Source organism: Ovis canadensis, chromosome 5 (genome assembly GCF_042477335.2).
Source record: "Ovis canadensis isolate MfBH-ARS-UI-01 breed Bighorn chromosome 5, ARS-UI_OviCan_v2, whole genome shotgun sequence".
Lineage (NCBI taxonomy): Eukaryota > Metazoa > Chordata > Mammalia > Artiodactyla > Bovidae > Ovis > Ovis canadensis.
The window spans coordinates 17,791,584-17,863,672 of NC_091249.1; the positions used below are offsets into that span (position 1 = coordinate 17,791,584).

General features: G+C 40.4%; 1 protein-coding gene across 1 annotated transcript; it reads right to left on the bottom strand.

The window, feature by feature from the left end:
* Window positions 1-14,303: 14,303 nt before the first annotated feature.
* PRSS38 (serine protease 38) lies at window positions 14,304-51,076 on the bottom strand. Its single transcript, XM_069590289.1, has 5 exons — window positions 50,917-51,076; window positions 50,549-50,711; window positions 49,728-49,999; window positions 15,030-15,169; window positions 14,304-14,558 (listed from the first exon to the last, which is right to left on the bottom strand). The coding sequence occupies exons 1-5, from the start codon at window positions 51,074-51,076 to the stop codon at window positions 14,304-14,306; spliced, it is 990 nt and encodes a 329-aa protein (XP_069446390.1).
* Window positions 51,077-72,089: the final 21,013 nt, after the last annotated feature.

Here is a 72,089-nt window from a genome sequence, read left to right on the forward strand (position 1 = left end):
AGTGAGGGGTAAATTCCTACTGGAGTTATTCCCATGTTCATTACATTCATAGTGTGTCATAGCCATGTGATCTTCATTGGATTCCACAATGGAAGTTTTGTCATAGGATTTGCCACATTCATTAAGATCAAAACGTTTCTCCTTTGTGCCAGTTCTCATGCAGTTAAAAAGACTTGCTGTACCAGTCCTCTGTGACAACCTAGAGGGATGGGATGGAAAGGTATGTGGGAAGGGGATTCAAGAGGGATGTGGCATACGTATATACCTAATGCTAATTCATGCTGATGTACGGTAAAAACCATCACATTATTGTAAAGTAATTATCCTCTGGTTTTTAAAAGAGTTGCTTTATCACAGTTTTCCCTAAATTCATTATCCTTACAGGATTCCTCTCCCGTTAGCAACCTCTTAGCTGTAACACAGCTTATTATGTAAAACTTTTCCATATTCATTACATTCAAAAGATTGCTTCAGGGTTTGAAATTTATGATAATCTTTCACATATCTGAGAGCTTTCACATTTTCATCATATTTGTAAGAGCTCTCCCATATGAGTTTTCTCATGCTGAATATCCAGCTGCAAATTTTCACATACATTTATGTCGTCATTCTGTCATAAATAGTTCCTATTACCAATAATTCAGAAACAATTGGAAAATTCATATTACATGTGTCACTTTTTTTTTGTTGTTGTTCAGTTGCTTAGCCATGTCCCGCTCTTTGCGACCCCATGAACTGCAGCACACCAGACTTCCCTGTCCTTCACTATCCCATAGAGTGCTCAAACTCAAGTCCTTTGAGTCGATGATGCCATCCAACCCTCTCATCCTCTGTTATCCCCTTCTCCTGCCCTCAATCTTCATCAGCATCTGTGTTTTCCAAAGAGTTGGCTCTTCGCATCAGGTGGCCAAAGTATTGGAGCTTGTTTTAGCATCAGTCCTTCCAGTGAATGTTCAGGGTTGATTTCCTTTAGGATTGACTGCTTTGATCTCCTTGCAGTTCAAGGGACTCTCAAGAGTCTTCTCCAGCACCACAATTCAAAGGCACTCATTCTTCAGCATTCAGCCTTCTTAATTGTCCAACTCTCACATCCATACATGACTACTGGAAAAATCATAGCTTGGACTATACAGACCTTTGTCAGCAAAATGATGTCTCTGATTTTTAATACACTGTTGAGGTTTGTCATAGCTTTTCTTCCATGGAGCAAGCATATTTTAATTTCATGGCTGCAGTCACTATCTGTAGTGATTTGGAGCCCAAGAAAATAAAATCTATCACTGTTTCCATCTTTTCCCATTTATTTGCCATAAAGTGATGAAACTGTATGCCATGATCTTAGTTTTCTGAATGTTGAGTTTTAAGCCAGCTTTTCCACTCTCCTCTTTCATATTCATCAAGAGGGTCTTTAGTTGCTCTTGGATTTCTGCCATTAGGGTGGTATTATCTACCAACCTAGATAGTATATTGAAAAGCAGAGATATTACTTTGCCAACAAAGGTTCGTCTACTCAAGGCTATGGTTTTTCCAGTGGTCATGTATGGATGTGAGAGTTGGACTGTGAAGAAAGCTGAGCGCCAAAGAATTGATGCTTTTGAACTGTGGTGTTGGAGAAGACTCTTGAGAGTCCCTTGGACTGCAAGGAGATCCAACCAGTCCTTCCTAAAAGAGATCAGTCCTGGGTGTTCATTGGAAGGACTGATCCTAAAGCTGAAACTCCAATACTTTGGCTACCTCATGCAAAGAGTTGACTCATTGGAAAAGACCCTGATGCTGGGAGGGATTGAGGGCAGGAGGAGAAGGGGATGATAGAGGATGAGATGGCTGGATGGCATCACTGACTCAACGGACATGAGTTTGAGTGAACTCCAGGAGTTGGTGATGGACAAGGAGGCCTGGCCTGCTGTGATTCATGGGGTCGCAAGGAGTTGGAGACGACTGAGTGACTGAACTGAACTGAACTGAACTGATCTGCCTATTTACATACTTTGGCCACCTGATGCAATGAGCTGACTCATTAGAAAATACCTTGATGCTGGCAAAGATTGAAGTCAGGAGGAGAAGGGAATGACAAAGGATGAGATGGTTGGATGGCATCACTGACTCAATGGACGTGAATTTGAGCAAGCTCTGGGAGATGGTGGAGGACAGGGAAGCCTGACATGCTGCTATCCAAGGGGTTGAAAAGAGTTGGACATGACTGAGCGACTGAAAAATAATACCTTAATACCTGAGGTTATTGATATTTCTCCTGGCAATTTTGATTCCAGCTTCTGTTTCACCCAGCCTGACATTGCACATGATATATTCTGCATATAAGTTAAATAAGCAGGGTGATAATTATACAGCCTTGATGTATTCCTTTCCAAATTTTTTTTTCATGAATTGATTGCTTTATTATTATGAAATATTCCTCTTTATCCCTGGCTACATTTCTTAATTCTTAAATCTACTTTGTATGTTATAAATATAGTCACTTCGGCTTTCTTTTCATTGGTGTCTGTACATATGGTGTATCTTTTTCTTTCTCTTCTTCTTATTTTTTCTTTTAATCTGTGTCTTTATATGTAAAATGAGTTTACTTTATTTTTTTTTGGGAATGCATGTAAGAATTAAAGATTTTAAAATTTAAAAAATAAAAAACCCCCCAAAAAAATAAAAAAATAAAAAAATAAAAAAAAAATAAAAAAAAAATAAATAAAAAAACAGAGCATTCCTTTCCAAATTTTGAAGCAGTCCATTGTTCCATGTACGGTTCTGACTATTGCTTTTTGACCTGCATGCAGGTTTCTCAGGAGGCAGGCAAGGTGATCTGGTATTCTCATTTCTTTAAAAGTTTTCCACAGTTTGTTTTGATCCACACAGTCAAAGGCTTCCGTGTAGTCAATGAAGCAGAAGTATATGTATTTCTGGAATTCCTTTGATTTTTTTATGATCTAGTGGATGTTAGTAATTTGATCTTTGGTTCCTCTGCCTTTTCTAAACCCAGCTGTACATCTGGAAGCTCTTGGTTTACATACTGTTGAAGCCTAGCTTGAAGGATTTTGAGCATTACCTTGCTAGTATGGAAATGAGCACAATTGTATGGTAGTTTCAACATTATTTGCCATTGCCCTTCTTTGGACTTGGAATGAAAACTGACTTTTCCCAGTCCTCTGGCCACTGCTGAGTTTTCCAAATTTGCTGGCATGTTGAGTGCAGCACTTTCATAGCATCATCTTTTAGGGCTTGAAATAGCTCAGCTGGAATTCCATCACCTTCATTAGAATTGTTGCTTGTAATGCTTCCTAAGGCCCACCTGACTTCACACTCCAGGATGTCTGGCTGTAAGTGAGTGATCACATCATTGTGGTTATCTGGGTCATTAAGATCTTTTTTGTGTATTCTTTGTGTGTATTCTTGATACCTGTTTTTAATATCTGCTTCTGTTAGATACTGCTTCTTTAATACTGTTTCTGTCCTTTATTGTGCCCACCTTTGCATGAAATGTTCCCTTGGTATCTCTAATTTTCTTGAAGAGATTTCTAGTCTTTCCTATTCTATTGTTTTCCTCTGTTTCTTTGCACTGTACACTTAAGAAGGCATTCTTATCTCTCCTTGCTATTCTTTGGAACTCTGCATTCAAATGCGTATATCTTTTCTTTTCTCCTTCACCTTTAGCTTCTCTTCTTTTCTCAGCTATTTGTAAGGCTTCATCAGACAACGATTTTGCCTTATTTTTTCACTGGGGTTGGTCTTGATCCCTGCCTCCTGTACAATGTCACAAACCTCCATCCATAGTTCTTCAGGCATTCTATCAGGTCTAATCCCTTGAATCTATTTGTCACTTCCACTGTATAATCATAAGGGATTTGATTTAGGTCATACCTGAATGGTCTAGTGGTTTTCCCTACTTTCTTCAATTTAAGTCTGAATTTGGCAATTAGGAGCCTATGATCTGAGCCACAGTCAGCACCACGACTTGTTTTTGCTGACTGTATAGAGCCTCTCCATCTTTGGTGACAAAGAATATAATCATATATTCTGATACAGTCTGATTTTGGTATTGACCATCTGGTGATGTGTGTGTGCAGAGTCATCTCTTGTGTTGTTGGAAGACGGTGTTTGGTATGATCAGCGCATTCATTGGCAAAACTGTTAGCCTTTGCTCTGCTTCATTTTGTAATCCAAGGCCAGACTTGCCTGTTACTCCAAGTATATCTTGACTTTCTACTTTTGCCTTCCAGTCCCCTATGATAGAAGGGCTTCCTTGGTGGCTTAGAGGTTAAAGCGTCTGCCTGCAATGAGGGAGATCCGGGTTCGATCCCTGGATCAGGAAGATCCCCTGGAGAAGGAAATGGCAACTTGCTCCAGTATTCATGCCTGGAGAATCCCATGGACAGAGAAGCCTGGTAGTCTACAGTCCATGGGGTCACAAACAGTTGGACATGACTGAGTGACTTCACTTCACTTCACTTCCCCTATGATGAAAAGGACATCTTTTTTTTTTTTTCTTTTGGTGTTATTTGTAGAAGGTCTTGTAGGTCTTCATAGAACCATTCAACCTCATCTTCTTCAGCATTAGTGGTTGGGGCATAGACTTGGATTACTGTGATATTGAATGGTTTGCCTTGGAAACAAACCAAGATCATACTGTTGTTTCTGAGATTGCACCCAAGTACTGCATTATGGACTCTTGTTAACTATGAGGGCTATTCCATTTCTTTAAGGGATTCTTGGCCGCAGGAATAGATACAATTATCTACTAATATCTCTATAATTATCTACTACTGTGGGTAAGAATCCCTTAAAGAAATGGTCATCTGAATTGAATTCACCCATTCCTGTCTTATTTTAGTTCACTGATTCCTAAAGTGTTGATGTTCACTCTTGCCATCTCCTGTTTGACCACTTTCAATTTGCCTTGATTCATGGACATATCATTTCAGGTTCCTATGCAATATTCTTCTTTACAGCATTGGACTTTACTTTCACCACTAGACACATCTGGGCATCATTTCTGCTTTGGCTCAGCCTCTTCATTCCTTCTGGAGCTATTTCTCTGCTCTTCTCTAGTAGCATAACCTACTGACCTGGGGAGGTTCATATTTCAGTGTCATATCTTTTTGCCTTTTCATACAGTTCATGGCATTCTCAAGGCAAGAATGCTAAAGCGGTTTTCCATTCCCTTCTCCAGTGAACCGCATTTTGTTAGAACTCTCCACCATGACCCGTCTGTCTTGGGTGGCCCTACACAGGATGGCTCGTAGCCTTACACAAGCCTGTGATCCATGTGATCATTTGGGTTAGTTTTCTGTAAATGTGGTTTTCATTCTGTCTGCCCTCTGATTGATGAGGATAAGAGGCTTGTGCAAGCTTCCAGATGGGAGGGACTGGCTGTGGGGAAAATTGGGTCTTACTCTGGAGGGCAGAACCATGCTCAGTAAATCTTTAATCCAATTAAAGCTTTTAGCTGCTAGTTGCAATTTCAGTGCTCTTGCAGGAGAAGATGGGCGCACATCCTTCTGCTCCACCATCTTGCTGGGAGTATGGAGCTCCCTAAAACCATTTTTAACATTGGTTGAAACTTCTAGATGCATGTTCTGTTCGATTCTCTGTAAATGTTATTGCGATCATGCCTGAAAAACAAATTCTCTCACAGTAACTGTGTTGATGAACTTGTACTCACAGTGTAAGAACATGGGACTTACCCAAGGTCAACAAATTCATCAAGACAGCCTGCTGTGCCCGCCCCGCTGGCCCTTTCACTATGTGTTATCACTGTCACTTCTGCTTCTTCAGTTGGTTATTGGAGTGTCCTGGTTCTCATAACCTGCTTCAGCTTTTCTGTTGTTATTTTCATTCTTTTGCAATTGGTTCTCATAACTGTTATCCTTATTTCCTTCATGATTTTGACATGAGATTTGTTTTCATTTGGCTAGAGTAAGACAAGTTTTGTCTCTGAGATCTTTTTGTGTGTGTGGTTTGCAGTTTTGGCTTCTTTTTTTCTTGGTTATTGTTTCACTGGGTTACTCTCTGTGTCATTATTTGAATTTTAGTATGATCAATAATACTGAGAAATGTACAAACGAATCTGATTTTAAGGCCTCCGTAAGAGCAGTTCAAAATGCATTTTAAGTTGCCGCTTTGTTCTACTGAGTGGCGGTCTCTGATGCACTGATGTATGTGTGCGGGAGTTCTGCCATTGGAGCACTTACGTTTCCAGGCAGTTTGGTTGCCTCTGCAGCCATCATGTGTGTTGTTTCACCAGGAACCAGAAGACTCTGCTAAGGCAGATTAGGAAGAGGAACTAAGGCAGGAAGGTCAGCTGGGATGCATGAGGCACTCAGCTTCAATTGGCCACTTCACCATGTCAGCTTTCTGCCTGATTGACACAGAGACTTGAGTAAGTTGTGTTTCATGAATGTCCATTCCAACAGAAGATGTTTGGTATGTTTACTACTGCACATGCTGTGTTATTAACTCTATTCCTGACAGGATAGAGCTTCCGTCTTGACCTGTGTAGTGAAAACTCAACTCTCACTTGCAGACTAGCTTGTGTCGTACATACAGGGCCTGAGTATTCCTGGCAGCATTGCTGTACCCAGATGGCTAGCAATTACTTACCTCTTTACAGGATGTATACAATGTAAATGAGAATACATCCTTAGCTGAATCCCCAGTGGCCCTGGAGGAGAATGAAGGAGACACAGGGGAAGATATCAAATGAAGTTAAGAGTTTATCTTAACCTATTGCTGTTAAAATACTCGTGTTGCAAACATCACAGATCATAATGATGGGAATGCATCACTCTGGCCCTGGGTGCAGCTTTGTCTCAGCTTTATGCCAAAACACAAGGCCAATGACAGTAGAGACTAATTGCTTTGGTGCTTCTTGTCACTCCAAGGCCCTGACAGTGCTTGGTTCACAGCAGTGCTCAACAAATACCCTGTGACTGTTACCTGGAGTGAATACGGGTATGTTTTGTACTAAAGAATTCTAGTGTTCAGCTGTGTGTTCCAATGTTCAGGCTCTCTTGCCCCACGTCTTGTAAATAATGACTATTAACAGCTGAGATCATCTGTAGCACTGCGCATGCACTTCAGGAGGTGCTCACTAGGTCACGAGCTGCTTTGTGTTGTAGGGATATATGAGCTTCACTTAGAAAGCAGCAGCATTTTACTGCTGCCTCTCGGCTGTGTCTGTTGCATCAGCCGCAAGAGGAGAGAATAGAGCATGTATACTCTTATTGCTGCCGCATCAGCCAGGAGAGAATAAACCTGTCTGCAGTTCCTACGGTTCCTCGAGTCTTCTTCCTGCCTCTTAGCTAGCGCCTTGCCTACCCTAGGTTCAGCGAACAGTGCAAACTGAACGATCAGCAATATAATCGGTGTAGTGGGCAGGATACCCAGCAGGTAGGGGAGCCTGAGGCTCCACTGGATGGAGGAAGCCAGTGGCCACCATATAGCATGTGGTACCACATGGCTGCGATTCTCTCAGTGTGGGCTCTGGTGGAAGACTAGGAGGTGGTGGGCGGTACACTGGACATCATTGGAAAGGCGTTACAGGTGGTGAGTTCCCGTTTGCCAAACAAGGCTGTACAGACTGCCTGGCACTGTGGGGTGGATTTTCCTGACGGCCCTGAAGGCGAATATAGACAGTGCTCTCAGTGATGCTGTGCTGGTGTGCAGTGTGCAGAGATGCTCGGAAGGACTGCTGCTGCCGCTGCTGTTGCTAAGTCTCTTCAGTTGGGTCCAACTCTGTGCGACCCCATAGATGGCAGCCCACCAGGCTCCCCGGTCCCTGGGAGTCTCCAGGCAAGAACACTGGAGTGGGCTGCCATTTCCCTCTCTAAAGAATGAAAGTGAAAAGTAAAAGGGAAGTCACTCAGTCGTGTCCAACTCTTCACAACCCCATGGACTGCAGCCCACCAGGCTCCTCCGTCCAGGCAAGAGTAATGGAGTGGGGTGCCATCGCCCTCTCCCAGAAGGACTAGAGCATCATATATTGGTGTTAGAGCAAGAACCCCATGGCTCTGATGAATCCAGCATCTCTGACAGCAAGGCAGTAAGTGATGGTGATGATGAAAGTTAATGAGACTGCGGGTTCCCACTTGGCAGTGAGGCCCATTCATGGTACAGCAGAAAGTGAAGCATGAGCACCTTCTGTGGCCTGGGGGAGGCATCCTCAAGGGGCCCCCAGGGTGATGGAGTTCATGACATTTCAACCATATACTCAGGTGAAGTTGCTCGACTTGGGTAAGCAGTTTTGACAAGAGCCAGGGGAACCTTGGAGCTTGGCTTTTGTGACTCTGGGACACAGGGGTGGGCCCGGCACCTGTGAGGGTTTTGCAGGTCCTTACTGAGAGAAGTAGAGGGATGGCATGCAAGATGCCATTTTGAAAATGTAAAGACCCTGAAGGGGGCTCGAGCTGACATGAGCCCCATCTGGGTTATGCAGATACAAATATGGGCTGATTTGTGCAAAGGCATAGTGTAAAGGCTGTGTCCTGTAATATAGGTTTAGAAGAGTGTACTGTAAAGGCTGTGTCCTGTGATGTAGGTTTAGTAGAACAGTGTACTGTCAAGGCTGTGTTCTAAGATGTGGTACTAATTCTCATTCTCTTGCAGATTTAGAACAGTTGAAAGATTTTGGAATCATGTGGATGGGCTGTGATTGCCACAAAGATCCCCTCCTTGAAGGGGTGGGCCCAGTGCCTGTGGGCGATTTTGCGGGCCCTTAATATAAAAACTCCACAGAGGCAGAGTTGTCCCTGTGGTGGCTTTCCTGCAATCTCACATAGAGAGACAGTGGACTGGACTTGGCTGTGGAAGATAAGGGCACTGCACATGTGGTGGGTGGCTCTTCCAGCCCCGTGAGGGCAAGAACTGCAACATGAGTTCCAGGTGATACCTGGCGTTGGGTTTTGCTATGTCTTAGGGATGCAACTGTTTGTTGTTGTAGCTACTGCTGTTGCAAGATATAAATCCAAGGGTCAGTGTTACTCTACAAGGGAGTGTCGCAGAAGATGGGCTGTGCATTGAATGTGAGGCAAGAGACCCTGAGGGGGTTGAGTGTGGGGAGACAGCAAGTTGGCATGTTCAGGCTCTCTCACCCCATGTTTTGTAAATAATGACTGTGTAACCGTTGAGATCATTTTTAGTGCTGTGCATGTGCATCAGGAGGTGCTAACTTGGTCATGAGCTACTTTGTGTTGTAGGGATATATGAGCTTCACTTAGAAAGTGGCGGCACTTTACTGCTGTCTCACGCTGTCTGTTGGATCAGCCACGAGAGGAGAGAATATAGTGTGTATACTTTTACGACTGCTGTATCAGCCAGGAGAGAATAAAGCTGTCTACAGTTCTGTGGCTCCTTGAGTCTTCTTCCTGCCTCTTAGCTCGTGCCTTACCTACCCTGGGTTCAATGAACAGTGTGTACAGTGAGATACAGTGAGACAACTGGCATCACCAGCAGAATCAGCAATACATCAGCCCTTCCAAAATTGCTGGGAAAAAAAAAGTCTACTTGGTCAGGGTGTATACTGTTTCTAAGACCAACTTTATATGACCATGTCAAATTACACTTTTGAAAACTTAAACATCTTCAGTGATTTAAAGTGACACAGTTGGGAGAATGGCATTGAAACATGTATAATATCATATATGAAATGAATCACCAGTCCAGGTTTGATGCATGATACTGGATGCTTGGGGCTGGTGCACTGAGATGACCCAGAGGGATGGTACAGGGAGGGAGGATGGAGGGGGGTTCAGGATGGGGAACACATGTATACCTGTGGCGGATTCATGCTGGTGTATGGCAAAACCAATACAATATTGTAAAGTAAATTAAAATAAATAAATTTATTTAAAAAATAAAATAAAAAAATAAAGTGACACATTTCCCATACACTGATTTTCCAACATGATATTGTTATTTAATCACTAAGTCGTGTCCAACTCTTTGCGACCCCATATATTTGGGCTCAATTCTGAGTGTTTTAGCCATTGTGTGTATGCACAGACACAAACTGTCAAGTCTGTGGAATGTTATTATTGTAGCATCTTTTCAGTTCAGTTCAGTTCAGTCACTCAGTCGTGTCCAGCTCTTTGCGACCCCATGAACTGCAGCACGTCAGGCCTCCCTGTCCATCACCAACTCCCGGAGTTCACTCAAACTCACATCCGTGAAGTCGGTGATGCCATCCAGCCATCTCATCCTCTGTCGTCCCCTTCTCCTCCTGCCCCCAATCCCTCGCAGCATCAGAGTCTTTTCCAATGAGTCAACTCTTCACATGAGGTGGCCAAAGTACTGGAGTTTCAGCTTTAGCATCATTTCTTCCAATGAACACCCAGGGCTGATCTCCTGTAGAATGGACTGGTTGGATCTCCTTGCAGTCCAAGGGACTCTCAAGAGTCTTCTCCAACACCACAGTTCAAAAGCATCAATTCTTTAGTACTCAGCTTTCTTCACAGTCCAACTCTCACAGCCATACATGACCACTGGAAAAACCATAGCCTTGACTAGATGGACCTTTGTTGGCAAAGTAATGTCTCTGCTTTTGAATATGCTATCTAGGTTGGTCATAACTTTCCTTCCAAGGAGTAAACATCTTTTAATTTCATGGCTGCAGTCACCATCTGCAGTGATTTTGGAGCCCCCCAAAATAAAATCTGACACTATTTCCACTGTTTGCCCATCTATTTGCCATGAAGTGATGGGACCAGATGCCATGATCTTCATTTTCTGAATGTTGAGCTTTAAGCCAACTTTTTCACTCTCCTCTTTCACTTTCATCAAGAGGCTTTTTAGTTCCTCTTCATTTTCTGCCATAAGGGTGGTGTCATCTGCATATCTGAGCATCTTTTGGGGATAGTTTAATTTCTGCTGGCTTAGTCCCCACTATGACTTGGATTTAGTTTTATTCCTGGGTTTTCTCACTTGTCTGTGTTTTGCTATAAACTTTGAAATCAATTTATCTAACTCCAGGAAAGAAAAACACAGTTTGAGTTGTCTGTTCAAGAATCTAGGATATCTTGTCATATCTACTTTTTCTTTTTGTGTATGATGTTTTGGTTCCCCCCCACCCCGCCCCCGCACTCCCCCCCACCCCAAGGAATATTTTAAGGATTTCCTCATATGAATTTTCACATTTTTTGTTAAGGTCATAGGTATCTTATCTCTTTCATTGTTATTATAATTGGTGTTTTTGTCTTTCATCACGTATCTTTTAACGGGAATATAGCCTGATTTTGTCATCTTTTATCTAATGACCTTACTGAACTTTCTTACTATTTGTGGTAGTTTCATAGTTTTCTCTTGGGTGTTCCAGATATCCTCTAAGTCTTCTTTTTAAAGAAATTCAGCTTTATATCATTTTTAATTTTTATTTATTTTTTAAAAATGTATTTATTAATTTTTGCTGCATGGCATGTGAAATCTTTGTTTCCAACCAGAGATTGAATTCCCGCCCCCTGCATTGAAAGCACAGAGTCTTAACCACTGGACCACCAGGGAAATCCTTCTAAATTTTAAAATAGGAGATAGATTAAAAGGCCCTTTTCCATTTCCCTGGATGATTCTCTAGTGTGGCTGTGGTGGCCAATCTTCCAATATGGTATTAAGGAGCAAGGGATAAAGGAACCTTTCTGTGACCCTAACTTCAGCATAAAGGCACTCATTCCCTCACTAAGGAAAGTGCTACTTTTAGGCTGACGTGTATATATACATATGCTGCTAAGTCACTTCAGTCGTGTCCGACTCTGTGGGACCCCATAGATGGCAGCCCACCAGGCTCCCCCGTCCCTGGGATTCTCCAGGCAGGAGTACTGGAGTGGGGTGCCATTTCCTTCTCCAATGCATGAAAGTAAAAAGCGAAAGTGAAGTCGCTCAGTCGTGTCTGACCCTCAGCGACCCCATGGACTGCAGCCCACCAGGATCCTCCATCCATAGGATTTTCCAGGCAGGAGTACTGGAGTGGGGTGCCATTGCCTTCTCCAAATTTTCCAGGCAAGAATACTGGAGTAGGTTGCCATTTCCTACTCCAGGGGATCATCCTAACCCAGGGATTGAACGCAGGTATCCTGCATTACAAGCAGATTGTTTAGTGTCTGAGCCACCAGGGAAGTCCAGTAAGATACACACACACACACACACACACGCACACACATATATGTGTATCTCTTACTGGATATACACATATATGTGTGTGCGTGTGTGTGTGTGTGTGTGTGTATATATATATGTATATCCCAGAGTTTAAACTCACAGCCATCGAGTCAGTGATGCCATCCAGCCATCTCATCCTCTGTCATCCCCTTCTCCTCCTGCCCCCAATCCCTCCCAGCATCAGAGTCTTTTCCAGTGAGACAACTCTTCGCATGAGGTGGCCAAAGTACTGGATTTTCAGCTTCAGCATCATTCCTTCCAAAGAAATCCCCAGGCTGATCTCCTTCGGAATGGACTGGTTGGATCTCCTTGCAGTCCAAGGGACTCTCAAGAGTCTTCTCTAACACCACAGTTCAAAAGCATCAATTCTTCGGCGCTCAGCTTTCTTCACAGTCCAACTCTCACATCCATACATGACCACTGGAAAAACCATAGCCTTGACTAGACGGACCTTAGTCGGCAAAGTAATGTCTCTGCTTTTGAATATGCTATCTAGGTTGGTCATAACTTTCCTTCCAAGGAGTAAGTGTCTTTTAATTTCATGGCTGCAGTCACCATCTGCAATGATTTTGGAGCCCCCCAAAATAAAATCTGACACTATTTCCACTGTTTTGCCCATTTATTTCCCATGAAGTGATGGGACCGGATGCCATGGTCTTCATTTTCTGAATGTTGAGCTTAAGCCAACTTTTTCGCTCTCCTCTTTCACTTTCATCAACAGGCTTTTTAGTTCCTCTTCACTTTCTGCCATAAGGGTGGTGTCATCTGCATATCTGAGGTTATTGATATTTCTCCCGGCAATCTTGATTCCAACTTGTGTTTCTTCCAGTCCAGCAATTCTCATGATGTACTCTGCATATAAGTTAAATAAGCAGGTGACAATACACAGCCGTGACATACTCCTTTTCCTTAGAAAAATGATAATATTGTGAATTATATCTATGGGTTTTCTAATAATTATCTTTGCATTACTGGAATAATTCCTACATGATTATAATCCATTACTTAAAAAATAATGTTGAATTCTGCTAATATTTCATCAGGACTTTTGGTAATTGATAGGTTGGATTGTCTGAGTTTTCTGTGTGTGGTTAGTTTTTGTCTTTATAACACTCTCCTTTGTCTGTGTCTGGAGCAGAATGGACAGCACTGGGACAATCCTGTGGTTAAAGGCCTGATGTGATTCCCAAGGAGGCCATCTCAGCTAAGGACCTTCAGTAGGACAGAGTTTTTTTTCTTAAATTTCCCCATGTCTTCTTTGGAATTTGATCTCTAGCCTGGGATCAGTTTCAGTAAATTAGTTATTTCCTAAAAAGTGATACTTTTCACTTGACTTTATTTACATAAAGTTGTATAATATCTCTTAGGATTTCTTAAATTTTTTATGTTCAGTGGATATATCCTCGTCATTTCTTGTTTTGTGTATTTTTAGTCTCACATCATATCTTGATTAAATTCGTGATGTCCTTTCCTACTTTTTTGATTTTTTGTTAAAATTGGTATTTCTGAAATGTTAGTTTTAGTGTTTTCTGTTGTTTGGCTTTTGATTTCTGCTTTTACCTTTTTAAGCTTCCTTTGTGTGCCTACTCTTAGCTCATGTTTTCTATTTTCCAAATTAGATGTTTAAGCATTTAATACTCTGATATTGATAGGTCTGTTTTTAAGATGATGAATTTTCCTCTGCCCCAGCTTTGGTCACACCCTGGATTCTATATCCAGACACCAGTGCTTACATGGTTGTCCTTTCTAGACATGCTGTAGTTTGGTTTATCCTCTCACCCTTCTGCCCGTCATTCTGACAAGGCAGGGTGATGAACATACTCTGCATGTGAAAGGGAGGCTGTACTCTGCGTAGAAAGATAAATATAGGATTTCTGGGACACTTGCTTTGTAAATATTTAATATCTTCTCAAATCTCAGGTGCCTGGAGCACTCAACAAACGTACTTTGCCCTCCCATGAACCGCCACCCTTCTGTGATGAGACCAGCCTCTGCCTTCCTAGGTGTGGCCCTCATCAGTCTCCTCCCAGACCTTGCATGTGAGCTTGGCTGATGGCCCTCAGTTTGCTCAGGTGGGTGAGGGCTTGAGGGGCTGGAGCTGGGCAGGGATGGAGGCATGCAGCCGTGAGGAAGCTGGGTGACGGTTTTGGTCCTTAGAGCATTGACAGGACAGCCAATGAGGTCATAAGGACACTGATGATGGCCCCCAGAGTAGAGGAGAGGGCAGGGAGTGGCTGAAGAGGTAAAGGTGTGTTTTCTATGTGATGATGAATCCATTTTGAGAAAAAGGAGACTCGGGCAAAAACTGTCGGATACATAGGGTATGCGCAACCCTGCCCCCAGCTCACTATTCCAATTTGCACCCAGGTGCGGTCGAATTCACAGACAAGTGGGCCCCCAGAATCACCCTGGAAAAAAGAGGAATTTCTTGTGAACTGGGAGTTTGGGGCCTCCTGCATAAGGGTGGCCCAATGCCAACACTATGGGATGGACCCAGGGTCCCGCCACTCATGCAGCCCCACCTTGTCAATGGGAAGGCCCTGCTGCAGGCAAGCAGTGTTCATTACACTGTCCTGCAAGTAGAGAGTAGGTGCTGTGGGATGACAGTCAGCATGGCCCCTGGGAAAATGTGGAGCCCTGGGCTGCTCTGGCCAGCACCGGGGTTCACAGGGCCTGACTGATGCCTGCGTTGCATTTGCACATAAGCCACCTTGTGGTCTCCCACTCAGCCCATGGCTATATGGAGATGTACTTCTGAGCCCCATAGGAACAAGGCTGTTGGGGACCATTGACCCACCCAGTAGAAGTGCTCCTGGCTTAAAGCATATATAACATCTGAAATCCCTGGGTTTAGCCTCCATTCCCACAGTGGGTCGCACCTCACATGCAGTCTTCATGTCCCTGAAGTTTCCAGCACACAGCATGTCTGGCAGAATGTCTGTTTGTCCATAGAGCAGTTGGCACAATTGCCATGGGATCAGAGGCAGCCGTACCTCCTGCAGCTTGTTTGAAGTGTCTCCTGTCAAAAGCATTGCAGGCCCAGTGAATGGTCTTCTCACTCCTTTTCCCCAGAGCACACACTGGAGCTCCCTCAAGGCTTACTGGGCTCACACCAGAGCTCCTTCTCTTGCTCCCATCCTCCACATGGCTCCCTTCTCTGCAATGGAGGCCCAGGCTTTTGTCAGTAAAATTTAAATATGTGCCACATGACACTTCCTAAGAGAGATGTAAGAGCCAAGACTCGGTTCATCCCATTATAATCCCATTGTCGCAGCTCAAATGCAAACAGCTTCATCAGCTCCATCAGCTGAGAGTGAGTGGATGACAGAATGTGAGCAAGAAAGTAGCCTCCAAAAGTTTTGCGGGTTGTTATTCCATGTGTCCTTGTCTATGCCAATGGATATGGTAATTGGTCCTAGGAAACCTGTATTTGCTTGACCAATACCTAAGTGATCCTGTTCTTCCTAGAAAGAGGTTATTCTCACAGGTTAAAGACAGGTCTGAGTGGGTACTGGTGGTGGTGGTGGGGTGTATTTAGGGATAGTGTAGTCTGTGGCAGAGGGGAATTAGTTTTAGAGTAAACAAATGTGTACCTCAAAGGAAGATGATGGGAAGCAGAATGTCAGCAGTGTTTGTGGTTTCTATTGAGTGCATTGGCAAGGCAGTATCAGGAGAGGCGCCATGGAAGAATTAGATGGTTAATAGAAGGAATAAAAAAACTCAAGGTTGGTGATGCTGGAGAAGCAATGTAGTAAAATGCAGTTGGAAAATACTTTTAACTACTAAGCCAGCTAAAAATCTATCTGAGGCCTTTCACTGTGCTCACACTGGGGTAACTGGGAGTGAACTTACCTCTACCATAAGCTAGCAGTAAACATATTTACCTAGAAGGCAATTATTTCCCATTCAACATGAGGAGGGCATGGCTGTGGCCCCTGAGAAAAGAGAACAGATGAGGTGAGGTCTGTAAGGGCCTCATCTTCCTCCTTGGGGCACATTCCAGGCTGTGCCATGAAGAGAAGCACAGGTAGCTGGAATCTGCAAAGGTGGATGCCAGAATCAGGGTACTCCAGAGCGAAGGACCCCTGAGGGAGCACAGGAGGCCTTAGTGCCTGCAGTCTGCCATTGGACCCTGAGCCGTGGGTACACAGTATACCATTCCACAGGAAGGGCAGAGTAGCCAGATGAGATTTCATAGTTCCCAGAGCTCACACAGGTCTAGAAGGCTGAGTTGTAACCAGTTAAGAGTGAAGAGCCTTGTGGAGCATCTGAGACATTGAATGAAGACAGTGTAGAGGTAGGAGAAAATATCCCTGTCACGTTTGCACAGATGCCAAGGCCCACATGGAACCAGGTGGACAGAGATCCAGAATGATGAGCTCTGAAAATGATCAGCACAGTACAAAGGAAGAGGCGTAACACAAAGTGGAAGCGAGAAGTCAGCTAGCTATAATTTCAATGAGCTATTCAGTTGTGGGCCAGGGTGCCAGTTCAGAATGATGAGAAATCAGACAAGAGGAGGACTGCACTCACTGGTAGGTCTTTCTCCTAGGCCTTCACTAGCAGCTCATGCAATATACTTGGGGCAGAGCAAGGGACCACAGAAAGAACATCTCAGTGTAGGTGTTCAGAAGATTACCACCTACCACTAAGGACCTGAAAGAACACATTTTGCTTACCTCTCACATATGGAGCAGAAGCCTTCTACCGGTAGTGTGTGGCAGGAGGCACCACATACTCCTGTCCTCAGGGCCTCGTACAGGTGCTCTGTTCTGGAGGAAGAGTAGAACAGCCCCACATCCCTGGAAAATCTCAGATGCCAAGACCAACAGCAGAAGCCACAACCCAGTTCAAGTTCTCACTAGCCTGAATCAGACCTTTCCCATCCTAATGGTTTAGCAGCAGAAGAGGAATGCCTGTTTTGGGGTACAGAGACTTTTATCTTAAGTGTTCGTCTTTAATATCTGGCATTCAACCAAAAATGAAAAGATACACACACACACACACACACACACACACAGAGGTATGGAAATAAAACACTGGACCCACTGTCGAGATGTAACATTGAACAGAATCAGACCTAGAGATAACTGAAAGGAACTTTAAAGTAGCTATGATTAATACATTAAAGAAATTAAGAAGTAATCAAGCATGAAAAAATGAAGAATTTTAAAGTAGAGATATGGAAACTATTAAAAAAACAGTCAATTGGGAATGCCAGAAATACACACTATCAAAAATTTTAAAATTTCTTCAACAGCTGTTTCAGCAGACTGGACACAAATGAGGAAAGAATCAGCAAATTGAAGATAGGTCAATAGCTATTATCCATGCTGAAATACAAAAGATAAAGAGTGGAGAATAAAGCAAAACCTTAAGAGATGCAGGAAAATAGCAGTGTAACATATGTGGAATTAGTCCCAGAAGAAGAAAGTGTAGAGCATAAGAAATACGTGGAGATATAAAGGACAAGAATTTTCCAAGATTAAAGACTATAATAATCACAGACTCAAGAATTTCAGAGCACTCCACACCAGAATAAAACAAGCAAACATCATAGTCAGTGGAATTCCCTGATGGTCCAGTGGCTGAGACTCCACACTTTCACTGCAGGGGGCATGGGTTCAATTCTTGGTTGGGAAACTAGGATCCCACTGGCCACGTAGTGCAGCAAAAGAAAAGGAAGGAAGGAGGAAAGATCATCGTCAAATGGCTGCGAAATGAAGCCAAGGAAAATCCTAAGGCAGTGAGGCTGGGAAACATTTAACACAGAGGATCGAGGATAAGAGTTACAAGTGTTTCATTAAAAACTATGCAAAGTAAAAAAAGAAAAAAACAAAAAAACAAAAGATTAAAAAAATAAAAATAAAATAAACAAAAAAAACAAAAAAAATAAAAAACAAAACGACAAAAAAAATAAAAACTATGCAAGTCAGAAGACAATGAATCAGACTATTGCAAAACAAAATTAAACTAGAAAACTGTCTACCTAGAATTCTGTATCTAGGGAAATTATCTGTAAAAATGAAGGTAAAATAAAGACTTGTAGTCCAACAAACAGACCTATAGCTCTTATTCACTGCTGAAGACAGTGTAAAATCGTACACACACTTTGGAAAATCCTTTGCAGTTTCTCAAAACTACATGAATAGGTAATTTCACTGTCATGTATGCACCCAAGAGCAATGAGAACACATGGGCATAGAGACAGTTGTAAAAGAATGTTCTTAAGAGTTTTATTCACAGTACCCCAAAACTGAAGCAGCACAAATGTCAGTCAACAGAAGGATAGACAAATAAACTGTGGTATTTATGTGATGAAAAGGCAAAAAGATATGACACTGAAAATGAACTCCCCAGGTCGATAAGGTGCCCAACATGCTACTGGAGAAGAGTGGACAAAGAGCTCCAGAAAGAATGAAGAGGCGGAGTCAAAGTGAGAACAGTGCCCAGTTGTGGATATGACTGGTGACGGAAGTAAAGTCTGATGCTGTAAAGAACAATACTGCATAGGAACCTGGAATGTTAGGTCCATGAATCAAGGTAAATTGGAAGTGGTAAAACAGGAGATGGCAAGAGTGAACATCGACATTTTTAGGAATCAGTGAACTAAAATGGACTGGAATATCTGTGGTGGATTCATGTTGATGTATGGCAAGACCAATACAATATTGTAAAGTAATTAACCTCCAATTAAAGTAAATAAATTTATATTTTTAAAAAATGGACTGGAATGAGTAAATTTAATTCAGATGACCATTATATCTATTACTGTGGGTAAGAATCCCTTAGAAGAAATGGAGTAGCCCTCATAATCAATAAAAGAGCCCAAAATGCAGTTCTTGGGTGCAATCTCAAAAACGACAGAATGATCTCTGTTTGTCTCCAAGGCAACCCATTCAATATCACAGTAATCAAAGTCTATGCCCCAGCCACTAATGCCAAAGAAGCTGAACGGTTCTATGATGACCTATAAGACCTTCTAGAACTAACACCAAAAAGGGTGAGATGGGGAGGGAGATAGGAGGGAGGTTCAAAAGGGAGAGGATATATGTATACCTATGGCTGTGAGGTTTGACAGAAAACAACCAATTTCTGTAAAGCAATTAATCTTCAATAACATAATAAATTTTAAAAAAGATATCCTTTTCATCATAGGGAACTGGAATGCAAAAGTAGGAAGTCAAGGTAAATTTGGAGTAACAGGCAAGTTTGACCTTGGAGTACAAAATGAAGCAGAGCAAAGGCTAACAGAGTATTGCCAAGAGAACCTGCTGGTCACAGCAAAAACCCTTTTCCAACAACACAAGAGATGACTCTACACATGTATATCACCAGATGGTCAATACCAAAATCAGATCAATTACATTCTTTGCAGCCAAAGATGGAGAAGCTCTATACAGCCAGAAAAAACAAGACCAGAGCTGACTGTGGCTCAGATCATGAACTCCTTATTGCAAATTTCAGACAAAATTGAAGAAAGAAGGGAAAAACCACTAAGCCATTCAGGTATGACCTAAATCAAATGCTTTACAATTATACAGTGGAAATGACAAATAGATTCAAGGGATTAGATCTGATAGACAGAGTACCTGAAGAACTATGGAAAGGGGTTTGTAACATTGTACAGGAGGTGGTAATCAAACCAAATGATGGCCCTGTATGCGAGACAGCAAAAGAGACACAGAGGTATAGAACGGACTTTTGGACTCTGAGGGAGAGGGAGAGGGTGGGATGATTCGGGAGAATGGCATTGAAACGTGTTTACTATCATGTAAGAAACGAAGTGCCAGTCCATGTTCAATACAGGATACAGGATGCTTGGGGCTGGTGCATGGGGATGATCCAGAGAGATGATATGGGGTGGGAGGTGGGAGGGGGATTCAGGATTGGGAGCTTGTATACACCCGTGGTGGATTCATGTCAATGTATGGCAAAACCAATACAGTATTGTAAAGTAAAATAAAGTAAAAATAAAATTAAAAAAAAAAAAACATCCCAAGGAAAAAGAAATGCAAAAAAGCCAAAATGCTTGTCTGAGGAGGCCTTACAATAGTTGAGAAAAGAAGAGACGCTAAAGGCAAAGGAGAAAAGGAAAGATATACCCATTTGAATTCAGAGTTCCAAAGAATAGCAAGGAGAGATAAGAAAGCCTTCTCAGTGATCAGTGCAAAGAAATAGAGGAAAACAATAGAATGGGAAGACTAGAGCTCTCTTCAAGAAAATTAGAGACACCAAGATCCCCTGGAGAAGGAAATGGCAATCCACTCCAGTATTCTTGCCTGGAGAATCCCATGGACGGAGAAGCCTAGTAGGTTACAGTCCACGGGGTCGCAAAGAGTCAGACACGACTGAGCGACTTCACCTCACCTCACCTTAAGGGAACATTTCATGCAAATATGGGCACCATAAAAGACAGAAATGGTATGCACCTAACAGAATCAGAAGATATTAAGAAGAGGTGGCAAGAATACACAGAAGAACTATATAAAACAGATCTTCATGACCCAGATAACCATGATGGTGTGATCATTCACCTAGAGCCAGACATCCTGGAATGTGAAGTCAAGTGGGCCTTAGGAAGCATCACTATGAACAAAGCTAGCAGAGATGATGGAATTCCAGTTGAGCTATTTCAAGTCCTAAAAGATAATGCTGTGAAAGTGCTGCACTCATTATGCCAGCAAATTTGGAAAAGTCAGCAGTGGCCACAGGACTGGAAAAGGTCAGTTTTCATTCCAATCCCAAAGAAAGGCAATGCCAAAGAATGCTCAAACTACCGCACAACTGCACTAATCTCACACACTAGTGAAGTAATGCTCAAAATTCTTGAAGCTAGGCTTCAACAGTATGTGAACTTCCAGATGTTCAAGCTGGTTTTAGAAAAGGCAGAGGAACCAGAGATCAAATTGCCAAGATTCACTGGATCATTGAAAAACAAGAGAATCCCAGAAAAACATCTGTTTCATTGACTATGCAAAAGCCTTTGACTGTGAATCACAACAAACTGTGGAAAATTCTGAAAGAGATGGGAATACCAGACCACCTTACCTGCCTCCTGAGGAATCTGTAAGCAGGTCAGGAAGCAACAGTTAGAACTAGACATGGAACAACGGACTGATTCCAAATTGGGAAAGGAGTATGTCAAGGCTATATATTGTCATCCTGCTTATTTAACTTATATGCAGAGTACATCATGCAAAATACCAGGCTGGATGAAACACAAGCTGAAATCAAGATTTCTGGGAGAGATAAAATTAACTTTAGATATTCAGGTGACACCACCCTCATGGCAGAGAGCAAAAAAGAGATAAAGAGCCTCTTCATGAAAGTGAAAGAAGAGAGTGAAAAAGTTGGCTTAAAACTCAACATTCAAAAAACTACAATCATGGCATCCAGTCCCATCACTTCATGGCAAATAGATGAGGAAACAATGGAAACAGTGACTGACTTTATTTTCTTGGGCTCCAAAATCACTGCAGATGGTGACTACAGCCATGAAATTAAAAGATGCTTGCTCCTTGGAAGAAAAACTATGACAAACATAGACAGTATATTAAAAACAGGAACATTACTTTGCTGACAAATGTCCATCTAGTCAAAGCTATGGTTTTTCCAGTAGTCATATATGGATGTAAGAGTTGGACTATAAATAAAGCTGAGCACTGAAGAATTGATGCTTTTGAGCTGTGATGTTGGAGAAGACTCTTGAGAATCCCTTGGAGTGCAAGGAGATCAAACCAGTCCATCCTAAAGGAAATCAGCCCTGAATATTCATTGGAAGGACTGATGCTAAAGCTGAAGTTCCAATACTTTGGCCACCTGATGGGAAGAACTGACTCACTGGAAAAGACCCTGATGCTGGGAAAGATTGAAGGCAGGAGGAGAAGGGGATAGCAGAGGATGAAATGGTTGGATGGTATCTCTGACACGAGTTTGAGCAAGCTCTGGGAGATGGTGAAGGACAAGAAGCCTGGCATACTGCAGTCCACAGGGTTGCAAATAGTTGGACATGAACTGAACTGAATATTCCTCAAAATAAAAAGGAACTGAAGATACAAGCAAAACATAAATAATTCTTACAGACTATATTAAGTAAAAGAGTATTCCATTTATATGTAAAGTCCAAAAACATAAAACTAATGGGTAAATCACAGAAATCACAACAAAAGCTACTGTAGAAGAAAGAGCTTGGCTGCAAAGCAGTAAGAGAGCTTTTTGAGGTGATGAAATGTTAAATGTATTGATTTGAGTGTTTCAAGAATGTTTTATATAGAAACAGAAATAATTTTAAAAGTTAGAAAAATGATCGAGAAGCTCTCTGAAGAATATTCAGTGATGAGCTGAGTAAGTGGAAAACAGTGTGGTCTTATGAGCTGAGTGTCAGAGACATCTTTTTTGGGTAATGTTCAGGAATTTCCTGGTGTGGAATAGAAGAGGGAAATAACTAAGAATATGCTCAAACTACCACACAATTGCACTCATCTCACACGCTAGTAATATAATGCTCAAAATTCTGCAAGCCAGGCTGCAGCAATACGTGAATTGTGAACTTCCAGATGTTCAAACTGGTTTTAGAAAAGGCAGAGGAACCAGAGATCAAATTGCCAACATCTGCTGGATCATCAAGAAAAGAAGAAAGTTCAAGAAAAACATCTATTTCTGCTTTATTGACTATGCCATAGCCTTTGACTGTGTGGATCACAATAAACTGTGGGAAATTCTGAAAGAGATGGGAATACCAGACCACCTGACCTGCCTCTAGAGAAATCTGTATGCAGGTCAGGAAGCAACAGTTAGAACTGGACATGGAACAACAGACTGGTTCCAAATAGGAAAAGGAGTACGTCAAGGCTGTATATTCTCACCTTGCTTATTTAACTTCTATGCAGAGTACATCATGAGAAATGCTGGACTGGAAGAAGCACAAGCTGGAATCAAGATTGCCGGGAGAAATATCAGTCACCTCAGATATGCAGATGACACCACCCTTATGGCAGAAAGTGAAGAGGAACTAAAAGCCTCTTGATGAAAGTGAAAGAGGAGAGTGGAAAAGTTGGTTTAAAGCTCACCATTTAGAAAATGAAGATCATGGCATCTGGTCCCATCACTTCATGGGAAATAGATGGGGAAACAGCAGAAACAGTGTCAGACTTTATTTTAGGGGGCTCCAAAATCACTGCAGATGGTGACTGCAGCCATGAAATTAAAAGATGCTTACTTCTTGGAAGGAAAGTTATGACCTACCTAGACAGCACATTAAAAAGCAGAGACATTACTTTGCCAACAAAGGTCCGTCTAGTCAAGGCTATGTTTTTTTCAGTGGTCATGTATGGATGTGAGAGTTGGACTGTGAAGAAGGCTGAGCTCTGAAGAATTGATGCGTTTGAACTGTGGTGTTGGAGAAGACTCTTGAGAGTCCCTTGGACTGCAAGGAGATCCAATCAGTCCATTCTAAAGGAGATCAGTCCTGGGTGTTCTTTGGAAGTGAAGTGAAGTGAAGTGAAGTCGCTGAGTCATGTCCGACTCTTTGTGACCCCATGGACTGTAGCCCACCAGGCTCTTCTGTCCATGCGATTCTCCAGGCAAGAATACTGGAGTGGGTTGCCATTTCCTTCTCCAGGAGAATCTTCCTGACCCAGGGATCAAACCCAGGTTTCCCGCATTGCAGGCAGACGCTTTAACCTCTGAGCCACCAAGGACAGATGCTAAAGCTGAAACTCCAGTACTTTGACCACCTCATGTTAAGAGTTGACTCATTGAAAGACTCTGATGCTGAGAAGGATTGGGGGCAGGAGGAGAAGGGGACGACAGACGATGAGATGGCTGGATGGCATGACTGACTCGATGGACATGAGTTTGGGTGAACTCCAGGAGTTGGTGATGGACAGGGGGGCCTGGCGTACTGCAATTCACGGGGTCGCAAAGGGTCGGACACTACTGAGCAACTGAACTGAACTGAATGGAGTTGTACTATGTTAAGTGTTTATCTGCTTAACAATAAACTATAAACTGAAGGGAAATGAATGGCACTAATGGATTCAATTTTCCGTATTTTCCCACATATGCACCCTTTGCTCTGTGTCTCTGCAGTTACTCCCATCAGGAGGTGTCATGTATATTCTCAGTCCTTGGATCTGGATTTTGCCACATGACATGCTTTGTCAATGGGATTCGAGCAGACTTGCTGCAAACAGAGACTTCAGAAAACGTGTTTCTCCACCACTGCCTGTGAATGTTTCCTGGTCAGTCTGCTGGACAGTGAAAGATGCATGCATCGGAGTTCAGCACTCCAGCTCCATCTGTCACCAGTCAGCCCACAGAGACAGTTTTCAGACACACAGGCATGCTCAGCCACAACCAGCAGGACCACACAGCTCCAGACCTGTACTTGTGAAAGTGTTGCCAGTCTGGACCAAAAGGTAGCATGATGTTCAAAATGTCAACGACTCTGGGGCCCAGGAGAGACTGGTAAATTTGCTCAATGTGGCATTTTTCAAGGCCCTTTTAAGAAGTAGCCAAGGTGGAGGATGTCCTCAGAGAACAGTGCCAAAGAATAGTGCCATGGAAATTCAAAATCTTAGCAGTTTTATTGTAGAAGTCAGGGAGCTAATTCTAAAATTCATATGAAAGTGCAAAGGACTCAGCATTCCCATGATAATTTTGAAGATGTATAAGACCAGACTCATCATAAAGCTCTGGTAAGTAAGGCCTGTTGTACTGGGGATATCCAAGTGGCAGAAGAGTAAGTCTGGAAGTAGGCCCCACACATGGTCACAAGATGTTTGACAAAGGGGCCAATATAGGTCAGTGGGGAAAGGAGATGATTCTTTACAAATGGTGGTAGAGCAAGGTGCAGAAGCAGAAGATATTAAGAGGTGGCAAGAATACACAGAAGAACTATACAAAAAAGATCTTAGTGACCCAAATAACCACAATGGTGTGATCATTGACCTAGAGTCAGACATCCTGGAGTGTGAAGTAAAGTAGGCCTTAGGAAGCATCACTAAGAACAAAGCTAGTAGAGATAAAGGAATTCCAGCTGAGCTATTTCAAATCGTAAAAGATGATGCTGTGAAAGTGCTGCACTCAATATGCCAGCAAATTTGGAAAAGTCAGCAGTGACCAGGCCACAGGACTGGAAGAGGTCAGTTTTCATTCCAATCCCAAAGAAAGGCAATGCCAAAGAATTTTGAAACTACCATGCAATTGCACTCATTTCACATGCTAACAAAGTAATGCTCAAAATTCTCCAAGCTAGGCTTCAGCAGTACATGAATTGAGAACTTTCAGATGTATAAGCTGGACTTAGAAAAGGAAGAGGAACCAGAGATCAAATTGCCAACATCTGCTGGATCATCAAAAAAGCAAGAGAGTCCAGAAAAACATCTACTTCTGCTTTACTGACTATGCCAAAGCCTTTGAGTGTGTGGATCACAACAAACTGTGGAAAATTCTGAAAGAGATGGGAATACCAGACCACCTGACCTGCCTCCTGAGAAATCTGTATACAGGTCAGGAAGCAACAGTTAGAACTGGACATGGAACAACAGACTGGTTCCAAATTGGGAAAGGAGTATGTTGAGGCTGTATATTGTCATCCTGCTTATTTAACTTATATGCATAATACATCATGAGAAATACTGGGCTGGAAGAAACACAAGCTGGAATCAAGTTGCTGAGAGAAATATCAATAACTTCATATATGCAGATGACACCACCCTTATGGAAGAAAGTGAAGAGGAACTGAAGAGCCTCTTGAAAGTGAAAGAAGATAGTGAAAAAGATGGCTTAAAACTCAGCATTCAAAAAACTAAGATCATGGCATCTGGTCCCATCACTTCATGGCAAATAGATGGGGAAACAATGGAAACAGTGACAGACTTTATTTTCTTGGGTTCCAAAATCACTGCAGATGATGACTGCAGTCATGAAATTAAAAAATGCATGCTCCATGGAAGAAACGCTGTGACCAACCTAGACAACATATTAAAAAGCAAAGATATTACTTTGTTGACAAAGGTCTGTCTAGTCAGAGCTATGGTTTTTCCAGTAGTCATGTATGGATGTGAGACTGTGGTATTTTAGAAGACTTTTGAGAGACCCTTGGACTACAAGGAGATCAAACTAGTCAGTCCTAAAGGAAATCAGTCATGAATATTCATTGGAAGGACTGATGCTGAAGCTGAAGCTGAAGCTCCAATACTTTGACCACCTGATGGGAAGAACTAACTCATTGGAAGATACACTGGGAAAGATTGAAGGCAGGAGAAGGGGACGACAGAGGATGAGATGGTTGGATGGCATCACCGACTCAATGGACATGAGTTTGAGCAAGCTTCAGGAGTTGGTGATGGACAGGGAAGCCTGGCATGCTGCAATCCATAGGGTTGCAAAGAGTCTGACACAGCTGAACAACTGAACTGAACTGAATCCCAGATGACTTCACTAATGAATTATATCAAACTTTTAAAGAAGAAACAATAGGAATACTACAAAGCCCAATATTACCCCGATACCACAGGCAGACAAAAATCACAGTACAGCCAATATCTCTCATAAATATACATGTAAAAATCTTAAACAAATTATTGGCAAGTTGATTCTAGTGACCTATAAAAATGATTATGCACAATGACCAAAAGGAATTAATCGTAAGAATATAAAGTTCATTTAACATCCCCAAATTAATACGTGTGTGTGTGTGTTAGTCGGTCAGTCGTGCCGACCCCTTGTGACCCCATGGACTGCAATCCACCAGGTTCCTCTGTCCATGAGATTTTCCAGGCAAGGATCCTGGAGTGGGTTGCCATTTCCTTCTCCAGGGGATCTTCCCAACCCAGGGATCGAACCTGGGTCTTCTAAACTGCAGGCAAATTCTTTACTGACTGAGCTACAAGGGAAGCCCAAATTAATATATATAGTAACCTTATTAATAAAAGGCAAAAGCCACATGAGCATAGATAATAAAAGGCATTTTAAAAAATCTGACATCTGCTCATGATAAACTCTCAACAAACCAGGGATAAAAGGAAGTTTACTCATCGGTAAAGAGCATCTACAAAAATTCCATGTCTAATATCATTCTTAATGATAAATGACTAAATATTTTCCCCCTTAAGATCAGAAACAAGGCAAAGATACTTTTACCACATGTTTAACATTGTATTGCAGGTTGTAGCCAGTGCAATGAGTAAAAAATTCTTACTCTCTTCTGGAAAGTTAGAATTAAAACTACTTTGTTGAAGATAAAATAACAATTGCATGAGGGAACTAATAATGTTCAAAAACTATTAAAACTAGTTTTCAGAATACAAGATAAAGATACAAATGTCAAGTATATTTCAATATATTAATAATAGCAATGAACAATTTAAAACAAAATTACTAAAACAGTTCCATTCACAATAGTTTCAAAAAGAATGAAATTTTTAAAAATAAATTTATCAAAGAATGGGTAACATCTATACAACCAAACACTGTAAAATAGCACAGAGCTTAAGACAATCTAAATCAATAGCTATCCATTCAATGTTCATGGATTAGAGGACTCAATATTATTAAAATGGAATTAGTTCCCAAATTTGTTTATAGATTTAATGTCATCCCTGTCAAAATCTCAGGAGGTGAGAAACACTGAAAATCAAGCAGAAAGAGCCAGAACCAACTTTGTCAGAAATATGGGAAAACAAAAGTTCACAGCAATCAAACAAACACTGTTGCAAGAGAAAGGTAACTTCAAACTGATAGGAAAGCTTTGTGGCAGTTTTACTTGTCCTTTTCCTACCCCCTTCCCAGTACAGAGGCACCTTTTTACAAAAACTCATTTTATCTTTTTAAAACATTTTTAGAGCATATTATTGTCTTGGTTTCTCAGCTATAAAACTATATATATATATTTTATAGTATAGTTTATATATATAGTTATATATATATATATAGTTTTATGCTGCTGTTGCTAAGTCGCTTCAGTCATGTCCGACTCTGTGGGACCCCATAGACGGCAGCCCACTAGGCTCCCCCGTCCCTGGGATTCTCCAGGCAAGAACACTGGAGTGGGCTGCCATTTCCTTCTCCAGTGCATGAAAGTGAAAAGTGAAAGTGAAGTCGCTCAGTTGTGTCCGATTCTTAGCGATCCTGTGGACTGCAGCCCACCAGGCTCCTCCGTCCATAGGATTTTCCAGGCAAGAGTGCTGGAGTGGGGTGCCATTTATATAGTATATATAAACTCCCAGAGTTTGCTCAAATTCATATCCATTGAGTCAGTGTTGCTATCTAATCATTTCGTCCTCTGCCACCCCTTCTCCTTTTGCCTTCAATCTTCCCCAGCGTTAGGGTCTTTTCCAACGAGTTGGTGCTTCACATCAGGCGGCCAAAATATTGGAGCTCCATGTATACTATAAAATGAAAAAGAACCCCAAAAAACAAATAAAAGATGACACAGAACAACAGAAAGCCAAAGTAGAAGAAGCAATACATAAAAGAAATTTAAAATATGATTTGAAAATCGCCAAAGCCTAAACAGAAATAACAAAAACAGTAACCACCACAACAGAGAAAAAAGAAGAAAGCAAAACAAAATATAACAAAAAAACCCCAGAACCAACAATGAACTAATCAAAACATAAAAATAATAAACGTTTTCTTAGGGTCTCAGCTATCACTGTCTTTGGGCACACTGCGAGTCACAATCCACCTCAGCCTCCCCAGGAGGCACTCCAGCACTGAGGAAGGCTGGTCTCAGTAATCTTTGTCCTGGAATTGCTCTCCAGTCCCCACACTCCAGCTCCCAGCACCCGTGCACACCAGTGGACATGCGTCCCAGCCTGGGGTCCAGGGTCCAGGGCCATGGCATGGATTGTCTGTGTGTTTCTCCGTCTGTTCAGACTGTCATAGATCAGCTGGTTCACTCTCTGACAGCCTCAACTGCTTCCCTTCTGTCCCAACCAATTCCTCTGGATGCGGGAGTCTTCTTTGCTTCAGCTCCCCCACCCCTGGGTGCTGGTCCTGTCCTGCTTGCCCTCCTCCTCCTTCTCGCTTCTTCCTTTCATCCCTACCAAATCATGCATGGATCCACATAATCCGTTTTGGTAATCAAGGACTCCTGCTGGTATTCAGTCAGTGTTCTGTGACAACTGTTCTGTCTGTAGATGCATGGCTGATGCATCTTTGGAGAGAGATGCATTCCATGCCCACCTACTTCTCCACCATCTTGGTTCCCCCATAGTGGCACCTTTGAATAGGGAAACCCACATCCCAAGTATAGGACCCAGGTACTTGATTCCAGAAGGAGCAAAGCAGATCTTACTTACAAATTATTGTGTCTGTCTGAATCTGTCTGAGGGCTACCTGAAGAACTGACATAGACACTCATCCCTGTTTCACCTAGTTCAGAACGCAGGCTGTAAAAGTGGTGGGCACTGCTCAAATACGCTGTAAGCCAAGCAAAACAGTCTATGGAGGTCCAGGGAAAAGGATTATTGTCAAAATATCCAATAAACTGACTAAAATTTGGGAGTAACAGCTCAGGAGAATTTCTTAGAGAAATTAAGACATCCAAAAGCATCCATATAGACAAATATATTTATTATTGGAGGCTTGTGACAAGTTCAAACAGAATGGCCTCAGTAGAAAGAAAAACTATAGATTTATGAGGTAATATGCCATGAGAAGCTATAAATGTGAGTTCATATGTGAAGAAGCAAAGGAGAGGCTGAATTTGCAGCAGATGACAATGAGCAAATCATTCATGATGTGAGAGCCTCAGAGAGGAACACTGAGCTGTGTGCAAGGATTTAGGGCTCTTCTTTAGACAGCAATGACAACAGTAGGAGAGCAATCTCAAAGAGATTTCCAGAGCAAACAGGGCAGCTTGCTCCATAAGACACGAACTAGGAGAAAACAGGTAAACTTATATGGTAGATTTTTAAGTGATAACTTCTGGTATAAGAAAAAAATACTGACTTATAGTACCCATCTTGGACTGACTAAACAATGTTCTGGACTTAGGCCCTGCCAGCCAGACTCAGCATTGCCCAAACTGTGGGGTTTGGAACGGCCTCACCCTGGTTCCCCTGTATCTTCACACAGTTTGCCAATTAGGAAAACACCATTCTTTTCCCTGGAGCCTATATACCTGTTTACAAATATGCTATTATATAAAATATTTTTAGAGGGCAAATATTGCATCTTTTTTCAAAAATTGCTGTGATGTTGCTGTCCTTTATTTTTTTCTTTTTTCCATCTTTATCAAGATATAATTGACAAAATCATATATATCTTTTTTTCATGATGAGACGTCAACAGAAAGTCTCTTTTTAAAAAAAATTTATTTATTTTAATTGGAGGCTAATTACTTTACAATATTGTTGTGGTTTGGCCATACATTGACATGAATCAGCCATGGGTATACATATATATCTTAAAGTGTACAATGTGATAAAATAAAAACATCCCTGTATTTGATGGAATTTAGAAGGCCACACACACACCCAGGGTAAGGCATATGCTAAGAAAGACATGAGACAGGCCCTTGGGTTTCACAATGAGCTGATCTTTAGGTTCAGTGCAAGCCCATCTAAGTGTTGAAAAAGTACCATAGTAGAGAGCAAAGACAAGAAGAAGAGATTTGTTTGCTTTATTGGTTTGTTTTAATTACTGACATTGAGTAAAATATCTGTCACAGCAGTAGCTGCACAGATTCTAAGGAATGGATACATTAGTGACGATACATGACAAGGAATACAGCCTTAGCAAAAAGTTGGGAAAATCATTAAACAAGCTACTACACAGCCTTTGATAGTTAAAAGAAGAAAGAAAGGAAAAGGAAAGCCTTGAGGAGAGAGAGAATTTTATCTTCAGAGTTACATTAAAATACTCAATACCCAACCACATATAATATTTATTATATACTCAAAAGTACAAAACTCAATATTCCAGTTTTCAGCAACAATAAAAATTATACAAAGAAACAGAAATGTATAGCTTATTCAAGGAAACAAAACAAATGGAGAAACTGTCCCTGGGGGCTTAAAACTTTCTTAAAAATTCTCAAAGAACTAAAGGAAAACATACAAAAAGAATTAAAGTAAATCAGGAAAATGACCAATAAACAGAATGAAACTATCAAAACTATACACTATTGAAAGGTGCCAAACAGAAAAGTTGGCACTGAAAAGTCTAACAGTTGAAATAAAACTTCACTGGAAGTGGAAAACAGCAAATCTTAGCAAGCAGAAGAGAAAATTAGTTAACCTAAATATAGGACAATTGAAAGTATAAAAAAATTTAAGGAACAGAAGAAGAAAAAAACTGAATAGATGTGAAAGGACCTGTGGAACAGTATAAAATCCATCACTATATGTTGTTATTGGATGCCTAGAAAGAGAAGACAGAGAGAAAAAAGGCAGAAAGAATATTTGGAAAGATAATAGCCTGAAACTTCCCAACTTGGTAGAATATTTGAATCTACCAATCCAAGAAGTTCAACAAATTCCAAGTAGAATAAAATCAAAGAGGATCCCTATTTTTGTGTGCAGTGTTAGAAAGTGATCTAGTTTCATTCTTTTACAAGTGGTTGACCAGTTTTCCCAGCACCACTTGTTAAAGAGATTGTCTTTACTCCATTGTATATTCTTGCCTCCTTTGTCAAAGATAAGGTGTCCATATGTGTGTGGATTTATCTCTGGGCTTTCTATTTTGTTCCACTGATCTATATGTCTGTCTTTGTGCCAGTACCATACTGTCTTGATGACTGTGGCTTTGTAGTAGAGCCTGAAGTCAGGCAAGTTGATTCCTCCAGTTCCATTCTTCTTTCTCAAGATTGCTTTGGCTATTCGAGGTTTTTTGTATTTCCATACAAATCTTGAAATTATTTGTTCTAGTTCTGTGAAAAATGTGGCTGGTAGTTTGATAGGGATTGCATTGAATTATGCAAGACAGGGAAAGAGACACAGATGTGTGTAACGGACTTTTGGACTCAGAGGGAGAGGGAGAGGGTGGGATGATTTGGGAGAATGACATTCTAACATGTATACTATCATGTGAATTGAATCGCCAGTCTATGTCTGACGCAGGATGCAGCATGCTTGGGGCTGGTGAATGGGGATGACCCAGAAAGATGTTATGGGGAGGGAGGTGGGAGGGGGGTTCATGTTTGGTAATGCATGTAAGAATTAAAGATTTTAAAATTTAAAAAATAAAAAACTAAAATTTAAAATAAATAAATAAATAAATAAAAAGCTAAAAAAAAAAAAGAGGATCCCTATGTAGACACACTATAATTAAAGTTCCAAAAGCTAAAGAGAAACAGAATTTTGAAAGGAGCAAAACAGAAGCAACTTGTCCTTAATAAGAGCAACAGATGCTTCTCATTAAAAACAACAGCTAAGGAGGTCAGAAGACAATGGGATAACACAAAGTGCTAAAATAAAAAACTGTCCACTGAGACTCTATATATGGCAGCAATGTCCTTAAAAAATGAGAACTTAAATAATTAAGAGATAATGGTTTGGTACTATTAAATCTTCCCTAAGAGAAATTCTATAAGGAGTTCTGGTGAAAATGAAAGTACAAAGACAGTAACTCAAAACTACATGAAGAAATTTTTTAAAATCCTGGTAAAGGTAAATATTTGGGCAAGTATAAAACTCCTTACTGTCATCTTTTTGGTTTGTAATTCCACTTTTTATTTCTACAGAATTTTAAAGACAAATTCATAAAGTAATTTAAAATACATGTTTGAGGCACACAGTGTACAAAGATGTGACTTGTACAGTTTCTATATGCTATTGAGGTTAAACTGGTATCAGTTCAAACTAGATTGTTATAAATGTGGAATATTAAATGTAATCTCCATGGTAACAACAAACAAAAATGTCTAAAAATATACATATTAAATGTGAAGGGTTTAAAACACTATAAAAATTAATTAAGCACAAAAGAAATCAGTATTGGAGGAAATCAGGGACAGAAAGATTTAAAACTGAAAAGAAATAGCAAATGATGGAAGTAAGTTCTTACTATAAGTAATTAGTTTAAATGTAAATGAGTTAAACTCTCCAAAGGACAGAGAGTGGCAGAATTAATTTTGAAAAATCCAGCTATATGCTGTCTATGAGACTCATTTAATATTCAAGGATACAAAAAGGTGGAAAATCAAAGGATTGAAAAAAGGATATTTTACACATATACTAATATCAAAGAAAGTGGGAAGGCTATACTAATTTCAGACAAAATAGACTGCAAGTCAAAATTGTTACAAGAAACAAATAAAGGCATTATATATTGATAAAAGAATCATTTTGTTAAGTTTCCTTTATAATTAATATAGTCATCAAACAAAATATGAAGCAAACATTGGCAGAACTGAAGTGGGGAAACAGACAGTCCCATAGTAGTAGTTGTAGATCCAATACCACACTTTCAATAACACGTGGAACAAGAACATTATAAGAAAATAGAGGACTTGAAGAACACTATAAACCAACTGGACCTGACAGACATTTATATAATACTTCACCCAACAACAGTAGAATATACATTCTTCTCAAGTAGGCACGGGACAAAGTCCAGAGCAGAATATATAAGTTTATATAAAACTAGTCATGAAACAAGTCAATGAATTTTAAAATATTAAAATCATGTAAACTGTGTTCTCTGAATACAATGGAATGAAGCTAGAAATCAATAACAGAAAGATTACTTTTAAAAAATTGAAATTAAACAATACATTCTGGAAAAACCAATAAGTCAAAGAAATCACAAGAGCAAATACTTAGAGAAGAATGAATGAAAACAGCATATGAAACTTATAAGATGCAACAAACACAGTGCTCAGAGGGGAATTTAAAAATATAACTCCTGCATTACAAAAGAAGAAAAATCTTCTATCAATAACCTAACCTTGCCCCCTTGTGAAGCTGAGAGAAAGAAAGGCATGATAAACTCAAAGCTAGCAGAGGAAAGAAGTGAAAAATAGAAAGAAAAAAAGATGTATGGCAAATCAATACAATATTGTAAAGTAATTAACCTCCATTTAAAATAAATAAATTTATATTTTAAAAAAATAAAAGCAAAAAAAAAGAAAGAAAAACAGTACAATCAATCAAACCAAAGTTTCACTGAAAATATAAACAAAACTGGCAAACCTTTAGCTAGACTGATAAAGAAAAAAAGAGAAGATACAAATCACATACATCAGAAGTCAAAGTAGAGGAATTTACTATTGGTCTCAGAAAAATAAAAATGAATTATAAGAGAATACTATGAGGAATTATACTCCAACAAATAAGATAACTTCAATGAAAGACAATTCCTAGAAACATGCAAATAGTCTAATCTGACAGAAGAAGAAATAGGAAATTTCAGCAGATTCTTAACAGAAAGATTAGTTCAGTGAAAATGTTTAACAATGAAAATCTAGTACCATATGGATTCATTGGTGAATTCTATCTAACATTTAAAGAATTAACACCCTTCTTCTCAAACTTCCCAAAAAACGCAAGATAAGGGAACACTTTCTAACTCATCCTATAAAGCTGGCATTACCCTGATACCAAATCCAAAGACATTATAAGGAAAAAAAAAAAAAAAACAGATCATATACTTGAAAGCACAGATTCCTGGGCACCTACTCCAGCTCCTCTTACTCTAGTGCTGCTCTCCACTAATATAGTGCAGTGATGGTCAAAGAAATGCACACGCAAGGAATGGAGCCATCTTGGACCCAACCTCGGGGCTCTGCTCCAGCACCTCGGGCCCTGCTCCTGCTCCTCATGGGGGTAATGACTGCCACTGAGGTCAGGAGAATTCCAGGCGCACACCTGCCTCTGGTTTGAGCCCCTCCATCTCCAGCCATACTCCCAGCAAGGTGGTAGCCACCAGCACACCCTGGGTGACTCATGCTTAATTGAGATCCAGATCTCCTACCAAAGGCACTGGACACATGCAAATTGAATAGGGATGATCTCATAAGAGGATACCCCTTTAAGACTAGAATAGATAACTGTTTTCATCTAATTTCATAGAAACCAAAAAGTTAAAATGAGAAACATAGGAATATGTTTCAAATGAAAAATCGAGGACTAAGACCCTAGAAAAATGCTAACGAGACAGAGATAAATAATTCATCAGATGAGTTCAAAGTAAAAGTAATAAGCTAAGTGAACTTGGGAAAAGAATAAACAGAGTGAGAATCTTAACAAGGAACTAGAAAATTTAAAAAGGACCAGTTAGAGCTGAAGAAAACAATAACTAAAATGAAAAATTTACGAGAAGGGAATAACATCAGACTAGGTAATACAGAAGAATGTAAGATAGAACTAATGAAATCATCCAATCAGAACAGAAAAATGAAAATAAATTTTAATGAGGATAGTTTAAGTGACCTCTAAAATAATGTCAAGTACACTAATATTTGCCTTTAGGGGTTCCAAAACAAGAGAGAGAAAAGGGTAGGAAGTGAAGTTGATGAAATTACAGCTCAAAAATTCCTGAGGCTGAAGAAGGAAATATTTTCCAGGTATAGGAAGCACAGAGTCCCATACAAGATGAACCCAAAGAGATTCACACTAAGACATACCATAACTAAACTGGCAAAAGTTAAAGATAATGAGAGAATTTTAAAGGCAGCAAACGAAATACAAATAGTCACATATAAAGGAATTCCCTATAAGGCTATATGTGGTTGTCCTGCACAAATTTTGCAAGCCAGAAGGGAGTGGCATGATATATTTATTTAAAGTACTGAAAGTAAGGCTTCCCTGGTAGTCCAGTGGCTAAGATTCCACACTCTGAATGCAGGGGTCTCAGGTTCAGTCCCTGGTCAGGGAAGTAGATCCCACGTGCTGCAACTAAGAGATAGCATGCCACAACTAAAAGATTCCACATGCCACAACCGAAGATCCCAGATGCTGCAACCAAGACCTGGCACAGCCAAGTAAAAAAGTAAATAAAAACAAATATTCAAAAAAGTACTGAAAGGGAAAAACGTACAACCGAGGATACTCTACCCACCAAGGTTATCATTCAGAACTGAAGAAGAGCTGAAGATTTTTTCAGACAAGCAAAAACTAGAAGAATTCATCAATACTAAACTGATCTTATGAGAAATGCTAAAGGGTATTTAAATGGAAAAGAAAAGACTACAAGAAGTAAGAATTTATATGAAAGGGGAAAATATCCCACTAGTAAAGGCAAATATATATTAATAGCAAAGGCTGTTGTTAAACATTTAAACTAACAGGAAGGTTTAGAGGCAAAAATTTTTAAATCAACTATAATGACTGAGCATGAGATGTTTGGATGGCATCACTGACTCGATGGACATGAGTTTGAGCAAGCTCCGGGAGTTGATGATGGACAAGGAAGCCCGGCATGCTTCAGTCCATGCAGTCACAAAGAGTTGGACACAACTGAGTGACTGAACTGAATTGATAACTATAATAAACAAGGAATAGACATGAAGATATGAAAAACACAAAACACTGGTGAAAGCAGTAAAAAAAAAGATCATTTAGAATGTGCTTGAATTGAATTGACTATGAGTTTGAACCAGTAAATATAGTCATAGATCAAAATAAATGGTAACCACAAATCAAAAACCTACAATAGACACACAAAAACTACAGAGAAAAGGATACTAAAGAAAACCGTCAAACCACAAGGGAAGAGACAAAAAAAAATAACAGAGAAGAACTAAAAGACAACAAGAAAACAAGTAACAAAATGACAACAAGTCCATACCTATCAATAATCACTTTAAATATCAATACACTAATGTTCCCACCAAAAGACAGAAAGGGGCTAATTGGATGAAAAACAAGACTCGTCTATATTTAGCCTACAAGAAACTCACTTCAGAGCTAAAGACACACAGAGACTGGAAGTGAGGGGATGGAAAAAGTTTTTCCACACAAATGGAACCAAAAAGAATGCTGGGGTGGCAGTACTGACAACAGAAAAAGAAGACTTTAAAGAAGAGTCTATGACAAAAGGCCAAGAAGGGCATTATACAATAAAGGGATCAATCCAAGAAGAGGATATAATGTTTGTTAACATTCATGCACCTAATATGTATGTATATCAGTTGCTCAATTGTGTCCAACTCTGCGATCCCATAGTCTGTAGCCACTCAGGCTCTTCTGTCCACGGAATTCCCCAGGCAAGAAAATTGGAGTGGGTAGCCATTCTCTTCTCCAGGGGATCTTCCCAACCCAGGAATCGAACCTGGGTCTCCAGCATCACAGGTGGACTCTACTGTCTGAGTCACCAGGGAAGTCCATGCACCCAATATAGTACTGTGCTGTTTCTGGATGGAATGTTCTATAGACAGCCATTATGTCCATCTGGTCTAACGTGTCATTTAAAGGCCATTGTTTCTTTATTGATATCTGTCTGGTTGTACCTGGGGTGTTATAGTCCCCTACTATTATTTTATCATTGCCAACTTCTCCCTTTCAGTCTGTTAGTATTTGTTTTATAGATTTAGTTTAACAAATTTAAGAGGATAGAAATTATATCAAACCTCTTTTCTGACCATAAAGATATGAAACTAGAAATCAATTACAGGAAGAAAAATAGTAAAACACAAACGCATGGAGACTAAACAACATGCAATTAAAAAGCAATGAGTAAATGAAGAAAGCAAAGATGAAATCAGAAAATACCTCAAGACAAAAATAAAACCAATTTTTCAAGATCTATGGTATGCAGCAGAAGTAAATCCAAGAGGGAAATTTATACCTGTAGAAACAAGAAAAATCTCAAACTACATACCATCTAAAGGGATTAGAAAAAGAAGAAAAACAAAACCCAAAGTCATTAGAAGAAAGGAAATAATAAAGGCCAGAATAGAAAAGAATAAAATATAGAAAAAAATAGAAAAGATCAATGAAACCAAGAGCTATATTTTGAAATGATAAAGAAAATTAATGTGTTTAACCAGGTTCAATAGGGAAAAAAAGAAAGAGGACCCAAATAAACAAAATGAAAGAGGAAAAATTATAAATGATATCACTACTGCTGCTGCTAAGTCGCTTCAGTTGTGTCCAATTCTGTGCGACCCCATAAATGGCAGCCCATCAGGCTCCACTGTCCCTGGGATTCTCCAGGCAAGAACACTGGAGTGGGTTGCCATTTCCTTCTCCAATGCATGAAAGTGAAAAGTGAAAGTGAAGTTGCTCAGTAGTGTCCAATTCTTAGCGACCCCACGGATGCAGCCTACCAGGCTCCTCCATCCATGGGATTTTCCAGGCAAGAGTACTGGAGTGGGGGTGCCATTGCCTTCTCTGAATGATATCACAGAAATACAAAAAAAATTAGAATACTATGAAAGTTATATGCCAACAAATTGGACACCCTAGGAAAAAGTGGATACTTTGCAAAAAAAAAAAATGCAACCTTCCAAGACTGAATCAAGAAGAATAGAAAATCTGAAGAGACTGATCACTAGTAGTGAAACTGAATCAGTAACGCAGAACTCCCAGGACGTGAAAGTCAAAGACTGAACAGCTTCACAGCTGAAGAGTTAATGCCTATTGTTCTCCAACTATTCAAAAAAATTGAGGAGGAAGAAACACTATTGAATTCATTCTGCAAGACCACCATTTTCCTGATATCAAAAACAAAGACATTATAAAAATGAAAACTACTGGACAATATCCTGATGAATATAGATTAAAAAAATTCTCAGTGTCTTAGCCAACTGAATTCAACAGTATATAAAAAAATCAAACTATGATCAAAAGAAATTAATTACAGGGATGCAAGGATGGTTCGATATCTGCAGATGGTTCAATATCAATGTGATATACCACATTAACAAGTGCTAAGTCACTTCAGTCATGTCTGACTGTTTGCAACCCCATGGACTGTAGCCTGCCAGGTTTCTCTGTCCATGGGGATTCTCCAGGCAAGAATACTAGAGTAGGTTTCCATGCCCTCCTGCCACATTAACAAAAGGAAAGATAAAAATCACAATATCATCTCAATAGACACAGAAGAAGCATTTGACAAAATTCAAAATCCATTTATGATAAAAAAAAACTCCCTTCAGAGTTAGTATATAGAGGACATATCTCAATATAATAAAGGCTAATTATGAGAAACCAACAGCTAATGCCATGCTCAATGCTGAAAAGCTGAAAGGTTTTCCTCTAAAATCAGGATTAAGACAAAGATGCCCAATCTTTCCTCTTTTGTTTGACATAGTATTGGAAGTCCTGTGGGAAAGATTGAAGGCAGGAGGAGAAGGGGATGACAGAGGATGAGATGGTTGGATGGCATCACTGACTCGATGGACATGAACTTGAGCAAGCTCCAGGAGTTGGTGATGGACGCAGAAGCCTGACATGCTGCAGTCCCTGATGTTGCAAAGAGTCGGATGCAACTGAGAAACTGAACTGATTGACTGACTGGAAGTCCTAGTTACAGAGGCCAACAAGAAAAAGAAATAAAAAGTATCCAAACTGGAAGGGAAGAAGTAAAATGGTCATTATTTCAGATGACATGATGTATACAAAACCCTAGATAGTATATTCGAAAGCAGAGACATTACTTTGCTGACTAAGGTCTGTCTAGTCAAGGCTATGGTTTTCCCTGTGGTCATGTATGGATGTGAGAGTTGGACTGTGAAGAAGGCTGAGCGCCAAAGAATTGATGCCTTTGAACTGTGGTGTTGGAGAAGACTCTTGAGAGTCCCTCGGACTGCAAGGAGATCCAACCAGTCCATTCTGAAGGAGATCAACTCTGGGATTTCTTTGGAAGGAATGATGCTAAAGCTGAAGCTCCTTGGCCACCTCATGCAAAGAGTTGACTCATTGGAAAAGACCCTGATGCTGGGAGGGATTGAGGGCAGGAGGAGAAGGGGACAACCGAGAATGAGATGGCTGGATGGCATCACTGACTCGACGGACATGAGCCTGAGTGAACTCTGGGAGGTGGTGATGAACAGGGAGGCCTGGCATGCTGTGATTCATGGGGTCGCAAAGAGTCGGACACAACTGAGCGACTGAACTGAACTGAAACATATATATACACACAGATATGCTGTGATCCACACAGTCAAAGGCTGTATAAACAACTGTGGAAAATTCTTAAAGAGATGGGAGTATCAGACCACCATACCTGTCTTCTGAGAAACTTGTATGTAGGTCAAGAAGCAACAGTTTGAACTAAACATGGGGCAACTGACTGATTCAAAATTGGGAAAGGAGTGTATATTATCACCCTGCTTATTTAACTTATATGCAAAGTACATCATGCAAAATGCCAGGCTGGATGAATCACAAACTGGAATCAAGACTGCTGGGACAAATATCAACCACCTCAGATATGCAGATGATACCACTCTAAGGGCAGAAAGCAAAGAAGAACTAAAGAGTCTCTTGGTGAGGGTGAAAGGGGAGAGTGAAGCAACCTAGGTGTCCATCAGCAGACAAATGGATAAGAAAGCTGTGGTACATATACACAATGGAGTATTACTCAGCCATTAAAAAGAATACATTTGCATCAGTTCTAATGAGGTGGATGAAACTGGAGCCTATTATACAGAGTGTACCCAGAAAGAAAAACACCAATACAGTATACCTATGCATATATATGGAATTTAGAAAGATGGTAATGATAACCCTGTATGTGAGATAGCAAAAGAGACACAGATGTATAGAACAGTCTTATGGACTCTGTGGGAGAGGGCGAGGGTGGGATGATTTGGGAGAATGGCATTGAAACATGTATAATATCATGTGTGAAATGAATCACCAGTCCAGGTTCAATGCATCACAGGATGCTCAGGGCTGGTGCACTGGGATGACCCAGAGGGATGGTATAGGGAGGGAGGTGGGAGGAGGGGCTCAGGATGGGGAACACGTGTACACCCGTGGTGGATTCATGTTGATGTATGGCAAAACCACTATAATATTGTAAAGTAATTAGCCTCCAATTAAAATAAATAAATTTATATTTTTAAAAAAAGAAAGGGGAGACTGAAAAAGCTCTCTTGAAACTAAGCATTACAAAAACTAAGATCATGGCATCTGGCCCCATCACTTCATGGCAAATGGAAGGGATAAAGTGGAAGCAGTGACAGAATTTATTTTCTTGGGCTCTGAAATCTCTGTGGGTGGTGGCTGAAGCCATGAAATTAAGACATTTACTCCCTGGAAGGAAAATCATGACAAACCTAGACAGCACGTTAAAAAGCAGAGACATCACTTTGCCAACAAAATCCGTATGTTTCTAGTAGTCTTGTACAAATGTGAGAGTTGGACCATAAAGAAGGCTGAGCATTAAAGAACTGATGCTTTTGAACTGTGGTGCTGGAGAAGACTCTTGAGAGTCCCTTGGACTGCAAGGAGATCAAACCAGTCAATCGTAAAGGAAGTAAACCCTGAATATTCACTGAAGCTTTAGCTCCAATACTTTGGCCACCTGATGCAAGGAGCCAACTTACTGGAAAAGACTGAAGGCTAAAGGGGAAGGAGGCAGCAGAGGATGAGATGGTTAGAGAGTATCACTGACTCAATGGACATGAATCTGAGCAAACTCTGGGAGATAGTGAAGGACAGAGGAGCCTGGCATGCTGTTGTCCATGAGGTTGCAGAGTCAGACATGACTTAGTGACTGAACAGCAACAAATATGTGTGTGTGTGTGTGTGTGTGTATGCATATATATATATATATATATATATATATATATATATATATATATGGCTCAGCAGTAAAGAATCTGCCTGCAGTGCAGAAGACCTGGGTTTGATCCCTGGATTGGGACAATCCCCTGGAGGAGGGCATGGCAATGTACACCAGTATTCTTGCCTGGAGAATTGCCATGGACAGAGGATCCTGGAGGGCTGCAGTCCATGAGGTTGCAAAGATTTGGACACAACTGAGTGACTAAGCACAGCACAACATGGTCATACTACCCAAAGTCATTACAGATTTAATGCAACCCTCACCAAAATACCCATGATATTTTTCACAGAACTAGAACAAATAATTCTAAAATTTATATGGAGTTGTACACACACACACAAATAGCCAAGGCAATGTTGAGAAAAGGGAACAAAGTTATAAGAATCATGGTGGCTGACTTCAGACTATACTACAAAGTTTCAGTACGCAAACAGTGTGGTACTGGCACATAAAATAGGCACATAGATCAATGGAAAACAATAGAGGACCCAGAAATAAATCCACACACTTACGGTCAATCAATCTACAACAAAACAGGAAAAATATACAATGGGGAAAAGGCCATCTTCAATAAATGGTGCTGGGAAATTGGAATAGCTGCATGTAAAATAATTAAAACATTTTCTCATACCACATATGAAAATAAATTGAAAATAGATTAAAGACTAAAATGCAAGACCTGAAACCACAAAATTCCTAAAAGGGAATATATGCAGAACACTCTTTGACATGAATTATAGCAATAGTGTTTGGGGCTGGTCTCTTTAGGAAAGAAAGGAAAATAAAAAAATAAACAAATGAAATCTAGTTAAACTCAAAAATTTTAGCATGGTAAAGGATACCACTAAGAAAGTTACAAAATGAAAAGACATCCTACTGAATGAGAGAAAATATTTGCAAGTAATATGTCCTATAAGTGTTACTATCCAAAATATATAGTGGCTTATACAACTCTCTCTATATTTATATCTATATCTATCTATATGTATATCTCTTATCTATCTAAGTTCAATTTCGGAATGGACAGAAGACTTGAACTGACATTTTCCCTGAGGAGACACACAAATGGCCAATAGGCACATGGAAAGATGCTCAACACAGCTAATCATCAGAAAAATGCAAAGCAAAACCACAGTGAAATACCACCTCACACCTGTCAGAATGGCTATCATCCACAAGATTGTGTTAATAAAGACCATCAATGAAGCGGAACAGAACAGAAAAAAAGAAAATATATAGATAAAGATGGTTTAAGATGACACCATCCCCGCAGAAAACCAAGAGGAACTAAAGAGCCTCTTAATGAAAGTAAAAGAGAAGAGTGAAAAATTTGGCTTAAAACTCAACATTCAAAAAATGAAGATCATGGCATCTGGTCCCATCATTTCATGGCAAATAGATGGGGAAACAATAGATATAGTGATAGACTTTATTTTCCTGGGCTCCAAAATCACTACAGATAGTGACTGCAGCCATGAAATTAAAAGACGGTTGCTTCTTGGAAGAAAAGCTATGACAAACCTTGGCAGTATACTAAAAAGCAGAGACATTACTTGCTGACAAAGGTCCATACAGTCAAAAAACTATGGCTTTTCCAGTATGTATGGATGTGAAAGTTGGACCATAAAGAAAGCTGAGCACCAAAGAATTGATGCTTTTTTAAAATTTTATTTATTTTTTAATTGAAGGATAATTGCTCTACAGAATTTTGTTGTTTTCTGTCAAACATCAACATGAATCAGCCATAGGTATATATACGTCCCCTCCCTCTTGAACCTCCCTCCCATTTCCCTCCCCATCCCACCCCTCTTGAGTTCCCTGGGACATACAGCAAATTTCCATTGACTATTTATTTTACATATGTGAGAGTTGGATGGTGAAGAAAGCTGAGCACCAAAGAACTGATGCTTTTGAACTGTGGTGTTGGAGAAGACTCTTGAGAGTCCCTTGGACTGCAAGGAGATCCAACCAGTCCATTCTAAAGGAGATCAGTCCTGGGTGTTCATTGGAAGGACTGATGTTGAAGCTGAAACTCCAATACTTTGCCCACCTCATGCAAAGAGTTGACTCATTGGAAAAGACTTTGATTCTGGGAAAGATTGAAGGTGGGTGGAGAAGGGGATGACAGAGAATGAGATGGTTGGATGGCATCACCGACACAATCAATGGACATGGGTTTGGGTGAACTCTGGGAGTTGGTGATGGACAGGGAGGCCTGGCGTGCTATGGTTCATGGGGTCACAAAGAGTTGGACATGACTGAGAGACTGAACTGAACTGAACTGACTGTAAGTTTCCATGTTACTCTCTCCATACATCTCACCCTCTCCTCCCCTCTAAAAGAATTCAGAATAATGATAGTAAAGATGATCAAAAACCTTGAAAATAGAATGGAGAAAATGTAAGAATCAATTAACAAAGACCTAGAAGAGTTAAAGAATAAACATACAAACAACACAATTACTGAAATTAAAAACACTCTAGAAGGAATCAATAGCAGAATATCTGAAGCAGAAGAATGGATCAGTGAGCTGGAAGATAAAATGGTGGAAATAACTGCTGAAGAGCAGAATAAAGTAAAAAGAATTAAAAGAACTGAGGATAGCCTCAGAGATCCCTGGGACAAGATTAAACGCACCAGCATGACAGGGAACCCACAATGAGAAGAGACAGAAATGGGGGCAGAGAACATATCTGAAGAAATAATCGCTGAAAAATTTCCTAACCTGGGAAAGGAAACAGACATCAAGTCCATGGGGCACAGAGTTGGCCCACACAGGATCAACCAAAAAGGACCACACCAAGACACACTGTGATTAAAATGGCAAAAATTAAGGACAAAGAGAGAATATTGAAAGCAGCAAGGGAAAAGCAACAAATTACATACAGGGAACTCCCATAAGGTTATCAGTTGATTTTCAGCGAAACTCTGCAGGCCAGAAGGGAATGGCATGATTAACTTAAAGGGGTGAAAGGGAAAAACCTACAACCAAGAATAATCTACCTAGCAAAGTTTTCATTCAGATTTGATGGAGAGATTGAAAGTTTTACGGATGAGAATAAAAGAGTTCAGCACCACCAAACCAACTTTACAAGAAATATTAAAAGGACTTCTCTAAGTGAAAAAAAAAAAAGCCACAACTAGAACATGAGAATTATGAAAGGAAGAAGCTCATTGGTAAAAGCAAATACATGTGAAGATAGTAAATCAAACACATACAAAGCCAATAAGAAGGTTAAAAGACAAAATGCCAAAACTATATTCACAATAAGTAGTTAAGAAATACATGATCAAAAAGAAGTAAATATATAAAAACAATAATCTTGAAGAAAGGGGAGTAAATATGCAGTGTTGTTAAAAATACATTTGAAAATAAAAGATCAGCAATGTAAAATAATCATGGGTATTATAGAAGAATTATATAAACCTCATGGTAACCACAAAGAAAATCTATAATAGATAGATAGACACACAGAAAAAGAAAGGAATCCAAGCAAAATGCTACATATAGCCATCAAATCATGAGGAAATAGAACAAAGGAAGAAGAAAGGAACAAAAAAGAGCTATAAAAGCAATCCCAAACCAATGAACAAAACAGCAGTAGTTAACACCTACTTTAGATATAAATGAACTAAATTCTCCAATCAAATGACATAAAATGGATGCAAATATAAGACCCATATATAAGAGCCTACAAGAGACTCACTTCAGATCTAAACTAACCTAAGTGCCCATTAATAGATGAGTGGTTGCGAAGAGTTGACTCATTGGAAAAGACCCTGATGCGGGGAGGGATTGGGGGCAGGAGGAGAAGGGGACGACAGAGGATGAGATGGCTGGATGGCATCACTGACTCAATGGACGTGAGTCTGAGTGAACTCTGGGAGTTGGTGACGGACAGGGAGGCCTGGCGTGCTGTGATCCATGGGGTAGCAAAGAGTCAGACACGACTGAGCAACTGAAATGAAGTGAATTGAACTGAAGAAGATGTGGTACGTATATATAATGGAACATTAACCAGCCACAAAAAAGAATGAAATCTTACCATTTGCAACAACATGGATGGATCTTGAAGATATTGTGCTAAATGAAATAAGTCAGACAGAAAAAGACAAATATTGTGTGTGTGTGTGTGTGTGTGTGTGTGTGTGTGTGTGTTAGTTGCTTAGTCATGTCTGACTCTTTGCAACTCCATGGACTATAGCCCACCAGGCTCCTCTATCCATGGAATTCTCCAGGCAAGAATACTGGAGTTGGGTGCCATTTCCTTCTGCAGGGAATTTTCCCAACCCAGTGACTGAACCCAGGTCTCCTGCACTGCAGGCAGATTCTTTACCATCTGAGCCACCAAGGAAGCCCAAATATTGTATGATTTCACTTATGTGTGGAATCTAAAGAAAACAAATGAACAAACAGAACAGAGTTATAGACACAGAGAAAAAACAGGTGGTTGCCAGAGGTGAGGGGCTGGGGTAAGGAAAGAAATGGGTGAGGAAGATTAAGAGGTACAAACCTCCAGTTGTAAAATAAATGAGTCACAGGTATGAAATGTACAGTGTGTGGAATAAAATAAAAAATTATGTAATATATTTGTATGGTGACATGTTGTAATTAGACTTATTATGGTGATAATTTTGAGCTGTAGAGAAATACCAAATCACTATGTCGTGTAACTGGAACTAACATATCAATTAGACTTCAAAGACAAACTTATAGAAAAAGAGATTAGTTTTGTGATTACCAGTGGCAGGGGAGTGTTGAGGACGGAATTGGTTGAAGGTGGTCAAAGGTTATAAACTTCCAGCAGTTACAAGATAAATAAGTACCAGGGATGTAATGTGGGCTTCCCAGGTGGGTCAGTGGTGAACTGAGTCGTGTCCTACTCTTTGCAGTCCCACAGACTGTAGCCCATCAGGCTACTCTCTCCATGGAATTCTCCAGGCAAGAGTACTGGAGTTGGTAATCATTCTTTTCCCCAGGGGATCTTCCTGACCTAGGGATTGAACCTGGGTCTCCTGCATTGCAGGCAGATCCTTTACACTGCTGCTGATGCTGCTAAGTCGCTTCAGTCGTGTCCAACTCTGTGCGACCCCATAGATGGCAGCCCACCAGGCTCCCCCATCCCTGGGATTCTCCAGGCAAGAACACTGGAGTGGGTTGCCATTTCCTTCTCCAATGCATAAAAGTGAAAAGTGAAAGTGAAGTCACACAGTTGTGTCCGACTCTTAGCAACCCCATGGACTGCAGCCTACCAGGCTCCTCCATCCACGGGATTTTCCAGGCAAGAGTACTGGAGTGGGATGCCATTGCCTTCTCTGTCCTTTACACTGGGGAAGCCCAGTAAACTAGACAGAGGATTTTAAAATAGTGCTTGTCAACACCAGTGTCCATGTGATAGAATGAGCTCCCCTAAATGGTCGTGTCCAACTCTTTGCAACACCATGGACTGTAGCCTACCAGGCTCCTCTGTCCATGGGATTTTCCAGGCAAGAGTACTGGAGTGGGTTGCCATTTCCTTCTCCAGGAGATCTTCCCAAACCAGGGATCGAACCCATGTCTCCCGCATTATAGGCAGACACTTTACCATCTGAGCCACCAGGGAAGTCCTCTCTAAATGGTGCCACCAGTGTCTATGTCTGCGGGATGAGCTCCAGTTGCTTCCTACCTCTCGGGGAGACTCTCCAAGATAAGCAGGTGGATCTGACCCAGGCTCTTTTCAAATTACTACTCTGCTCTAGGTCCTGGAGCATGTGAGATTTTATATGTGCCTTTGAAGAGTGGAGTCTTTATTTCTCACAGCTTTCTGGGTATCCCAAAAGTAAGGCCTGTTGGCCTCCAAAACCAAATATTCCTGGTATAGGACCCCAGGACCGGGGAGCCCAATGTGAGGTTCAGACCCTTTATTCCTTGGGGAGAAGCTCCATGTTTGTAATTATCCTCCTATTTGTGGGTCATCCACCCAAGCGTATAGGTCTTGACTATACTATGATTTTGCCCTTCCTACCCATCTCTTTATGGTTCCCATCTTTAGTTGTAGAAAATATTCTCTGGTGGATTCCAGTCTTTCTCATCAATATTTGTTTTATCAATGACTGTAATTTATGTGTTCCAGTGAGAGGAGGTGTACTCTGCCATCTTGGCTTTATCTCCCTAATTCCAGTTTCTGTCTTTTGATTTGAGAGTTCAACCATTTACATTCAAAGTAATTATTGGTAAGGAGCAACTTACTTCTGTCATTTTACTACTTACTTTCTACACGCCTTATAGCTTCCCCCTTGCCTCATTTTCTTGCATTCTTGTCTTCTTATCATTTAGTTGATTTTTTGTAGTGAAATATTTAAATTCCCTCTTAATTTCCTTTCATGTTTACCATGGGGATTACATTTAACATTCTAAAGTTTTAACATTCTAATTTGAATTTATATCAGTTTAACTTCAATGAGAGTTTTTTTAATTAAGTAAAGCAGATGTTAAACTTTCTTAAACTGATATAAGATATCAATTTCAAATCTCCAAATCAAGTCACAGATGCAATAGTAAGCTATTAGAAGCATTTCAATTAAAATAAAAAACAAGAAAAAGAGACCTAGCAACATTTCTACTAGAGGTTCTAGTCATTGCAATAAGATAAGAAAAATTAATTAAGGATAAGATATAGAAAAGGAAGTGATGAAACAAGCTTTATCTGAAGAAAATATATTTAAAAATCTAGAACAACTAAATAATCAACTGACAAACTATTAAAAATTAGTCCTATATGGTGGGTGGAAATATTATCAATACACAGAAATCAACAGCTATGTCTGATTAGCAAATGCAATCATCACAGCACTGTTTATAAGAGCCAGGACATGGAAGCAACCTACATGTCCATCAGCAGATGAATGGATAAGAAAGCTGTGGTACATATACACAATGGAGTATTACTCAGCCATTAAAAAGAATACATTTGAATCAGTTCTAATGAGGTGGATGAAACTGGAGCCTATTATACGGAGTGAAGTAAGTCAGAAAGAAAAACACCAATACAGTATACTAACACATATATATGGAATTTAGAAAGATGGTAACGATAACCCTGTATGCGAGACAGCAAAAGAGACACAGATGTATAGAACAGTCTTTTAGACTCTGTGGGAGAGGGAGAGGGTGGATGATTTGGGAGAATGGCATTGAAACATGTGTAATATCATATATGAAATGACTCACCAGTCTAGGTTCGATGCATGATACAAGATGCTTGGGGCTGGTGCACTGAGATGACCCAGAGAGATGGTACGGGGAGGGAGGAGGGAAGGGGGTTCAGGATGGGGAACACGTGTATACCTGTGGCGGATTCATGATGTATGGCAAAACCAATATGATATTGTAAAGTAATTAACCTCCAATTAAAATAAAGGAATTTATATTAAAAAATAATAAAATAAAAAAATTAATAAAAATTAAAAATAAATAAAAATAATCTTTTATATAACCATAGAAATCCTAAAATACAAAGATTTAAACCTAGAAAGCAAGTACAAGGTCTTTATAGATAACTAGAATAACTAATATGTTTTTTCATAGGTTAAAAAAGATTATAAATTGAACTTAAAATTTTAAGAACAACTATGCTGGAAATTTGTGCTCTTGGTATACAAAATATTAGTTTCACACTCAAAGTAGATGTAACTACTTCTCTGTATACAACAAAGCCAGCCAGGAATAAAGTACAACTCCACATTGACAGAGAAACATATAGTGATTGATGCATAAAGATTCCAGTCCTCAGATATTTGCAGCCCCTTAATGGACAGAACGTGTTCTCTCCAGTAATGTCATAAAGCCATCATCCCTTCCACAAGCTCCAATAAAGGGATCCACCCTGCACTTTGTTTCTTACCTTGTCGAGAGATGTATCCCCATCCTGTAGCCCAGCAAGAAAGGTTTGAAAGAGTCAAGTCTGGGGGTGCAATACAGATGGGAAGCACAGAGTCGGAAAAAACAATGCGGGTTTTCAGCTGCACCAGAGCGATGTCACCTCCAATAGGGTGATACAATCCATATGTGGGGTGTATGATCACCCTATTCACCTCAAACCACTGTGTGTGATTGCCTGCAACCTTGAGGTCCACAAGACCCACATAGATATCAAATGCCTTAATGTTCTTATTCCTGTAGAGACAGAGAACAAAAGTACAGTGGTTCAAGCACCTGACACATGGGAAGAGGAGCTTCCATGAGCTCACAGGCCCAAGGAGTCCTGGAACATGGGGGCCTGGGTATCCAAGCTCTCAGCCAGAATGTGGGAAGTGAGTCGTTCCAGCACAGTAGGGACCTGACTGGCAGAATTGCCCCCAAAGAAGTCCTGACCTGAGTACGTGGAGGATTCAAGGACTCACCAGTATCTGCTGGATGGTGAGCTTGTCAGATGTACAGTGAGTTGCCGATGAGGATAAGTCTTTCATCACCTCTCATCTTATCATCCTAAGATGTGACTCCTCACCTCACCTCTCATCCTATTATTTTGTTCCACACCTATCTGGAAGAGCTGACGGCCCTAAAGGAGTCCTCAGTCCTGTGCAAGAAGCTGTAGTGAATGAAGCTGTGTGCTGGGTCCCACTCTCTCCCCAACTCCAAGAAGTCCCAGTCCTATGTGGTCCATGTGGTTCCTCCTGCAGCCCTAGGCCTCCATGGGAAGGGTATCCATCACCGCCCACTCACCTGTCAAAGCAGTGTGCAGCCGACAGGATCCAGTACTCATCAACGATGGACCCCCCACAGATATGGAAACCTGCATAGTGTACACTGGCCTGCCAGGGCCACTTTGTCTCAAGGGCATCCACGCCTCCCAGTATCTTCCCTTGCACATGACGCTGGCCACAGGCTGAAGGAAGAATGAAAAACGGTGTGAGTAGCAGCGGCACCAGGGTGGGCCTGGCCACGTGCAAAGTGAAGGGAGGGAGAGTGGGAGGCGTGGAAAAAGGAAAGGACCGCGCAAGGCTGGGTCTCCACCCTGGGGAGTCAGAAGCCCAGGATTCACTGGATTCACCGCCAGGACCACCGCCAACCTGGGCTTGGAGGGGTCCTACCCACATCACGGCTAAAGGCGACCTCCTCACTGGCAGGGTGCCTGTGGGCTGTGGCTGCAACCTGGGTGGGAGGCAGGAAAAACAGGAGCAGGAGGAGGCTCGGGGTCGTGGGCCAGGACTCTCCAGGCCCAGTGCGAGAGCCAGTCAGTGCTGCAGCCATGTGGGCGTGTCTCAAGGACGTCAGGGCTGGAGCGCACAACCTGTGACGCCATAAACATGCGACAGTGTCCAGGCACACGATAGTACAAAGGCGCCGCAGCACAACCAGCTGTCTCGCTCCTCAGCCAGGAGCCAGCTCTCAGTGGGCCCCCCTCCACCCCCCACCTCCCCCATCCTCACCATGGCTGGCTCTCTGTGGTTTCACTCCCTGGAGGGTGCTCAGTTAGACTCTGGGTGGTCTTGCTCCCTGGACGGTGGTGGTCTCTCTCCCTCCTTAGCTGCCTGGCTGTAGTTTCCTCCTGAGTCTCCCAACATCCAGCCAGCAAGCTTAGATTTGGTCACTTCTCAGTTGCAGCATTTCAGAGATGTACAAGCACTTTTCACACCTCTTTTTGATCATATTTGCAAATGTACCTTTGAATAAAGCAAGTTATACAGATGTTGGGGGAAAAGGGGTTGGAAAAATGCACTATAGTACTTAAGCCCCCTCTCTGGAAACCTCAGAACTCTGTTGTTGTGACAATACATAAACAAATGAATAGGACTATGTTCCAACAAACTGCATTTACAGAGAATGAAATTGGAATTTTATTTAATTTTTGCATCTCATAAAATATTTTCTTGTTTTAACCCCAAGCAATAAAAATGTACAAACTGTTCTTAGTTAAGAATGTACAAATGTACATTAGTTTAGATGTACAGAAGTAGGTAGTTTGCCAACCTCTGCTCTGTTTCTTATATTTCTTTTTTTTTAACATAGATTTTATTTTTTATAGCAGTTTTACGTTTGCAGCAAAAGTAGACAGAAGGTACAGAAGTTGTTAATGGGGAGTCAATGCATGTATCAGCATAGGCGGTATTGGGAAATCTCTGTACACTCTATTTCTTGATATTAACCCCTTGTCTTTATATATATTGCCAGAAATTTCTATTTTTTCAATGTTTCTTGTTCTTTAATATGTTTCAAGTGTGTTCATAATTGTTCAATGGAGAACTTTTATAATGGCTGCTCCTTGCCCAGTAATTCAATAGCTATGTGAGCTTGATGTTGGTGCTCATTAATAGTCTTTTCTTTTTTTAATTAATTTATTTTAATTGGAAGCTAATTACTTTACAATATTGTAGTGGTTTTTGCCATATGTTGACATGAATCAGCCACGGGTGTACATGTGTTCCCCATCCTGACCCCCCCCTCCCACCTCCCTTCCCATCCCATCCCCCTGGGTCATCCCAGTGCACCAGCCCTGAGCACCCTGTCTCATGCATCGAACCTGGACTGACGATCTGTTTCACATATAATAATATACATGTTTCAATGCTATTCTCTCAAATCATCCCACCCTTGCCTTCTCCCAGAGTCCAAAAGACAGTTCTTTACATCTGTGTCTCTTTTGCTGTCATGCATATAGGGTTATCATTACCATCTTTCTAAATTCCATATATATGCATTAGTATACCATATTGTTTTTCTTTCTGACTTACTTCACTCTGTATAATAGGCTCCATTTTCATCCACCTCATTAGAACTGATTCAAATATATTCTTTTTAATGGCTGAGTAATATTCCATTGTGTATATGTACCACAGCTTTCTTATCCATTCGTCTGCTGATGGACATCTAGGTTGCTTCCATGTCCTGGCTATTATAAACAGTGCTGCGATGAACATTGGGGTACACGTGTCTCTTTCAATTCTGGTTTCCTTGGTGTGTATGCCCAGCAGTAGGATTGCTGAATCATATGGCAGTTCTATTTCCAGTTTTTTTAAGGAATCTCCACACTGTTCTCCATAGCGGCTGTACTAGTTTGCATTCCCACCAACAGTGTAAGAGGGTTCCCTTTTCTCCACACCCTCTCCAGCATTTATTGTTTGAAGACTTTTGGATAGCAGCCATTCTGACTGGCTAATAGTCTTTTCTTATTGGAATTGAGAGTTTACTAGTTCTTAGTGTGACAAAGGCTTAGTATGACAAAGGCTTAGTGTGACAAGGGCTTCCCTGGTGGCATGGATGGTAAAGTGTCTGCCTACAATGAGGGAGAACTGGGTTCAATCCCTGGGTTGGGAGATCCCCTGGAGAAGGAAATGGCAACCCACTCCAGTACTCTTGCTTGGAAAATCCAATGGAGAGAGGAGCCCTGTGGGCTACAGTCCATGGGGTCGCAGAGAGTCGGACACAACTGAGTGACTTCAATAGTGTGACAAATAATTTTGGACTGTGTCCTATGCATTTTGAGTATTACTCTTGAGACGCTGGTTTCCACTTAAATCTTCTATTTTAGCAGATTGAAAATCTGTTTAGGTACAGAATGCACTTCCTGGCTCACTCTGGTGAACTGTGGTTCCAACAGCAGTTTATCAAGTCTCTGCAGGACTATTCTTGTTTGTCCACTCGCATGCTTCCAAGATGATGGGATCCCACCTCATAGTCTTCTCAGTGCTGGCTTGAGATGGGAAGGGTATTACCTCCTACTGCAGGTGAGGAGAGAAGACAGGCTCTACAATGTGTCTGACTTGCATGTCCTATCCTTCCTGCAAGGGGTTGTGAAGTCAGAGAGCATTGGTTCTCAATCAGGGGTGATGTTCCAAGAGCACATTTGGTAATATCTGTATATATTTTTGATTATAGGAATTTGGGGAGTGTGCTGTTGGCATCTGGTGGGTTATACAGGGATACTGCTGTATATCCTATAGTGCACAGTATATCCTTCCAGAGCAAAGGCTTTCCCAGCCCCAAATGTCAATAATGCTGAGTATGAGATATCTTGGCTCACAGGCTTCATGAGGACCACCTTACTAAAGGAAAAAGAGGTTGGAACATAGCCTCCTACCAGTGAATTCAGTGTCTGCAATGCCTGTTTGGGAATTGAAGCTCTCCTCATGTTTGCCACAAGAACAGGGCGATGAAAAGGGTTTTGTCATGGTAGGCAAAACTTTTCTGGACCTTCAGCTTTTCTTAAGGTATGTGTATGTGTGTGATTTTCAGGTTGGTATTTCCAGATTTCAGACTTCCCTAACCTCAAGTTGGATGCATGGGAGGAAAGAAAACCCCAGGAAACTCCCCACTGGGTTGTTATTTGAGTCCTGAGGTCCCTAGCTAATTTGCCTCCTTTTGTCCACCTTTCAGAATCTAATGGTAAGTGGCTTGTGGCATTGTGGTCACTGAGAGGAATAAAGTGAAATGTATTCATTTTTTCTAAACTTTAAAGAACTCGAAATCCTTAATGACTTTTGTTTTCTTCTCCCAGCTGAGTTTGTTTCCTACAAATTGCTGTTTTCAACTTGATTGATTTGATGCTTATTTTCTGTGTTTAGAGACTTTCCTTGGATGTCTGGTCTTCTATTTGAAATTATGAGTGTTGGAATAAAAAATGATTGGAAACTCTGGGATGTGGACCTAGCTTGTTTACTTTGAACTTGCTAGGGAGAGAACTGGATGAGTCATGGGAGAGATGCTGATGTCAGTATCTTTAGGACATCTTTCTTGGGCTTGTCAGCTTCTCCAGAGGACCCCAAACTCCTTCTTAAATGATGGGAGTCTTACTTCAGGGTTCTGGCAACTCAGGTCAAAGGTAGCATACTCTTCATTAAGTAAGCCATCTCCTAATCCTCCAATTTTGGCATCTAAGGGCCCTGAACTGCCCTGAGACTCCTCAATGTGAATTACTTGTTTTACTCCCAGCAGAAAACAAAACTTCAGATTTTTGCAATAGTCAGTAAGGTATATTAGCCTAGAGATATGGAATAGGGAGATTTAGGGATATAACTGTCTAAAACAGCTTTCCCTCCAATATTCTTTCCTTCCTAGTCAGATCTAGACACACTGTTTCTTTTTGAAAATTCTGTATTATAGATCATTATGTTTTTGCCTTTCTTCATAGCCCACTCAATTTTTTAAGGTAAATTACTATGTATAGATCTGCCATCCACTTGTCAAAACCTTTTTGATTAAGATATAATATACAAATAGTAATTGTATCCAATCATGCAAGTCTTGACAAATAAATACAATCCTGTTACCACCACCAAGTTATAGAATTCCTTTGTACCCCTCAACCCTACCACCAGTTTCCCTGTGCACCTTTATTGTCAAGCCTTCCTTTTCCCCCCAGCCCCTTTAAACCACTAAGCTACTTTTCCATCCACATAGTTTGGCCTTTTCTAGAATATCATATATGTAGTCTTTTAAGTCTGACTTCCTCTACTTAGCATAATGCATTCGAGATTTATCCATGTGATGGCTAGTAAAATCACTGAATCTAGAATTTTCTTTTCTGAAGGGTTTTTAACTATGAATTCAATTTCTGTAATACATGTAGGACTATTCCAGTGGTTTGTTTCTTCTTGAATGAGTTTCGGTACTTTTTATCTTCTAAGGAAGCTGTCCGTTACACTTGAATTATTGAATTTATGGCTATAAAGTTAGTAAATATTTCCTTATTATTCTTTCAATGCCCATAGTAATCACGCATCTTTGTTCCTGATATTGGTATCTTCTAACATATTTTTATTTTATTTTATTTGTTTGGCTCTGCTGCACAGCCTGTGGGATCTTAGCTTCCTGACCAGGTATTGAACCCAGGCTTCGTCAGTGAAAGTGCCTAGTCCTAACCACTGGAGAACCCAGAAATTCCTTAATGTTATTATTTTACATAGGCAGGCTATTGGGTTTTGTATTCTACTTTACTGAATATTCTTTCAGTTTGTGATAGTTTCACAGTGATACTTTTTTTTTATTTAGTTGTAAGAGTGCTTTATAAATTATTGATACATCTCATCAGATATATGGTTTGCAAATATCTTCTCACGGTAGGTGGACTGTGTTTTCACTGTCTTGAACGTGCTTTATGACACACTAAGATTTTAATTTTAAAGAAGTCCAACTTCTGTGTTTTCTTTTGCCATTTGTGCTTTTTGTGTCATAGCTAAGAAACCATTGCTTAAACTAAGGTCATAAAGATTTATTCCTATGTTTTCTTCAGTCAGTTCAGTTCAGTTGCTCAGTTGTATCTGACTCTTTGCAATCTCATGAATCGCAGCATGCCAGGCCTTCCTGTCCATCATCAACTCCTGGAGTTTACCCAAACTCATGTCCATTGAGTCAGTGATGCCATCCAACCATCTCATCCTCGGTTGTCCCCTTCTCCTCCTGCCCCTCATCCCTCCCAGCATCAGAGTCTTTTCCAATGAGTCAACTCTTCGCATCAGGTGGCCAAAATATTGGAATTTCAGCTTCAACATCAGTCCTTCCAATGAACACCCAGGACTGATTTCCTTTAGGATGGACTGGTTGGATCTCCTTGCAGTCCAACGGACTCTCAAGAGTCTTCTCCAACACCACAGTTCAAAAGCATCAACTCTTCAGCACTCAACTTTCTTTATAGTCCAACTCTCACATCCATACATGACCACTGGAAAAACCATAGCCTTGACTAGATGGACCTTTGTCGACAAAGTAATGTATCTGCTTTTGAATATGCTGTCTAGGTTGGTCATAACTTTCCTTCCAAGGAGTAAGCATCTTTTAATTTCACGGCTGCAATCACCATCTGCAAACTGTTTCCACTGTTTCCCCATCTATTTGCCGTGAAGTGATGGGACCAGATGCTATGATCTTAGTTTTCTGAATGTTGAGCTTTAAGCCAACTTTTTCACTCTCCTCTTTCACTTTCATCAAGAGGCTCTTTAGTTCTTCTTCACTTTCTGCCATAAGAGTGGTGTCATCTGCATATCTGAGGTTATTGATATTTTTCCCAGCAGTCTTGATTCCATCTTGTGCTTCATCCAGCCCAGCGTTTCTCAAAATATAGTCTGCATAGAAGTTAAATAAGCAGGGTGACAATATACAGCCTTGATGTACTCCTTTTCATATTTGGAACTAGTCTGTTGTTCCATGTCCAGTTTGAACTGTTGCTTCCTGACCTGCATATAGGTTTCTCAAGAGGTAGGTCAGGCGGTCTGGTATTCCCATCTCTTTCAGAATTTTCCACAGTTTATTGTGATCCACACAGTCAAAGCCTTTGGCATAGTCAATAAAGGAGAAATAGATGTTTTTCTGGAACTCTCTTGCTTTTTCTATGATCCAGTGGATGTTGGCAATTTGATCTCTGGTTCCTCTACCTTTTCTAAAACCAGCTTGAACATCTGGAAGTTCATGGTTCATGTGTTGCTGAAGCCTGGCTTGGAGAATTTTGAGCATTACTTTACTAGCATGTGAGATGAGTGCAATTGTGGGGCAGTTTGAGCATTCTTTGGCATTGCCTTTCTTTGGGATTGGAATGAAAACTGACCTTTTCCAGTTCCATAGCCACTGCTGAGTTTTCCAAATTTGCTGACATATTGAGTGAAGCCCTTTCACAGCATCATCTTTTAGGATTTGAAATAGCTCAACTGGAATTCCATCACCTCCACTAGCTTTGTTTGTAGTGATACTTCCTAAGGCCCACTTTACTTCACATTCCAGGATGTCTGGCTCTAAGTGAGTGATCACATCATTGTGATTATCTGGGTCGTGAAGATCTTTTTTGTATAGTTCTTCTGTGTATTCTTGCCACTTCTTCTTAATATCTTCTGCTTCTGTTTTTTTTTTCTGCTATGTTTTCTTATAAGAAGTTTATCATTTTAACTCTTACTTTTAGGTCTGAGATTGATTGTGAGATACATTTTGTGTTATGATGAGAGGTAGGGGGTCCAACTTTATTTTTTTGCATGAGTTGAACCGACTCATGCAACATCATTTGTTGAACCAACTCATCTTTTCTCACTGGTTTTCTTGGATCCTTGCTAAAAAACAATTGACAATAAATGTAAGGAGTTTCCCCCCATATATTTCTATCCTTATGCCAGTTATACACTGTCACAATTACTGTAGTCTTATAAGTTTGTAATTATGAAAATTTAACTCCTCTGACTTTCTTTTTTCTTTTTCAAGATTTTTTTTATTAGTCTGAGTCATTTTCCATATGAATTTTAGGGTCAGCTTGTTAATTTATGTAGCAGATTCTTCTGAAATTTTGATAAGGATTCAGTCAATCTGTAGATCAACTTGGAGAGTGTTACCATCTATTGTGTGTTGAATTGTATCCCTGGATGAATATGTCCTACACCCAGTATCTCAGAATGTGACTTCATTTGGAAATAGGGTTATTGCAGATGTAATTACAGTTAAGATGAGGTCAAACAGGAGTAGGGTGGGACCTTAATCCAATATAACTGTTGTCTTTGTAAGAAGCAAAGAGAGAGACATGTAGGGAGAAAGTAGCCATGTGAACACACAGAGACACACAGAGAAAGCAATGTGAAGGTGGATACCGAAATTGGAGTGATGCACCTAAAAGCGAAGGAATGCCAAGCATTGCTGGCAGTCACCAAAAACTAGAAAAAACATATGGAACTGATACTCCCTCAGAGACCTCAGTAGGAGCCAATTTTATTGACACCTTGATTTCAGACTTCTGGCCTCCAGAACTGTGATGGAATACATTTCAATTGTTTTAAGCCATCAAGCGTGTGGTGCTTTGTCATGGCAGCCATTGGTAACTGATGTAGATTTTGGTAAGAGGAGTGGATCTGGCAAGGCCAAAGTCTACAGGGCAAGCAGTAGCTTGGAGAGTTTGGCAAGAGCTGGAGCTATCTTCTTGACTCTGAAATCTGTAGGGGAGGTCAGCAGGCTGAAAACTCAGATAGGAATTATATGTTATCATCTTGAGGCAGAACTCCTTTTCTAGGAAATCTCAGATTTTTGCTCTTTAGGCCTTCAGTTGACCAGATAATGCCCACTCACATATCAAAGGTAATCTCCTTTATTTAAAGTCAACTGATTATAAATATTAATTATATCTACAAAATACCTTCACAGAAACATGTAAACAGCATTTGAAGAAACAATTAGGCATCATAACTTGAATAAGTTGACACATAAAATTAACTGTGACAGTCCTCCTTTGTCAACTTGGCACCCACACATATCCCTGTGTAGGCAAGCTCAGGCACTTCAGTGGTGTCCAACTCTTTGCAACGCTATGGGCTGTAGCCTGCCAGGCTCCTCTGTCCATGGGATTTCCAGGCAAGAATACTGGAGTGGGTTTCCATCCCCTCCTCCAGGGACTCTTCCCGACCCAAGGGATTGAACCTGCGTCTCCTGTATCTCCTGCATGGGCAGGCGGGTTCTTTACCACCAGTGCCACCTGGGAAGCCCATAAACAACCATATTAACCCCCAAATAAAGACAACAGCAAAGTTATACTTCTAACATGATGCATTCATCCTGAGTACAGCTGAAAATGCAGAAACTCTTTTCCCAGGAGAGAATACAAAGTCCTTGAGTGATGTTGTCTCTTCTCTTTGGCATCCTGAAAGGTACACACACACACACACACACACACACACACACAACAAAATGAGGTAAAAATACTCATAATACCTACAGTCCTACTTCTGTACATGGTCACACGGTCCTAGCTGGTGTTTATAACTTCCCTCTTCTACTACTCATCCCATATTTCCTTTGCCCTCATCAGGCACTCTGAGATGGTTAAGCTTCTTTACTTCATAGGCCATAGATGACTCAAGTGTTCATTCCTGAAGGGTCTGGGCCATTACTAGTCCTACGTGAATTGGATTGCTGTAGTTTCTCATTGATTTTCAATCACAGCATAGTAATACAGAGAGATACCGTAGAGATTTTCTGGGTTCAGACATAGTCTTCCTTACTTCCCTTGTGAAGCAGTGGTCCAGTTTCCCTTAGGTCATCAGGCTGAATCACCCCAGCTAGCACAATAACTCCTCCGTTTGCCTATTGATTCAGAAACATGAGGAGCAAAACCTGGCTGGGTGGCAGTCTTAAATTCCAGTTCAATGGCATCACTGCTGTGTTTCCTTATGGAAGCATCCCTCTCCGTGGAACTAAGACTCGTAGATCAGGATTATGAAGCTAATACACAATCTTAATAATATTAAATCTGACCCATGAATATGATCAACTTTTAATTTATTTAGATCTTTAATTTCTTTCAAGATTTCTCCCATCTTACATTTCTTTCATTACATTTGTTCCTTAATATTTTATTCTTTTCAGTGCAATTATAAATTGAGTTATCTTCCTAATGTCATTTTTGGATTATTTGTTGCTAATGTACAGAAATACAATCGATTTCTGTCCATTGATCTTATGTCCTACAGCTATTATTTTTATAGCATATTTTAGTGGCTTCTTTAGGATTTTTGTATACATAAGATCATGTTATCTCCAAGTGTAGATAATTTTACTTCTTCCTTTCCAATCTGGATTAAAAATTTAATTGTCTTTCATTTCTTTTCTTCATCTCGGGGGAAGCTTCTAGTCTTGCATCATTAACTACGGTGTTAGCTATAAGTTTTTCCTAGATGCCCTTTATCAAGTTGAGAAAATTCCCTTACATTCTTACTTTGTTGAGATTTTTAAATCATGAAAGGGTGCTGGATTTTATGAAATGCTTTTTCTACATGTATAAGATAATCATGTGGGTTTTTTGGCCTTTATTCTATTAACCTGTTCATATTATATTAGTTAATTGTTGAATATTAACCTAACCTTGCATTTCCAGGACAAATCTCACTTGGTCATGGTGTATAATCCTGTTACTAAGTTGCTGAATTCAGTTTAATAGCATTTTGTTGAGAATTTTTGTGTCTTCTTGTGATGTTTATATCTAATTTTGATGTGAGAGAAATTCTATCCTCAAAGAATGAGTTAATAGGTGTTCCCTCCTCTTCTATTTTTAAAGACTTTATGAAGCACTGATGTTGATTTTTAAAAAATTTTTATTGGAGTATAGTTGATTTGCAATTTGTGCTTCAGGTGTACATAAAAGTGAATTAGTTATACATATAGCCACTCTTTTTTTCAGATTTTTAAAAATTTTTTATTTATTTTTTAAATTGATTTTTTAATTAAAAAAATTTTTTTTACTTTACAATACTGTGTTGGTTTTGCCATACATTAACATGAATTCATCACAGGTGTACATGAGTTCCCAACCCTGAACCCCCCTCCCACCACCCTCCTCATATCATCTCTCTGGGTCATCCCAGTTCACCAGCCCCAAGCATCCTGTATCCTGTATTGAACCTAGACTAGCAATTCGTTTCTTACATGATAGTATACATGTTTCAATGCCATTCTCCCAAATCATCCCACCCTCTCCCTCTCCCACAGAGTCCAAATGTCTGTTCTTCACATCTGTGTCTCTTTTGCTATCTCGCATATAGGGTTATCATTACCATCTTTCTAAATTCCATATATATGTGTTAGTATACTGTATTGGTGTTTTTCTTTCTGGCTTACTTCACTCTGTATAATCGGCTCCAGTTTCATCCACCTCATTAGCACTGATTCAAATGTATTCTTTTTAATGGCTGAGTAATATTTCATTGTGTATATGTACCACAGCTTTCTTATCCATTCATCTGCTGATGGACATCTAGATTGCTTCCATGTCCTGGCTATTATAAACAGTGCTGTGATGAACATTGGGGTACACATGTCTCTTTCAGTTCTGGTTTCCTCAGTGTGTATGCCCAGCAGTGGGATTGCTGGGTCATAAGGCAGTTCTATTTGTAGTTTTTTAAGGAATCTCCACATTGTTCTCCATAGTGGCTGTACTAGTTTGCATTCCCACCAACAGTGTAAGAGGGTTCCCTTTTCTCCACACCCTCTCCAGCATTTATTTTTTATTTTTTTTATTTTTTTATTTTTTAAATTTTAAAATCTTTAATTCTTACACGCGTTCCCAAACATGAACCCCCCTCCCACCTCCCTCCCCATAACATCTCTCTGGGTCATCCCCATGCACCAGCCCCAAGCATGCTGTATCCTGCGTCAGACATAGACTGGCGATTCAATTCTTACATGATAGTATACATGTTAGAATGCCATTCTCCCAAATCATCCCACCCTCTCCCTCTCCCTCTGAGTCCAAAAGTCCGTTATACCCATCTGTGTCTCTTTTCCTGTCTTGCATACAGGGTCGTCATTGCCATCTTCCTAAATTCCATATATATGTGTTAGTATACTGTATTGGTGTTTTTCTTTCTGGCTTACTTCACTCTGTATAATCGGCTCCAGTTTCATCCATCTCATCAGAACTGATTCAAATGAATTCTTTTTAATGGCTGTGTAATACTCCATTGTGTATATGTACCACAGCTTTCTTATCCATTCATCTGCTGATGGACATCTAGGTTGTTTCCATGTCCTGGCTATTATAAACAGTGCTGCGATGAACATTGGGGTACATGTGTCTCTTTCAATTCTGGTTTCCTCGGTGTGTATGCCCAGAAGTGGGATTGCTGGGTCATAAGGTAGTTCTATTTGCAATTTTTAAAGGAATCTCCACACTGTTCTCCATAGTGGCTGTATTAGTTTGCATTCCCACCAACAGTGTAGGAGGGTTCCCTTTTCTCCACACCCTCTCCAGCATTTATTGCTTGCAGATTTTTGGATCGCAGCCATTCTGACTGGTGTGAAGTGGTACCTCATTGTGGTTTTGATTTGCATTTCTCTAATAATGAGTGATGTTGAGCATCTTTCCATGTGTTTGTTCACCATCCGTATGTCATCTTTGGAGAAATGTCTATTTAGTTCTTTGGCCCATTTTTTGATTGGGTCGTTTATTTTTCTGGAATTGAGCTGCATAAGTTGCTTGTATATTTTTGAGATTAGTTGTTTGTCAGTTGCTTCATTTGCTATTATTTTCTCCCATTCAGAAGGCTGTCTTTTCACCTTGCTTATATTTTCCTTTGTTGTGCAGAAGCTTTTAATTTTAATTAGATCCCATTTGTTTATTTTTGCTTTTATTTCCAGAATTCTGGGAGGTGGATCATAGAGGATCCTGCTGTGATTTATGTCTGAGAGTGTTTTGCCTATGTTCTCCTCTAGGAATTTTATAGTTTCTGATCTTACATTTAGATCTTTAATCCATTTTGAGTTTATTTTTGTGTGCGGTGTTAGGAAGTGATCTAGTTTCATTCTTTTACAAGTGGTTGACCAGTTTTCCCAGCACCACTTGTTAAAGAGACTGTCTTTACTCCATTGTATATTCTTGCCTCCTTTGTCAAAGATAAGGTGTCCATATGTGTGTGGATTTATCTCTGGGCTTTCTATTTTGTTCCATTGATCTATATGTCTGTCTTTGTGCCAGTACCATACTGTCTTGATGACTGTGGCTTTGTAGTAGAGCCTGAAGTCAGGCAAGTTGATTCCTCCAGTTCCATTCTTCTTTCTCAAGATTGCTTTGGCTATTCGAGGTTTTTTGTATTTCCATACAAATCTTGAAATTATTTGTTCTAGTTCTGTGAAAAATGTGGCTGGTAGCTTGATAGGGATTGCATTGAATTTGTAAATTGCTTTGGGTAGTATACTCATTTTCACTATATTGATTCTTCCGATCCATGAACATAGTATATTTCTCCATCTATTAGTGTCCTCTTTGATTTCTTTCATCAGTGTTTTATAGTTTTCTATATATAGGTCTTTAGTTTCTTTAGGTAGATATATTCCTAAGTATTTTATTCTTTTCGTTGCAATGGTGAATGGAATTGTTTCCTTAATTTCTTTTTCTACTTTCTCATTATTCGTGTATAGGAATGCAAGGGATTTCTGTGTGTTGATTTTATATCCTGCAACTTTACTATATTCATTGATTAGCTCTAGTAATTTTCTGGTGGAGTCTTTAGGGTTTTCCATGTAGAGGATCATGTCATCTGCACACAGTGAGAGTTTTACTTCTTCTTTTCCAATTTGGATTCCTTTTATTTCTTTTTCTGCTCTGATTGCTGTGGCCAAAACTTTCAGAACTATGTTGAATAGTAGCGGTGAAAGTGGACACCCTTGTCTTGTTCCTGACTTTAGGGGAAATGCTTTCAATTTTTCACCATTGAGGATAATGTTTGCTGTGGTTTTGTCATATATAGCTTTTATTATGTTGAGGTATGTTCCTTCTATTCCTGCTTTCTGGAGAGTTTTCCTCTCCAGCATTTATTGCTTGTGGACTTTTGGATCGCAGCCATTCTGACTGGTGTGAAATGGTACCTCATTATGGTCTTGCTTTGCATTTCTCTGATAATGAGTGATGTTGCGCATCTTTTCATGTGTTTGTTAGCCATCTGTATGTCTTCTTTGGAGAAATGTCTGTTTAGTTCTTTGGCCCATTTTTTATTGGGTCATTTATTTTTCTGGAATTGAGCTCATAGCCACTCTTTTTTTACTCTTTTCCCATATAGGCCATTACAGAGTATTGAGTAGGGTTTGCTATGCTATTAAGTCCTTATTAGTTATCTGTTATATATAATAGTGTGTATCTGTCAATCTCAGTCTCCCAGTTTGTCTCTATCCCTCTTATCCCTTCACTGATTAAGCTTGTTTTCTATATCTGTAACTCTATTTCTCTTTTGTAAATAAGTTTATTTGTACCCTTTTTTAGATTCCACATGTAAGTGATATCATATGATATTTGTCTTTCTCTGACTTACTTCACTCAGTATGATAATTTCTAGGTCTACCCATGTTATTAGATATAATAAATATCTAGAAACAATAAATAGCATTATTTCATTGTTATTTTAAATATTTTATTTTGTATTGGGGTATAGCCAATTAACAATGTTGTGATAGTTCCAGGGGAACAGCGAAGGTACTCAGCCATATAGACTCCCCTCCCATCCAGGCTGCCACATAACGTTGAGCAGAGTTCCGTGTGCTATACAGTGAGTCCTAGTTGGTTACCAATTTTAAATATAGAGTGTGTACCTGGCCATCTCAAGCTCCCTAACTATCCCTTCCCTCCATGCTTCCCCCAGGCAACCATAAATTCATTTTATAAGACACTGAGTCTCTGTTTCATAAGTGAGTTCATTTGTATACTTTCTTTTTAGAGTCCACATATCAGGGATGTCAGATGATATTCTTCCTTCTCTACCTCCTGACTTACTTCACTCAGTATGACAATCTCTAGGTCCATCCATTTCGCTGCAAGTGGCATTATTTCATTCTTTTTATGGCTGAGTAATATTTTACTGTATACATGTACCACATTTTCTTTACCCATTCCGCTGTGGATGGATATATATGTTGCTTTCATGTCCTGGCTATTGTAAATAGTGCTGCAGTGAACATTAGATGCATGCATCTTTTTGAATTATGGTTTTTTCCAGACATATGCCCAGGAGTGTGATTGCTGGATCATATGGTAGCCTTCTTTTCACAGCTATTTGTAAGCCCTCCTCAGACAGCCATTTTGCTTTTTTGCATTTCTTTTCCATGGGGATGGTCTTGATCCCTGTCTCCTGTACAATGTCACGAACCTCCACCCATAGTTCATCAGGCAGTCTATCTATCAGATCTAGGCCCTTAAATCTATTTCTCACTTCCACTGTATAATCATAAGGGATTTGATTTAGGTCATACCTGAATGGTCTAGTGGTTTTCCCTACTTTCTTTAATTTAAGTCTGAATTTGGAAATAAGGAGTTCATGATCTGAGCCACAGTCAGCTCCTGGTCTTGTTTTTGTTGACTGTATAGAGCTTCTCAATCTTTGGCTGCAAAGAACATAATCAGTCTGACTTCGGTGTGGACCATTTGGTGATGTCCATGTGTAGACTCTTCTCTTGTGTTGTTGGAAGAGGATGTTTGCTATGACCAGTGCATTTTCTTGGCTAAACTCTATTAGTCTTTGCCCTGCTTCATTCCGCATTCCAAGGCCAAATTTGCCTGTTACTCAGGTGTTTCTTGACTTCCTACTTTTGCATTCCAGTCTCCTATAATGAAAAGGACATCTTTTTTGGGTGTTAGTTCTAAAAGGTCTTGTAGGTCTTCATAGAACCATTCAACTTCAGCTTCTTCAGCTTTACTGGTTGGGGCATAGACTTGGATTACTGTGATATTGAATGGTTTGCCTTGGAAATGAACAGAGATCATTCTGTCGTGTTTGAGATTGCATCCAAGTACTGCATTTCAGACTCTTTTGTTGACCATGATGGCTACTCCATTTCTTCTGAGGGATTCCTGCCTGCAGTAGTAGATATAATGGTCATCTGAGTTAAATTCACCCATTCCAGTCCATTTTAGTTCACTGATTCCTAGAATGGCGACATTCACCCTTGCCATCTCCTGTTTGACCACTTCCAATTTGCCTCGATTCATGGACCTAACATTCCAGGTTCCTATGCAACATTTCTCTTTGCAGCATCAGACCTTGCTTCTATCACCAGTCACATCCACTACTGGGTATTGTTTTTGCTTTGGCTCCATCCCTTCATTCTTTCTGGAGTTATTTCTCCACTGATCTCCAGTAGCATATTGGGCACATACTGACCTGGGGAGTTCCTCTTTCAGTATCCTATCATTTTGCCTTTTCATACTGTCCATGGGGTTTGCAAAAAAGCAAAATGACTGTCTGAGGAGGCCTTACAAATAGCTGTGAAAAGAAGAGAAGTGAAAAGCAAATGAGAAAAGGAAAGATATAAGCATCTGAATGCAGAGTTCCAGAGAATAGCAAGAAGAGATAAGAAAGCCTTCCTCAGCGATCAATGCAAAGAAATAGAGGAAAACAACAGAATGGGAAAGACTAGAGATCTCTTCAAGAAAATTAGAGACACCAAGGGAATATTTCATACAATGATGGGCTCGATAAAGGACAGAAGTGGTATGGACCTAACAGAAGCAGAAGATATTAAGAAGAGGTGGCAAGAATACACAGAAGAACTGTACACAAAAGATCTTCACGACCCAGATAATCATGATGCTGTGATCACTCTCCTAGAGCCAGACATCCTGGAATGTGAAGTCAAGTGGGCCTTGTAAAGCATCACTACAAACAAAGTTAGTGGAGGTGATGGAATTCCAGTAGAGCTATTTCAAATCCTGAAAGATGATGCTGTGAAAGTGCTGCACTCAATATGCCAGCAAATGTGGAAAACTCAGCAGTGGCCACAGGCCTGGGAAAGGTCAGTTTTCATTCCAATCCCAAAGAAAGGCAATGCCAAAGAATGCTCAAACTACTGCACAATTGCACTCATCTCACACACTACTAAAGTAATGCTCAAACTACTCCAAGCCAGGCTTCAGCAATATGTGAACCGTGAACTACCAGATGTTCAAGCTGGTTTTGGAAAAGGCAGAGGAACCAGAGATCAAATTTCCAACATCTGCTGGATCATCGAGAAAGCAAGAGCATTCCAGAAAACATCTACATCTGCTTTATTGACTATGCCAAAGTCTTTGACTGTGTGGATCACAATAAACTGTGGAAAATTCTGAAAGAGATGGGAAAGCAGACTACCTGACCTGCCTCTTGAGAAATCTGTATGCAGTTCAGGAAGCAACAGTTAGAACTGGACATGGAACAACAGACTGGTTCCAAATAGGAAAAGGAATACGTCAAGGCTGTATATTGTCACCCTGCTTATTTAACTTCTATGCAGAGTACATCATGAGAAACGCTGGGCTGGAAGAAGCAAAAGCTGGAATCAAGATTGCCAGGAGAAATATCAATAACCTCAGATATGCAGATGAAACCACCCTTATGACAGAAAGTGAAGGGGAACTAAAAAGCTTCTTGATGAAAGTGAAAGAGGAAAGCGAAAAAGTTGGCTTAAGGCTCACCATTCAGAAAACGAAGATCATGGCATCTGGTCCCATCACTTCATGGGAAATAGATGAGGAAACAGTGGAAACAGTGTCAGACTTTATTTTGGGGGGCTCCAGAATCACTGCAGATGGTGATCGCAGCCATGAAATTAAAAGACGCTTACTCCTTGGAAGAAAAGTTATGACCAACCTAGATAGCATATTCAAAAGCAGAGACATTACTTTGCCAACAAAGGTCCATCTTGTCAAGGCTATGGTTTTTCTAGTGGTCATGTAGGGATATGAGATTTTTACTGTGAAGAAAGCTGAGCGCCGAAGAATTGATGCTTTTGAACTGTGGTGTTGGAGAAGACTCTTGAGAGTCCCTTGGACTGCAAAGAGATCCAACCAGTCCATTCTGAAGGAAATCAGCCCTGGTATATCTTTGGCAGGAGTGATGCTGAAGCTGAAACTCCAGTACTTTGGCCACCTCATGCGAAGAGTTGACTCATTGGAAAAGACTCTGATGCTGGGAGGGATTGAGGGCAGGAGGGGAAGGGGACGACAGAGGATGAGATGGCTGGATGGCATCACTGGCTCGATGGATGTGAGTCTGAGTGAACTCCGGGAGCTGGTGATGGACAGGGAGGCCTGGCATGCTGCGATTCATGGGGTTACAAAGAGTCGGATGCGACTGAGTGACTGAACTGAGCTGAACTGATGGTAGCCTTATTTTTAGTTTTTTAGAAACCTCCATACTGTTGTCCACAGTGGATGTCCCAATTTATATTCCCACCAACAGTGTAGGAGAGTTCCCTTTTCTCCACACCCTGGCCAGCATTTATTGTTTACAGATTTTTTTTGATGATGGACCTCACCAGTGTGAGGTGATGTGATATCACATTGCAGTTTTGATTTGCATTTCTCTAACAGTTAGAGATGTTAGAGATGTTAGAGCATCTCTTCATGTGCTTTTTTAGCCATCTGTATGTCTTCTTTGGAGAAATGTCTATTTAGCTCTTTCACCTATTTTTTCATTGGGTTGTTTGTTGCTTATATATATATATATATATATATATATATATATATATATACTGAGCTGCACGAACTGTTCATATCTTTTGGAGATTAATCTCTTGTCAATTGCTTCATTTGAAAAATTTCCCCCCATTCTTTAGCCTCTCTTTTGTTTTGTTTATGGCTCCTTTGCTGTGCAAAAGCTTTTAAGTTTAGTTAGGTCCTACTTGTTTATTTTTGTTTTTATTTTCATTACTCTAGGTGGTGCATTGAAAAAGATCTTTCTGTGATCTATGTCAGAGAGCGCTCGCCTATATTTTCCTCTAATAGTTTTTATAGTATCTAGTCTTACACTTAGGTCTTTAATCCATTTTGAGTATTTTTGTGTCTAGTGTTAGGGAGTGTTCTAATTACTTCATTCTTTTACATACAGTTGTCTAGTTCTCCCAGCACAGCTTCCTAAAGAGATTGTCTTCTCTCCACTGTGTATTATTGCCTCTTTTGTCAGATTAGGTGACCACAGGTGCATGGGCTTATCTCTGGGCTTTCTGTCCTGCTCTGTTGATCTATATTTCTGTTTTTGTGACACTATCACACTGTTTTGATTGCTGTAGCTTAGTAGCATAGTCTGAAGTCAGGGAGCCTGATTCCTCCAGCCCTGTTCCTCTTTCTCAAGAAGGCTTTGGTTATTCTTGTCTTTTGTGTTTTCACACAAATTGTAAAATTTTTGTTCTAAATCTATGAAAAAGGCCATTGGTAATTTAATAAGGACTGCATTGAATCTATAGATTGCTTTGGTAGTATATTTCACAGTATTGATTTTTCCAGTCCCAAAACACAGTATATCTCTCCATTTTTTTGTATCATTTTTTATATTTCTTTAATCAGTATTTTTGATGAAGGTGAAGGAGGAGTGTGAGAAAGCTGACTTAAAACTCAACACTCAAAAATGAAGATCAGGATGAGGAACACGTGTACACCTGTGGTGGATTCATGTCAATGTATGGCAAAACGAATACAATATTGTAAAGTAAAAATAAAATAAAGTGAAAAAAAAAAGCAAAACGAAGATCATAGCATTCCATTCTATCACTTCATGGCAAATAGATGGGGAAACAATGGAAACAGTGACAGACTTTCTTGGGCTCCAAAATCACGGCAGATGGTGACTGCAGCCATGAGATTAAAAGACGCTTGCTCCTTGGAAGAAAGTTATGACCAACCAGACAGCACATTAAAAGGCAGCGTATCAAAAAGCAGAGACATTACTTTGCCAACAAAGGTTGTCTAGTCAAAGCTATGGTTTTTCCAGTAGTCATGTATGGATGTGGGAGTGGACCATAAACAAGGCTGACTGCAGAAACATCGATGCTTTTGAGGTATGGTATTGGAGAAGACTCTTGAGAGTCCCTTAGACTGCTAGGAGATCAAACCAGTCAATCCTAAAGGAAATTGATCCTAAACATTCCATGGGGGTCACAAAGATTTGGACATGACTGAGTGACTGAACAACAAAAATCAGTATCTTAAAGTTTTCTGAGTACAGGTCTTGATTTTTATCTCTGACAGAATTTACCATTGAAGTCTTTGGGGCCTGGATATTTATTGAAAGTGAAAGTGTTTGTTGCTCAGTTGTGTCTGACTCTTTATGAAGTTTCTACTAATTCAATCTCTTTATTTGTTGCAGATGTATTCATATTTTGTATTGTTTCTTGAGTCAATTTTAAGGAAAAGAAAAAAATTTTAATATAGTATGTACCACACAGTGAAATAACAAAATTTGACAGTATACATAGTAGAACAAAATAATAATGCTTTATATCTGATATTTAATTTTTTAAATATTTGGTCCTAGTTTAGTCATTGATATAAATTTTGTTTTACTTTTTTATAATAGCTATTTCTATAAAAAAAATGTGACTTTCTAGTTAAAAAAAAAAAAAAGAGGGAGAACAAAATGGCAGAGGAGTAGATGGACGTGGAGTACATCTCTCTCCACAGATACATCTTCAGACACAGAAGTGCATGCAGAACACCAGCTAAGAGTGGACAGGAGTAACTGACCAGTAGAAAAGAATATATAGACCCATGCAAAACTTGGTAGGAGGAAGGAACTAGGGGGGAAAAACAGCAGTGTTAGTAAGAATGGACCTGCCCTCGGTGGGTGGGGGAACTGAAGCAGGGGTCCGATCCCCACATCAGGGCAATTGTCTGAGTCAGAGGAGAACCATTTAAGGCTGAGAGTGAAACAGCTGATCTGTGGCAGCCTAAATGGATGAGAATCAGACAGTCCTCGCCACAGCCATACATACCCCAGACAGTGCAGTGGCTGGGAGCTGTAGTTTAGGGATTAGGGAGCAATCCCAGGGCAAGGGCTGTCTTTGACTGTGGAAAGAGTGATGGAGGGGATGTGAGGGAGGAGATTGTGGTTGGAAATGCCTGTGGAGGAAAGCTGAGGAGCCATGGAAGCAAAGCGATACTGCTGAGTCATGCGTAGGGGATGGAGCCATCACCATAGCCTCTCTCCCCCCCACTTGCCAGCATTGGCAGCTGAACAATAGAGAGGCTGGCCCATCAAATGCCTGATGCACTGAACTACAGAGTAGGACCCCACCCAGGTGCCCCGAACAACAGAGAAGGACCCCAGGCAAGGAAGCCCTCTAAGTGCCTGAACAGGCGGAGGTATGGAGAAAGACTGGCCAAAGAGGCCTTCTGATCACCAGCTACAAGAGTTTCAAAAAAAGACTCTGATAGGGCCCCAACTCCCCTGGTGGAGGCAGTCTGTGTCCCTGCACACTTGGCGCTGCCAGGGTCCCCGCAAGCCAAGCAGCTTCACACTCAACTCTCATTGGGGCAGAACTGCCACAGGCAAAAACTGTCTTGTGTCTATGCGTGCAGGATCACTTCGGTCGTGCCCGACTCTGCAACCCTGTAGACTGTGGCCTGCCAGGCTTCTCTGTCACGGAGGGGAGTTCTCCAGGCAAGAATACCGGAGCGTATTGGCCAATATTGGTTGCCATACCTTACTGGAGCACTATATTTCCTGCTGCCCTAGCCGCCAACCCCCCTGAGTTGCTGCCAGAACCCCTGCAACCCAAGCAGCTGCACCACCTCCACACCTGGCCCTCACTGGGGCAAGCCCAAGTCCTCCAGGGCAGCCCCGGGAGCAAACCCCAGTGGACGACCTACATGCAGAGGTGGAAATAAAACCACAGCTGAAACCCGGGGGTAGTGTGGCTAGGGAAGAAGACCCAAAACCTTCCCACCAGCTGTACAAGCTGCAGGTTAAATCCACATGATCAACTAGGCAGACTCTGTGTCTATGGAATATAGAAAAGGTTACTGAGAGCTCCCACAAAAGAAAACGCACTAGTTCTGATAGCTGTGGACATTGGA

What these genes read in the sequence shown, in the direction of transcription:
- PRSS38 (XM_069590289.1), bottom strand. Translation starts at nt 51,076, where the DNA reads ATGGCTGCAGCACTGACTGGCTCTCGCACTGGGCCTGGAGAGTCCTGG. An exon ending in CGCCTTTAGCCGTGATGTGG is followed by an intron (nt 50,712 to 50,916) that starts GTAGGACCCCTC and finishes TTCTTCCTTCAG; the next exon opens with CCTGTGGCCAGCGTCATGTG. An exon ending in ACATGAAGACTGCATGTGAG is followed by an intron (nt 14,559 to 15,029) that starts GTGCGACCCACT and finishes TCTTTTTTCCAG; the next exon opens with GGTGATTCTGGGGGCCCACT.